Source organism: Mesoplodon mirus (genome assembly GCF_964341445.2).
Source record: "Mesoplodon mirus genome assembly, chromosome: 15".
NCBI classification, from domain to species: Eukaryota; Metazoa; Chordata; class Mammalia; order Artiodactyla; family Ziphiidae; genus Mesoplodon; species Mesoplodon mirus.
Window position 1 is genome coordinate 37,467,963 of NC_138991.1, and position 68,227 is coordinate 37,536,189.

General features: G+C 42.2%; 1 protein-coding gene across 4 annotated transcripts; it reads right to left on the bottom strand.

The window, feature by feature from the left end:
- Window positions 1-4,056: 4,056 nt before the first annotated feature.
- LOC309817501 (general transcription factor II-I repeat domain-containing protein 2) lies at window positions 4,057-59,692 on the bottom strand. 4 transcript variants are annotated; one of them, XM_082645853.1, is made up of 16 exons: window positions 59,276-59,692; window positions 50,795-50,898; window positions 42,621-42,759; window positions 32,738-32,857; window positions 30,994-31,177; window positions 30,810-30,838; window positions 29,340-29,394; window positions 28,983-29,026; window positions 25,325-25,402; window positions 15,717-15,770; window positions 12,625-12,687; window positions 11,273-11,350; window positions 10,260-10,343; window positions 8,542-8,725; window positions 8,180-8,208; window positions 4,058-5,904 (listed from the first exon to the last, which is right to left on the bottom strand). In XM_082645853.1, exons 2-16 carry the CDS (start codon window positions 50,891-50,893, stop codon window positions 4,301-4,303), a joined length of 2,844 nt encoding a protein of 947 aa, XP_082501979.1. In that variant the 5' UTR covers window positions 50,894-50,898; window positions 59,276-59,692; the 3' UTR covers window positions 4,058-4,300. The 4 variants fall into 4 exon arrangements, with proteins under 4 accessions (XP_082501980.1, XP_082501982.1, XP_082501979.1 ...); XM_082645854.1 differs by lacking the exons at window positions 50,795-50,898; window positions 59,276-59,692 and adding an exon at window positions 47,308-47,637 and having other exon boundaries at window positions 4,057-5,904; XM_082645856.1 differs by lacking the exons at window positions 50,795-50,898; window positions 59,276-59,692 and adding an exon at window positions 44,777-45,902 and having other exon boundaries at window positions 4,057-5,904.
- Between the last annotated feature and the right edge of the window lie 8,535 nt (window positions 59,693-68,227).

Here is a 68,227-nt window from a genome sequence, read left to right on the forward strand (position 1 = left end):
ATTGAATCAAAAAGAATAAAACACCTAGGAATAAATTTAACCAAGGAGGTGAAAGACTTGTATATTGAAAACTATGAGACATTAATGAAAGAAATTGAAGAAGACACAAAAAATAGAAAGATATTCTGTGCTCCTGGATTGTAAAAATTAATTTTGTTAAAATATCCATACTACCCAAAGCAATATACAGATTCAATGCAATCCCTATCAAAATTCCAATGGTATTTTTCACAGAAATAGTACAAACAATCCTAAAATTTGTATGGAACCACAAAAGACCCCAAATGGCCAAAGCAACCTTGAGGAAAAAAGAACAAAGCTTGAGGCATCACACACCCCAATTTCAAACTATGTTACAAAGCTATAGTAATTAAAGCAGTATGGTATTGGCATTAAAACAGGTGCATAGATCAATGGAACAGAGTAGAGAACCCAGAAATAAACTCATGCATATATAGTCAATTAATTTACAACAAAGGAGCCAAGAATATGTATTGGGGACAGAACAGTCTTCAGTAAATACTGTCTGGGAAAATTGGACAGCCACATGCAAAGGAATGAAACCAGACCACTATCTTACACAATACACAAAAACTGATGACCAACTTAAGTGTAATACCTGAAAACATAAAGCTCCTAGAAGAAAACATAGACAGTAAACTACTAGATATAGGTCTTGGCGATGAGTTTTTGAATCTGCACCAAAAGCAAAAGCAACAAATGCAAATATAAACAACTGGGACTACATCAGACTAAAGGCTCCTGCACAGCAAAATAAACAACAAACAAAATGAAAAGGCAGCCTATAGAATGAGAGAAAATAACTGCAAATCATATATTTGATAAGGGGTTAATATCCAAAATATATGAAGGACTCATATAACTCAATATCAAAAACAAACAATCCAATTAAAAAATGGACAGAAGATCTGAATAGACATTTCTCCAAAGAAGACATACAGATGGCCAACAGGTACATGAAAAGACGCTGAACATCATTCATTCAGGGAAATACAAATCAAAACCACAATGACACAGCACCAGCACCTCATACCTGTTAGAATGGCTATTATCAAAAAGACAAAAAAATAACAAGTGTTGGCAAGGATGTGGAGAAAAGGGAAGACTTGTGCACCGTTAGTGGGAATGTAAATTGGCTTAGCCACTATGGAAAACAGTATGAAGTTTCCTCAAAAAGATTAAAAATAGAACTATCATATGATCCAGTTATTCCATTAGAATCTGGGTATTATGAGAAGAAAATGAAAACACTAAAGATAACTGCACCTTGATGTTCACTGCAGCATCATTTACAATAGCCAAGATATGGAAACAACCTAAGTGACCATCAATGGATGACCAGATAAAGAAATTGTGGCATAAATACACAATGGAATATTATTCAGCCATAAAAAATAATAAAATCTTACCACTTGCAACAGAATGGATGGACTTTGAGGGCATTATGCTAAGTGAAATGTCAGACAGAGAAAGACAAATACTGTATTATCTCTCTTATATGTGGAGTCTAAAAGACAAAGAAAGAAACAAAAAACAACCAAGCTCTTGGATACATTAAACAGATCGGTGGTTGCAATAAGTGGAGGGTGGGCGGGGGTGGAAGAAATGGGTGAATTGTTATTTACTTATTTCTTTATTTTAGTTTATATAAATTGAATAAACATTTTTTTAAACTGACAAATATAAACAGGAGAGTATAATTGATCTCTCATTCCAGATTCAGTTGAAAATAGCCATCCTGGGGCCATTGCTAAGGCACAGAAAGGGCACAGAAATTTAGACATCTACCCAGTTTTCACTCCCTGAGACATAGTGGGGGTCTTGGCTAATAGAGCCGTGACTATTCAGTGAAGGACAATAGTTTATCACACACACAAAGAATTATAATTTAGCTATAGGGAGGGGCGCCTCTGATTATTCACTGAGAGCCTGCCCAGTTAGGAGGTTGTACCAGAAAGCGATTATTCACCACCCACCCCAGCAATGCTGCTAGCCCATGGCCTCCAAGTCTTTGCTTGTGGGTCTGTCCCCAAATGCAAAGATACCATGATGCAAACTGGAGCTGCAAATCTCATAAAAGATGCAGCTTGTCTCGAAGGCCATGGGTGGCATGGAGAGCTTCTCTTCCTGTGTGGGAAGCAGCATATGAGGCTGGACAAGGCTGGTGGCTTAGAGATAAGAGGAAGTGGGTTTCTCCCAGTCTTGGCTCAGTCATACAAGTGACCATGTTGGTCAAGCCATTTGGCCCAGCACACACTACAGGTAGAGAAGGAACCTGGGGACCCTAGGAGTTGAATCAAAGCAGAACAGCCCCATGAATGGTCCAGCCAACAGAAGGCAGCCCAGACTGAACGCTGAGGTCACCTCCCTGTTACCTGATGGGCTAACCACCCCGGAGCCACACGTGACAATGATGAGCGGGGGCTCTATGACAGATGTCTGCCAGGTCTCCACATAAGCATGGTGGCTGCTTAGAAAAGGAAGAAGAACATGGACTTTGGAGTCACATGGACCTGGGTCTGAATCCTCTCCTGGTTGCGTGGCCTCAGGCAGGCCATTTAATCACTCTGAGCCCCAGTTGCCTATCTAAAAACGCGGGGGCTGGTCTTTCCCCGCAAGGTTTGCAGGACCACACCTCTCGTGTTCAGAGTCAACATCTGCTCAGGTACACCAGCAGCTGGCCTCCCCTGACTTCCACTGTGAACCAGTCCATCCTTCATTCACTTCCCAGGAAGTGAGCCTCTGAGCCAGCCAGACCCAGCTGGACCTGCAGTCTACCTCCCAAGGTCAGGAACTGCCCAGGTTGGATCATTCCTCTGTCTGAGGACATACATCCAGGCCCCAGCTGGGGCTGGGTCCGCTGCCCAGGTGACCACCTAGAGGTTGGTCTCTCCCCCTGGCAGCTTCCCTTCATTTCTATCAATGCCTTTTCCTCCACTGCTTCCTGAATGGGTCATCAGATAGGATCTTCAACCTTTTTGTACCCTAATCAGATTAATTCCTCCAAATCTGGAAAATATTCACAATTTTGGGTCACTAATTCCAGCAACTAATAGATACTAAGAACACAGATATCTCTAACTTTATATTTATACCTGTATCTGTATCTATATGCCTTTTTTTGAGTTGATAAATTTTTGTTACCTTGTGTGATTTTTTTTTGCAATTGAAGTATAGCTAATTTACAGTGTCATGTTAGTTTCAGGTGCATCTATATGTTTTTAAGTGACAACCCTCCAGAGGAAAAATTCTATAAAGGAAAGGACATTATTTGGTCAACTGACAAAACTGGAATATGAATGGTAAACCAGACAAAAGTATTGCATCAGTGTTCAATTTACTGGAGTTGGTAACTAAATCATGGCTATAGAAACCCTCTTCTTAGAAAATACTCCCTAAAGTATTTAGGGATAAATGAGGTAAGCAACTTTCCCTCAAATGGTTCAGAAAGAAATTATGCACATAAGTTTATATACATTATTACAGATAATCATACAGTCATTTATACACACAGGCAATGTTATACACACACACAAGGGAGACAGAGGGGGGAGAGAAAGCAAACAAATGATAAAATGGGGTAAAATGTTAATAATATGAGAATCTGGCAAAAGGGCATTAAGTGTTCTTCAGGCTCTTTTCATTTCTGCAACTTTTCTATACATTTGAAATGATTTCAAAATAAAGATTAAAATAAAAAAAAGACAGCCCCCAAACCTCAACTTAGGCTTTGAAAACCTACATTATTTGTTTTGGGATTTTCCATTTTAAGTCCTACCTTTCCAGGTTCGTGTGGAGGAAGGGACAGCTAAGGCAGAGACACCACAGTATGTGAACACGTCTCTAACTGATTCTCCTTCAACTTGGAAACATGTGAGGTCACACGGAATTCCATGCCAATGGCGGGGAGATAGATGTGTGTGCACATATACCCCCAGTGCACATATGCATCTGTCTCTCTGTTTCTCTGTGGACTTATTTAAACTTTGGGATGCAGCTCCAATGCCCACAAGGGTCAAGCTAGTATGTGAGTGAATGAAACAGGCCAGGCATAAGAAGAGTCAACTACTAGAAATACAATAAAACTTTCTTGATTTTTACTGGGCTGTGGGGAAACATAAAATGTCATACAAACAAGTATGATAACTGCAAATGACATTTCCGAGTCAAAGTGGGCAAAAACAGATACATTTAATAACTCATTTTCTCATCTTGCAACCCCTCGGGCCTAGAGGATTCTAGGCTTCCAGCCCACAGGATCCTGCGGGAGTGTGTTTCATCACGTCGCGATGTGGAGTACAGAATCCCACTGGGAGTCCTTCAACTGGGAGCAGTACTCAGTTTTACTCAGTTTCATAATGGAAAAGAGCTGTTCACAAATGTAGGTACTCCCGAACATGGAGAGAATCTTGGCACAGTGGGTTTTGTACTTGGGATAGCTGCTCCAGAGGTATTTATAGAATTCTGGTATTCCAACCTTGTCGTATTTGGTTTTCAGGACCGTGTTGCACTGCAGATCAATCACCTCCATCTGGAGCGCTTCCTGGACGCTCTCGATCTTCATGGAGAAAGGGGAGCTGAACAGAGTCAGTTCACTTTCGTAGAGTTTGAAATCGGACAGCCTTTTCTGGAATTCCGTCTTCAGCTCCATGATTTTGGGAATGTAGTTCAGCCCATCGCTTTCGTTCCTGGAAACCAATTTCAGGGTGGGAAAGTGGGCCAGGTTATTCCTGGCCAAATGAGTCTCCCAGAGGCACAGTTTAGCCAAGAACGCCCGAATCAAGTCGTACATCTGTGTCACGATTTGGGAATGCCCTTGGAGAGAGATATTCAACGTGTTCAGATGCATAGTCATGTCCACCAAGAAGGCCAAGTCTTTGATCCAATCTTGAGAGCTCAGCTGAGGCAGGGGCTTGCCTCTGGAAGACATGAAGGAGTCAATTTCTTCCAACGATTCAAAGAACCTCTTCAGCACCAGCCCGCGGCTGAGCCACTTAATCTCCGTGTAGTATAGAAGGCTGCCGTATTGGCTGTCCAGCTCATAGAGCAAAGTCGTGAACTCGCTGTGGTTCAGTCCACGGGAGCAGATCCAGTTCACGGCATTTACTACCACGCTCATGATGTGGTCCATCTTTAACTTTTGAGCACAGAGCGATTCCGGGTGAATAATGCAACAAACGGACTTCAGATCTGAACCCTTGCAAGCCGTCGCCACCTTGGACTTGAGTTTTGTGACCAGCCCGTCGTTGGCATCTACCATCGCAGGAGTGCCAGTTGAGGCCACGCTTACTAATTTCGACCAGTCGATATTAAACTTTTTAAGACTTTTCTCAACACGCAAAAAGATCTCATTTCCAGATTTTGTCCCCGTCATGGGCACCGTATCCAAAAGTTCTTCTGATACATCAAAATTCTCATCAACGCCCCGGATGAATATGGCCAACTGGGTGGTGTTATTTATATCTGTGATCTCGTCGATGGCAATAGAATAGGCCACAAATGATCTGATTTTTTCACGTAATTTCTCCCATAAGTTCCCAGCCATGTCTTCTATGGGCTGGACGGCAGAGTTTTCCCTTGGACTCACATTTGCAAACACTCGTTTTTGCTCGGGACACACGATGTCTGATGACCCTAAGAGATACTTTCTGAGCCCTTTCTTCAGCTCCTGGAGCTTCTCGTCGCGCATCTTCTCTGTGTACTGGTCATAGTGCTTGCTGTGGTTGGTTTGATAATGGCGTCTCAGGTTGTATTCTTTGGACACAGACATGCTCTGTTTGCATATTAAACACGTAGGGATATTCTGCACCTCCACGAAGAAATACGCTCTCTCCCACTTTTCTTGAAATACACGGCCCTCTTGGTCTATCTTTCTTTTTCCCACTTTTGATAGAAACATGGAGACAAGAAACAGTTCAGGTTTCCCTTAAATCAACTGTTAGTCTAACACCAGCAAGAGCATGATGACAAATGCAAGGGATAAGGTGGCAGGGTGGGGCGTGGTTAACTGGAGAGCACCCCAGCCCTGCAGAGGTGTGGGGTGAGGACGGGGGACACCCAGGGCAAGCAAACTACTGCCAGAGGGAGCATGGCCCTGGCCTGCCTGGATCTTCAGATTGCTAAAGAAAACCTGGAAATGGACTTTTATGAAAAAGTCCCCGGTTTTTCAATGTTGGCCACGAATTCCCTTTTTTAAAAGGTAGATGAGCCAAGGGGCTTCCCTGGTGGCTCAGTGGTTAAGAATCCGCCTGCCAATGCAGGGGACACGGGTTCGAGTCCTGGTCCAGGAAGATCCCACATGCCGTGGAGCAACTAAGCCCGTGTGCCACAACTACTGAGCCTGCGCGCCTAGAGCCCGTGCTCCACAACAAGAGAAGCCACCACACTGCAACAAAGAGTAGCCCCCGCTCGCTGCAACTAGAGAAAGCCCGTGCGCAGTAACATAGACCCGATGCAGCCAAAAATAAATAAATAAATTAATTAATTAAATTAAAAGGTAGATGAGCCAAAAGAAAGACAACTTTGGGGAGGTTCAGCAAGTGGCTATGTTTGCCCATCTGGTTTAAATGAGAATGATTTGAAAGTGTATCTGCATTTTAACATATATTTTTTCATTTGATTTTCAAGGGAACTTTGAAATAACAGAGAAGGGAATGAACACAGAAGACATATGATTTAACTGCTGTGAGTCCCAAAAGACACCAGTGATAGCCACAGACCCTCACAGAACTTACTTGTTTTCAATGTAAAGAAATGGGCCACGATGCAGGTGAGCTTTACTTTGAAAGAACATAGGTATAAAAATTCACTTTAAGAAAATGTAGGCAGAGACAAGCAGTCAATTTAGTGGCTGCCTGGGGCTGGGGGTGGGAATGGGAAATGACCAGAAATGGGTAGGAGGAATCTTTCAGGTGTGGGGATGGAAATGTTCTAATATTAGATTGTGGTGATAGTTGCACGACTCCGTAAATATACTAAAAATCACTGGATTGTGTACAGTTTGCACAAGTGAATTTTACGGTATGTAAATTTATGCCACAATAAAGCTATTAAAAATGTAAAAAGCTATTTAACAACCAGAGGAGTTTAGGAATAATAATTGTGCATTTTAAAAGAACACTTTAGTTTCCAAATTTAAATGAGGAGGTTCCCTAGATGACTCTTGGGAACATCGTTACATGTTATGCTTTTTTTTCTTTCTATAGGTACTTTACTTTTTTAGAATTTTATTGAAATATACTTATTTACAATGTTGTGTTAGTTTCAGGTGTACAGCAAAGTGATTCAGTTATATATACATATGCATATATATATATAAATATATATATATATATATATTCTTTTTTAGATTCTTTTCCATTATAGGTTATTGCAAGATGAGTATAGTGAGGTCCTTGTTGGTTACGCTTTCTGCTTTAATATCCAATAGGATTTTGACTTGCTTGCAAGGACTTTAGGGGAGACATTAAAAATATTTAACAAGCAGAGTGGCTGGGACATTGCCCAATCAGAACAGAAGTCAACTGGAGGGGGTTCTGGGAGCCCTGCTGTGCCAGGCCCTGTTGGTTCTGAACTGTGGGGAGGTCAGGGGTGGCCAGGTAGGTACTATTTACCAAATAAGGTAGAGTAGTAGTTCAGTATTATGATATGAGCCGCCCCCCGCCCTGACCCCATAAAGGACTCTTGAATAAGAATGTGGTATGTTATCACACACAGCAAGCTCCATCAAATTGTTATATGAGAAAAAAATGCCTGGCTAATAAAACTCGAGCAGCAGAATTAAAGGGCTTTAAAAGAAGCAGGAAAGGGCTTCCCTGGTGGCGCAGTGGTTGAGAGTCCGCCTGCCGATGCAGGGGACACAGGTTCGTGCCCCGGTCCGGGAAGATCCCACATGCCACGGAGCGGCTGGGCCCGTGAGCCATGGCTGCTGAGCCTGTGCGTCCAGAGCCTGTGCTCCACAATGGGAGAGGCCACAACAGTGAGAGGCCCGCGTACCGCAAAAAAAAAAAAAAAAAAAAAAAAAAAAAAAAGATGCAGGAAAAACAAAATGCACATAAAGAGCAGCATGCTTTGCTCTTTCTGGTGGTGAGTGTCCACTGAGACAGCGCATGTGGCACAGCAGGGACTAGGACCATCTTCTCTCCCCCAGGATACTCACCATTGCTGAGTTCAAGGCCGGGAAGTGGTCTGAAGAGAAAGAGACATTGGTGAGTGCAACAGAGGTCACTTTTCCTCTCTTGTCCATTTAGTTCTATTTGACAAAACTTTTGTGAGTGTCAGTGCGAGGCTAAACTAAAACAGGCTGCCCACGATCACCAAGAAACGGGAGCGAGGACACACAGCTCCTAGAAGCAGAATACGATGAACTGAGTGTGACAGGCAGCATGACATAGCACTTGACTGCAGGGACCCACGGCCCACGTCCTGGGGTGAGAATCCCTGTGCCCCCCAGCTTCTCCACCTCGAGCAAGTTACGATCTGCAGCTCATTCTCCTGACCAGGCAGGGGACTCTCACGTACCTGATGACTGTGAATTTGATAAATTCTGCGGCATCCAAGATCCTTCTCATGGAGCTGATTTCCAGGTAGCCAGGGGCTTTGAATACCACCCCCGGGGGCATGCCGTCGATGACCACACAGCCAGGGTTGAAGGTGATCTTCCTGTAGGGAACTTTCACAGGGAAATCCACTCCAATTGCTTCACCTATGATGATACAAAGAGTGTAAAACCAGGTGTGTGTCACTTGCTTTTCCCAAACCGTGCTTTATCTTTAATGCCAAGATTTTAAAATTAATCGCATCAAGTAACAACATTGGTGATCAGCCATTACTTTATTTTCCAGCCATGCTAGGGTGTATGAATAATTTTATTGATTTTGAAATTGGTAACAGGTAGTGTAGCAGACTGTTTCTCTACCCATGAAATAGGCATTATCATAGTATCTACCTGAAAAGGGTTTTGTGAGGATTAAATGATTAATCACATGTCAAACACTAAAAACAATACTCAGCTATGGTAAAAAGTCAGTAAGTGAAAGATAGCTATTATAATTATTTTAAAAATATTTTAAATTTATTTTTAATTGAGATATAATTGACATATAACATTGTATTAGTTTTGGGTGTACAGCATAATGATTTGATAAAGATAGCTATTAAAAAAATTTTTTTTATTGAAGTATAGTTGATTTACAATGTCGTGTTAATTTCTGCTGTACAGCAAAGTGATTCAGTTATACATATATATATACATTCTTTTTTTAATATTCTTTTCCATTATGGTTTATCATAGGATATTGAATATAATTCTCTGTGCTATACAGTAGGACCTTGTTTATCCATTCTATATATTAAAGCTTACATCTGCTAACCCCAAACTCCCACTCCATCACTCCCCCAACCCCCTCCCCCTTGGCAACCAGCAGTCTGTTCTCTATGTCCATAATTCTGTTTCTGTTTCGTAGATAGGTTCATTTGTGTCATATTTTAGACTCCACATAAGTGATATCATATAGTATTTGTCTTTCTCTTTCTGACTTACTTCACTTAGTATGATAATCTCTAGCATCCTTATTACTGCAAATGGCATTATTTCATTCTTTTTTATGGCTGAGTAGTATTCCATTATATATATATATATATATATATACCACATCTTCTTTATCCATTCATCTGTCAATGGATATTTAGGTTGTTTACATGCCTTGGCTATTGTGAATAGTGGTGCTATGAACATAGGGGTGCATGCATCTTTTTGAATTATAGTTTTGTGTGGATATTTGCCCAGGAGTGGGATTGCACAATCATATGGTAGTTCTATTTTTAGTTTTCTAAGGAACCCCCATACTGTCCTCCACAGTGGCTGCACCAACTTACATTCCCACCAACAATGTAGGAAGGTTCCCTTTTCTCCACACCCTCTCCAGCATTTATTATTTGTAGACTTTTTAATGATGGCCATTCTGACTGGTGTGAGGTGGTACCTCACTGTGGTTTTGATTTGCATTTCTCTAATAATTAGCAATGTTGAGCATCTTTTCATGTGCCTATTGGCCAAAGATAGCTATTATTATTATGAAATTAGTGTTTCCATGTAAAAGTTCTTCTTCAGTAAAAATACACACTAATTTTGATCACAGCTCCTTCACAGAAAGATCAATTTCTTAGATAAAGTAATCAATTAGAAGGAAATATTTCAAATGTATAAAATTTGGTTATGTAACAATATAAAAACGTACCAAATTTTCGGCTAAAGAGGTCATTGACTTGTTCTCTTAGTTGTTTTATTTTTTCAATGCTTGATAATCTTTCCTTCTCATTATCTAAAAAAATTAAAAAAAACAAGCAAACCAGGTTTATTCATGTATTTGCTCCCCCGAAAAGCTGTTGGAGGAAACACCTGTTAGCACATGTGAAAGCACTTTACCTGGCTTATCATTCAGTTTAGTTTTAGCAATAATTAAGCCTTTTGGCAATTTGTAAATTTAAGGCATTAAAGATGACAGAGAATTTTCCAAATTATGACTCTATGTAAATATAAGACATACTACTTTAGAGAACATTTTCAATATCATGCAAGATAAGGATGTCCACTTTCACCCCTACTCTTCAACATTATAATAGAGATCCTAGCCAGTGCAATATAGCAAGTAAAATGAGTAAGATGTATGTACTAGGATTAGGGGGGAAAATTTTTTAATACTGGAAATTTTTATTCTATTTAATTTTGAATAATGAAAAGTGATTATGTGGTTCAAAATTCAAAGGATATAAAACAGTACATCATGAAATGTCTCCCTTCCATCCCTATCTTAGCTCTCAAGTTTCCTTCTTTGGAGGAATCTATGCCATTAGATTCTTTTGTATCTCTCCAGATATGTTTTATATACACCTATTCAGAAAAGAAGATTAATTGATGGGCAGCAAATACATTTCACCACTGTGGCCAGTTCCAATCCAATGATAGCCAGTGCTTGGAGTTGGCTGCCCTAAGGGATATTTTCCAGGTAATGCACCAGGGCAGGGCTGTGAGAAGCAATATATCTGATAAACAATGTACGATATAGCAAGATATTCAGTGTGCAGCAATTGGAAGCATATTTTATATTCCGGAATTGTCTTTCCTTAGTTGACAGGGTGAACTTAGCAAAAAAATAGCTCCAAGAGACTAACCCATGTCACAAAGTGGTTAAAATATAACAAAATGAAAAACATAATCTAAATTATGATAAAGTCAGATAGAATTCCATACCTGGAATCATCACCTGAACGATGTTAAGATCTTCAACACCTGCTGCAGAATTTGTAATATAGGATGAATTGGTGTTTCCTTAAACAGAAATTGAAATTTAGAACTTATAGAAAATTAGGCTACTTCTCCTCTAAAACTATCAAATTGCCACTTTGATCAGAAGGCCAGACTAGGGAATTCCCTGGCGGTCCAGTGACTAGGACTTGGCGCTTTCACTGCCAGGGCCTGGGTTCAATCCCTGGTTGGGGAATAAAGATTGTGCAAGCCAGGAGGCGTGGCCAAAAAAAAAGAAGGCCAGGCTAAATTTTTAAACTCCAGAGAACATTTAGCTGTAGAATAACAAGCTGGCTTGGCAATAATTGATGTTTGAGTCTCTGTAGTTTAATGTTGATGTCAAAGGAGAAAGGGCACCATGGCTTTTATTTAGTTCATAGCCCCTGATACTTCAGTCAGTCTAATTTGATTCAAAAACAAGGGTGTTTAAAAATATATTTCCTGGGACTTCCCTGGCAGTCCAGTGGTTAAGACTCTAAGCTCCCAGTGCAGGGGGCATGGGTTGGATCCCTGGTCAGGGAACTAAGATCTTGCATGCCACTCAGCTAAAAAAAAAAAAAAAAAAAATTTTTTTTCCTTTGTTGTTATTCTCAGTTTAAAGGTGGGGGGTAGGAAAGAAGACATACGAATGTGTCCAAGAGGACACTTAGGAAGCAGATGTCCTATGAGAAATGAGGTAACAGACAGTCAAGGAAAGGCTCAGATGGGGTTAAATAGTAAAAGCACAGTTGACGTTATCATGATTTCTGGTCAAATGATACACACAGTGCTCACTTAAATGAGAAATGTAAATGAGCCTGTCTAGTCCTTTCTGAGGGACTCAAAGTTCAATCCCTGTGTTCTGTGAAAGATCAACCATTTGGGTGTTTGAGATTCTGCATCTGAAGAGCAAGACCTCAAAGGAGACACACCATCGTTCTTCCCCTCTCCCCCCTTCATTCTCCCTGCCTTCATTCTTCCCTCTCTGCCCCCTTCATTTCCCCTCCCCCTTCATCCTCCCCCTCTTCATTCTTCCCCTCTCCCCTCTCCCTTTCAGTTTCCCCCTCCCCACTTCATTCCCCTCCTTCTGGCTTCATTCTTTCCTCATTGGACCAAGCACAGTTTGGCCCTACTCTGGCCAGGGCTAATTTGCACAGCCTAATTCTGTTGTCTGACAAGCCTAGAGCACTGGGTACCTGATGGGAATATGGGCTGCTCTGGTCATAGGTACACACACATTGAGTTCAGTCTTTTCCCTTTCAGAAAAAATGAAAACCGTACTTAGCCGTGTGAATGTGGCGAGGTTTTTGGCAACCAACCTTCAATTTTCACCTCAGCTTCAGGGTCCTCACTCATTTCTGAAGGGACAAGCTGAGTAGAATCTTGAAAAAAAAATTTCTAAAATGACATTCATTGTTTATGTATTCTCATGTTCCAACATTTTACCGCTCTTATACCCAAAAAGTCGCTTATCCTGGCATTTTAAATACATTTTATATTTACTAAACATAGAGGTATAAACATAAAGGTAATTTTAATTTTAAAAAGGATAATAGGGTAATAAAGGATAATCTTATAAGGGATAAGAGGAGATAAGAAACTTTCAGATATTATCAAATAATATGAAGTTGCAGTAATGGACAAAGAATATCCTTCTATTTGAGCTAATGGAAGACATGTGGTCATAGTGTTTTCTGGTTGTCATCGGGAATTACTAGGATTCAAAAAAAGCCATTTGTTCCTTTCTTATCCTGCCAGCAGCCTCCAGGTGATTCATGGTCTATTATTACATGGACACATGTAATGTACACGAATGCATGTAATGTACATGACATATACATGCTCAGTGAAATAAACCAGTCACAAAAAAGCAAATATCATATGATTTCACTTATATGAGGTACCTAAAGTACCTAATTGAGTTTTCTGGTGGATATGAATTATGACATATACATTAAGTTCTACATATAGACAAAAGCCTGGCTAGCTTATCTCGCCTAACTCTAGCTCATTTTAGAAAGATTTGTCAAATCTTACATTAATTGTTAGCAAAAGGAGAAAGACTAGAATGCAAAACTGTTTTGATATTGTACTATCGTTACGTAGGATGTAACCTTTGGGGAAAAACAGGTGAAGGTACATTGGGCTGCTCTGTACTATTCTTGCAGCTTCTTGTGAATCTATAATTATTTTAAAATAAAAAGTTTTTAGGGAGTTCCCTGGTGGCCTCGTGGTTAGAATTCTGGGCTCTCACTGCCGTGGCCTGGGGAACTGAGATCCCACAGGCTGTGCAGTGTGGCCCCTCCCTGCCCCAGATAAATAAATAAATAATAAAAAAATAATAGGACTGACATAAAATAAAAAGGTTTTAAAAATCAAACAAAGTCAGCTCTATTGTAAATGGGCTTCCCACAATATCATGATAATAAAAAATCTGTTTAGATATGAACTATTTCGAGGGCCAACATCCCATGAAAACTTTCTGGTTCTAATTCAGCACCAGTTCTACAACTGACTCCTACACAGGTCTTCTTCTTTCCAAATATTGTACTATCCATCCATTTAAAAAATGACCGAACAATACCTTAACAGGCTTTTACAAAGGAAAGTAAAATGACATGAGGGAGGAACAGATTTAAACTCAATTCAAAATAATTGTCCTCCTTTACACCCAGAGAAGGCCAGAGATTGAGTTAAAGAAAAGAAACAAAAAATTAATGGAAGAATCCTGACACACGCTACAACATGGATAAACCCTGAGAGCATTATGCTCAGTGAAATAAGCCAGTCACAAAAAGGCAAATAACATATGATTCCACTTATATGAGATACCTAAAGTAGTCAAATTCATAGAGACAGAAAGTAGAGTAGGGGTTGCCAGGAGGGAAAATGGGGGAGTTGTTGTTAAATGCGGATAGATTTGCAAGATGAAAAGTTCTGGAGATCTTCTTCCCAGCAAATATACTCAGCACTACCAAACTGCACACTTCACAGTGGTTAAGATGGTAAATTTTATGTTATGTGGTTTTTTTTAACCACAATGAAAATACGTAATTTAGAAAAATAAACAGGACTTAAATAATGACAGAGTCTGGGGCCTCCCTGGTGGCGCAGTGGTTGAGAGTCCGCCTGCCGATGCAGGGGATGCGGGTTCGTGCCCCGGTCTGGGAGGATCCCATATGCCGCGGAGCGGCTGGGCCCGTGAGCCATGGCCGCTGAGCCTGCGCGTCCGGAGCCTGTGCTCCGCAACGGGAGAGGCCACAACAGTGAGAGGCCCGCATACCACACACACACACACACACACACACACAAAAAAAAAATAATAATAATAATAATGACAGAGTCTGCTTGTCTTCTTGGTTCTAAAGCAATGAAATTCAAAATGGATTTGAATTTTATTTTATGAGTGAATGAACAATTCTAAGACTGGACTCTGGGCTTCCCTGGTGGCGCATTGGTTGAGAGTCTGCCTGCCGATGCAGGGGACACAGGTTCGTGCCCCGGTCCGGGAGGATCCCACATGCCACGGAGCGGCTGGGCCCGTGAGCCATGGCCACTGAGCTTGCGTGTCTGGAGCCTGTGCTCCGCAGTGGGAGAGGCCACAACAGTGAGAGGCCCGTGTACCGCAAAAAAAAAAAAAAAAAAAAAAGACTGGACTCTATCATAGTATGTTCTCTGGCAAAATCTACCAAAATTCTTCTAGGTCAGAGACTTAGACAAATTGCTCAGGGGGCCGTTGGAACCATCCTCTACAACAAAAAACTCCAGACTCCCTAAATCAGGGAAGCTATCGAAAATGACTGCAACTCGGCTCCTTGGAGAAAGTTTTTGATGTAAAAGAAAAACACAAATCATTTTGGTACTGAGACAGATGTACAACCCCTAAAAACAAGATCAACTTGCCTGTAAACTGACAAAGACATTCATACCTCTATGTTTGCAGAGGAAATCTCCTTTATTAATTTTATCTTACATAAACCACTTTAAGAGTTTAGGCCTTAAATATGATGCTCAGGATTTATATATGAATGGAGGGAAGTATATACCAAGTTTTACCTCTAATTCAAGAATTTCCTAAAATTCTGTTGAACTTTGCTCAAAAGATTTTGGCATGCCCATCAAGAAGACAAAATGAAATAAAGTAACAAATGGCATCAGTGCAAAGTTTTCTTACCACTTAACCTCTATATCCAGGCACTTAAAGTAGAATCATTTACAAATCAAAAAAGTAAGAGAGTGACAGAGTTCTTAATACTACATCTTAGGATGAGGACTGGGCCAGTTCTCTAAGAAGGCATGTTGTCTTCTGTATTTTCAAACGTGTGTTTAAAAGGGTATATTCTCTTCAAAATACTGTAAATTAAAAAAAAAAAAAGAGAGAGAGAGAAAGAAAATGCCTTATTTTTCTAACCTTCCACTGGTAATTCCATTTCTATTACTTCAGTGCTGGCAGAATGATGGCTCTCTGAAAGGAAAGCAAACAAGGCAGAAATACAAATTTTAAAAAAGGAATCATTTAAAAACAATGCAAATAATTCAAGACCCGCACAGGAATATACATGCAATACTTCGACTCCGTAATATCAAATTCACACAAACGATCCTTTCTTTACGTTTTTTCCTTTGTTTTTGCTTTCATCTGTGCTTTGGAAAAATTTCAAATACAGAAAAGCAGAGAGATGGCATCATGAAGCCATGTGCCCATCCCTCAGCGCCAACAGTCATCAGCTCACGTCATCCCGGTTTATCCGTGCCCACCCCACCCAGCACTGGTAGTTTAAAGTAAATCCCAGAATTCAGTGTGCAAATATTGCATAACTACAGGCAAGTACCTAAGTAAAGTCTCTTCCTTTAGCATTACCATGATGTTGCGATGACCCCTCCAAATGAACAATTATTCTGTATCATCATCTCATAGCTAGGCATTGTTCAAATTTCATCAATTGTCTCATAAATGTCTTATCTTAAAAAAACCTTTATATTTGGAAATAGTTGCAAAAATAAAATAGTACAAAGAAGATCCATCTACCCTTTACTCAGATAACATGATGTTAACAGTTTACCCTGTTGGTAATCTTTGTCTCTCCCTCCCCCCACCCCCAATCTATATAGAGAGATAGATGTATATACACACACTGTTTTTTCCTGAAGCATTTGAGGGAAAGTTACATACATTATGGACCTTTATCTCTGAACACTTCCGTGACTATTTCCTTAGAATAGGGATATTCTCTTATACGATCACAGTATAAACTCAGAGAATTTAACATATGAGACAATTTTATCTATTCTACCATTTGTATTCCAACTTTGTCAGTTGCCCAAATGTTTATTATAGCCTTTCCCTTTCAGTATGGGATCCAGTATGGGGGGTCAGGTCTTGTTTTTAGCTGTCACGTCTCCTTTAATATTGAATGGTTCCATAGTCTGTCTTCGTTTTTTATGGCATTGCCATTTCTGAAGATTTGAGGCCCCTCCTTCCCCCCCTTCCCCTCCCCACTAGAACAATGCTCATTCTGAGTTTGTCTGACGTTTCCTCACGGTAAGACTCAGGTCTTGCATTCTCAGCCAGAACACTGCCTAGATGACGGTGTGTCCTTCTCAGCATCTCACATACACAGGCACCTGGAATTTGGGGCTGGCAGGATTTTGAGTTGATAGGTCTCATCCTGCTGTGAAAAAATAAACCACCTAGGGGCCAATATACAGAGGCCATCTTTGGTTCATTTCTAGAAAACCATGTAACTTCAACGTTGCATCATCAAACTGGTCAGGCTGTGTAACACAGTCACAAATGTGACAAAGATCAAATCACTTACATATAAAAGCAAGTTATGCACCCATGTTGAATCTCATTACATGACTTTACCAAACAGAAGTTGAGGTAAGTCATTAAAAAAAAACAAAAACAAGTTGCCTCGTGTTAGGTTCAAGCCTAAGCAAGATCAAGATTACATTAAAAAAAAAAAACCCTAGGGCAATGCATTTCTTTTCCTCCTCTTCCATTCCAAAAAGTAAAAAAACACAAACAAACAAAAAACCCCAGAACTAAATATCACACACAGTAAATTCAGTGTAGATTAACTTAAAATACTGACATGCTCTGGAAAGTGGGCATGGAGGAACAGACCTTTGAAATACTTCAAATGAGGAATTTTTTGAAGGATCATTTTTTGAAGGACCTGCTTTGGAGCACAAATTTCATCATCAAATTTGGGTTAGAGATATGGATTCATAGCCATTCCATAAAGAAAAAAGGCAAAATTACAAATAAGTGAGTGGCAATGAAATTCTGACAGCTGCTACAACATGGAAGAAACTTGAAGACATTACACCTAGTGAAATAATCCAGTCACAAAAGGATAAATACTGTCTGATTCCAGTTATATGAGGCACCAAGAATAGTCAAATTCATAGAGACAGAAAGTAGAATGGGGGTTGCCAGGGGCTGAGAGGAAGGGAATGGGGAGTTATTGCTTAGTGGGGACAGTTTCTGTTTGTGATGATGAAATAGTTCTGGAGATGGATGGTGGTAATGGTCACACAACACTGTGAATGTACTTAATGTCACTGACCTGTGCATTTAAAAATGGTTAAAATTGCAAATTTTATGTTACGTATATTCTACCACAATAATATATATATATATATATATATATATATATATATATATATATATATATATATATATATTTGGCTGCACCGTATGGATTGCAGGATCTTCATTCTCTGACCAGGGATCGAATGCAGGGCCTCGCCAGTGAGAGCACCGAGTCCCAACCACTGGACCTCCAGGGAATTTCCACAATAATAATTTTTTAAAAAGGGAATGAGTGCTAAGATGACCAGTATCAATTTACCAAGAGGACAAGGGCTCTCAGGTAAATTTATTCACAGTTATAGCAAAAATATTCCTGGTCTAGAGTTTTGACAGCAAAAATCCTATGTACTGAATGGGTATCAAATGTGTTCAAAATGATCTGATAATCAGTGCTTTCAAGTCAAAAGTCAAAATTAATCACAAATTTTATTTTATACAGATTATACAGATTATACAGGTTAATCTTACATTGAATTTGCTTTCTAAAAACTGAGATATAATTCACATACCATAAAATTCATCCTTTCAAAGTGTACAGTTCAGTGGTTTTCCATATATTCACAAGGTAGTACAACCTTCATCACTATTTCTAGAACATTTTCATCACCCCCAAAAGAATCCCTGTGCCCACTGGGGGTCACTCCTCACTCCCTGCTCTCTTCAGACTCTGTAGCCACTAATGGACTTTCTGTCTCTATGGATTTGCCTATTCTGGACATTTCATATAAATGGAATCATACAATATGTACCTTTTTGTGTCTGGCTTCTTTCACTCAGCATTGTGTATTCAAGGTTCATTCATGTTACAGTGTGTATTGGTGGTACTTCATTATTTTTTTTTTTGTTTTAGCGGTAGGCGGGCCTCTCACTGCTGTGGCCTCTCCCGTTGTGGAGTACAGGCTCCGGATGCGCAGGCTCAGCGGCCATGGCTCACGGGCCCAGCCGCTCCGCGGTATGTGGGATCTTCCCGGACTGGGGCACAAACCCGTGTCCCCTGCATCGGCAGGCGGACTCTCAACCACTGTGCCACCAGGGAAGCCCCACCCATTTTTAAATTGGGTAGTTTGTATTTTTATTATTGTGTTGAAAGAGTTCTTATATATTCTGGATGCAAGTCTTTATCAGATATACAATTTGCAAATGTTTTCTCTCATTCTGTTTGTGGTCTTTTCACTTTTTGGATAATATTCCTTGAAGCACAAGAGTTTTTAATTTTGCTGAAGTTCAATTTGTCTATTTTCTTCTTCGGCTGCTCGTGCTTTAGATTTCATATCTAAGAGACCATTGTCTAATCCAAGGTCACAAAGATATATGTCTGTGTTTTCTCCTAAGAGTACTGTAGTTTTAGCTCTTATACTTAGGTCTTTGATCCATTTTGAGTTTTTAAAAATTATTTATTTATTTACTTTTGGCTGCATTGGGTCCTCGTTGCTGCATGCAGGCTTTCTCTAGTTGTGGAGAATGGGGGCCACTCTTCGTTGCAGTGTGTGTGCTTCTCATTGCAGTGGCCTCTCTTGTTGCAGAGCATAGGCTCTAGGTGCACGGGCCTCAGTAGTTGTGGCGCCTGGGCTTCAGTAGTTGTGGCTCGTGGGCTCTAGAGCGCCGGCTCAGTAGTTTTGGCACACAGGCTTAGTTGCTCCGCAGCATGTGGGATCTTCCTGGACCAGGGCTCGAACCCATGTCCCCTGCATTGGCAGGCAGATTCCCAACCAGTGCGCCACCAGGGAAGTCCCGAGTTCATCTTTTTTTATATTGTGTGAGGTAGAGGTCCAAACTGATCTTTTTGCAGGTGGATATCCAGTTGTTCCAGCACCATTTTTTGAAAAGACTATTCTTTCCCCATTGACTAGTTTTGGGCACCCTTGTTGAAAATCAACTGACCATAAAAATATTGGTTTATTTCTGTACTCTCCATTCTATTCCATTGATTCATATGTTTATCCTCATGCCAGTACCACGGAATACTGATAATGACAGCTTTGTAGTAGGTTTTGAAATCAGGAAGTACACATCTTCCAACTTCGTTCTTTTTCAAGATTCTTTTGGCTCTTCAGGGTCCCTTGCATTTCCATATAAATCGTAGGAAAGTTTTCCAATCCATGAACACAGGATGTCTTTACATTTATTTAGTTCTTTAATTTCTTTCAACACTGTTTTGTAGTTTTTTGTTTTTGTTTGTTTGTTTTATAAAATAGTGCAGCCACTTTTTAAAAAAACATTTATTTATTTATTTGGCTGCACTGGGTCTTCGTTGCAGCATGTAGGATCTTTAGTTGTGGCATGCGAACTCTTAGTTGCAGCATGTGAGATCTAGTTCCCTGACCAGGGATCAAACCCGGGCCCCCTGGATTGGGAGCATGGAGTCTTAGCCACTGGACCACCAGGGAAGTCCCTGTTGTATAGTTTTTAGTGTACAAGTCTTATACTTCTTTGGTTAAATTTATTCCTAAGTATTGCATTCTTTTTGATGCTGTGGTAAATGGAATTTTTTTAAATTTCAGTTTTTGACTGTTCATTGCTAACACATGGATATACAATTGATTTTTGTATATTGAACTTGTATCCTGCAACCTTGCTAAACTTATTTATTAGCTCTAATTTGTGTGTGTATTCCTTGGGATTTTCTATATACAAGATCATGTCATCTGCAAACAGAAATAGTTTTACATCTTCCTTTCCAATCTGGATGCCTTTTTTATCTTCCCTAATTGCCCTGACTAGGACCTCCAGTATAGTGTTGAAAAGAAGTGGCAAGAACAGACGTCCTTGTCTTGTTCCTGGTCTTAGGGGGAAAGCCTTCAGTCTTATTAAGTATGACATGAGCTGTATAGGTTTTCTGTAGATGCTCTTAATTATGTTGAGAAAGTTCCCTTGGATTCCTAATTTGAGTGTTCTTTTTTTTTTCTTTTTTTTAATCACGAAAGGGTATTAGATTTTGTCAAATGCCTTTTTCCTACATCTATGGGCATAATCGTGTGGGTCTTGTCCTTTATTCATTATGTTGTTATTCCACTGATAGATTTCCATATGTTGAACTGATCTTACCTTCCTAGGGTCAATCCCACTTGGTCATTGTATGGTCAGGCCATTCAAGATAGCTGTTCTTCTGTTCTCTGTACATCCCCAGCTCAACAAGCCCCTGCTTCACTCACATGACTACCCAATCCTCCTAATTATAGGGCTTAATTAGTAACTGGTACATGCTTGTCCCCTGCCCCAGCGCTGGTTTCCTGGTTACTGATGAGCCAACCTGATGTCGATTCCCTCTATAAATGGTAGCCTCCTTCTCCTCCAAGTAGTGAAGGTTGCGGTTACGTGCTGCCTACTGATTGCCGCACGGTGGGGTGTTGCTCCAGGACTTTGCTTCAGATGTGTAAGATCCCCCTGTCCAATAAGCCACTGATGGCTCTGTCGCTGGGCTTTCTTTGGTCTCAAGGCTGGGCTTGCAGGCCTGTGGGGTGCAGCCCAACAGTCATGATGTATAATCCTTTTTATATGTTCCTGGATTCATTTGCTAACATTTTACTGAAAAATTTTGTATGCCTATGAATAAGCGATATTTTTCTGTAGTTTTCTTGTGTTGTTTTTGTCTGATTATGGTATCAGGATGATACTGGCCTAACAGAATGAGTTTAGAAGTGTTCCCTCCTCTATTTTTTGTAAGAGTTTGTGAAGGACTTTATTATTTTTTTATTTGTTATTTTCTAAAATTTATTTATTTTATGTTTGGCTGCGTTGGGTCTTCACTGCTGCATGCGGGCTCTCTCTAGTTGCGGTGAGCAGGGTCTACTCTTCGTTGCGGTGCACGGGCTTCTCATTGGGGTGGCTTCTCTTGTTGCAGAGCACAGGCTCTAGGCACGCAAGTTTCAGTAGTTGTGGCATGCACGCTCAGTAGTTGTGGCTCGGCAGGCTCTAGAGTACAGGCTCAGTAGTTGTGGTGCACAGGCTTATTTACTCCGTGGTGTGTGGGATTTTCCCAGACCAGGGATCGAACCCATGTCCCCTGCGTTGGCAGGCGGAATCTTAACCACTGCGCCACCAGGGAAGTCCCGTGAAGGACTTTAAACGCTTGGTAGAATTCACCAGTGATGGCATCTGGTCCTGTGCTTTTGTTTGTAGGAAGTTTTTGAACTACTAATTCAAATTCTTGTTATATGACTATTCAAATTTTGTGTTTTATCCTTAGTCAGTTTCAGTAGTTTGTCCATTTCATCTAGGTTACTTGATTTGTTGGCATATAATTGTTTAGTGTTTGCGATAGGCAGATGGCCCCTCCAAAAACCTGTGAACAGATTATGTTACATGGCAAGGGGCAATTAGGCTGCAGATGGGATTAAGTGTGCTCATTGCTAACCTTCAGAAAAGATTATCTTGCATTATCCAGCTGGGCTCCATGTAATCGATGTACAGGGTATTTAAATGTGAAAAAGGGAAGCAGAAGAGTCAGTGTCGGAGCGGTGTGATTCGAGAAAGACTATGTTAATTCCTTGATCTTGGGCTTTTGTATCCATGTTCCCTTGGGCCTGGAAGGCTTCTCTCCCATATCATGCAGTGTCAGCCAGGAAGAAAACAGAATGGTACTGATGCTCTGACATCCATCAGCGTCAAGGAAGCCTGGGTGCACTATATCTCAGCACAGCTTGTACTGTGCACTCTTCATTTCTGGGGACCCTGGAGATGGGGTCCCTGCACATGTAAAAGACCTATGGGACTTCCGTGGGCCAAGATGTTATGTGTGTACGTGTAAATGTGTGTCAGAGGTCTTCTGAGAGATCTGTGTTGCAGATGGATCATGAGGTCCTGGTGTGGGTAGCTTCTGAGCACTGGTGGGGCCGTGTTCACTGGGGCTTCCCGAGGGCCAATCGCCATTCTGAGCAGGACACACTGATTGTCTTTTTGGATTTAAAAATATCTCCCAGGCTTCCCTGGTGGTGCAGTGGTTGAGAGTCCGCCTGACGATGCAGGGGACGTGGGTTCGTGCCCCGGTCCGGGAAGATCCCAAATGCCGTGGAGCGGCTGGGCCCGTGAGCCATGGCCGCTGAGCCTGCGCGTCTGGAGCCTGTGCTCCACAACAGGAGAGGCCACAACAGTGAGAGGCCCGCGTACCGCAAAAAAAAAAAAAAAAAAAAACTCCCTTACTTAAAGGATATAGACATCAATACTTCAGCATGTGAGTATTTAACCTAAAGGGTTACAAAAACATTCCGTGCTATGGAATATAGTCCACGATGTTAGGCAATTTGGAACTTTTTGGCATCAAGAAGGAAGCTGTTCTACAAAGATCTCTTGAATAGTTCTGTCATTTCCAAGCCAAGCAGGAGAAAGATTATAAATTCACACAATTTAACGTAAATGTTTTTCTTCAAATAATGTACTTCTTTCTGAAAAATTAAAATAGAACAAGTGCAGGTACATCTAACTTGTTCATTCCACTGATGCCTTTTGGAGCAGAATCTGTAAGTATCCTATCCCTGACTGTACACGATTTGATCAACACCAAGGTCATTTAAGTTCAAAAATATATTCTTGGGAGCCAAGACGTAATTTAATTAAAAGTAGTTTGTTCAAAACAACAGTAATTTAGAAACAAATGTTACACTGATTCTTCATGAGGGTCACATTCAACTCAGCAAGCACATCTGAGTGCTCAGTATGTAGAAAGCCCGGGCGTGGGGCTCCAGGGCAGGAGTAAGATGCTGTGTTTCCTGCCACTAGCTGAGGGAGTCCTGGCAACAGCATAGATAGAACACAGCAGGTCACACTAAACGCTGGAAGCTCCCTGCAGGGGTTGAGATTCTGACTGTGCCCAGAAAGAAGCGGGGGAACTCCTCAGCGGTCTGCAGGGTAGGAAGGGAGTCACAGGGAGGGATCAGCTTATATAAAAGCCCCGTGGAAGGCGGATTCAGGGCACGTTCAAGGAATCACAGACCGAGCTGTGTGTCTGAAGAGCCCAGGGAGGGTGGTGGCTGCAGAGGCAGATGAAATAGGAGGGGAGACCAGAAAGAGCAGTAGGAACATGGAAGGAAACTGGGACTTTACGGGTGGTAAGGAGTCACAGACAGTGTGGGTGGGGGAGAGAGGTGGACAGATCCCAGTTTTCAAAGTACAAGTGATTGGGGTGGGGTGTGTGGGATGGATTGAAAAGAGATCCTCTGCCCAGAGGGAAGGAGACTGGTCACAAGGGACAGGCCGGGGCGGGCGACGAGGGTGGGGTGGGGTTGGCCCAGGACAGAGCAATTACAACAGAACTTCCATTAGTCTCTGCCTTTAGATTTTTTTGAAACAATTTTTTTAGCGAAAGTGTCAGAGCTACGTAATGCTGCAGAAAAATTTTCAAAGTTAAGATTTTGTAGGAAACATTTCCAATCTGATAATGTTTGAGGATGTGACTGCAAATTGTCCTGCACTCTGTCTCCATTACCAGTGGAGCTGGAAGATGGAGAAAGAATCTGAACACCGTATGGCAGTCACAGCGACATGATGGTACCATATCGTCAAACTGACATCATGCTGGGGTCCAGCGGGATTTTGGTCTTTGGGTAGAGAACCAAGCCACCTAACTGCACACAGCACCCACCTGTGCCAAGTTTGGAAAGTTTGTGTATTTGGTAACAATTGTCTTCTCCCCATTGAACTTGTATGCTGTCAATGAAACAACTATTAAGAAAAGGCACTTGATGGACTTCCCTGGTGGCGCAGTGGTTATGAATCCACCTCCAATGCAGGGAACACGGGTTTGAGCCCTGGTCCGGGAAGATCCCACATGCCGCGGAGCAACTAAGCCTGTGCACCACAACTACTGAGCCTGCGCTCTAGAGCCCGTGAGCCACAACTACTGAGCCTGCGTGCTACCACTACTGAAGTGTGTGTGCCTAGAGCTCGTGCCTCACAACAAGAAAAGCCACTGAAATGAGAAGCCCACGCACGGCAATGAAGAGTAGCCCCCACTCGCTGCAACTAGAGAAAGCCCACGCACAGCAACAAAGACCCAACGCAGCCAAAAATAAGTAAATTAATTAATTAAAAAAAAAAAAGAAAAGGCACTTGAATTTCTTAACTCATCTCCATCTCTTTTAACACTTACTATTTTCTCAGCAACCTAGGGGACAGACTGGACAGAATTAAGGTGGGAATATTTTAGAACACACAAAATAATATTTAACAGACAAACTCTAGTAAAATGCAGCCTGAAATGGCTTTACATTCATGGATGACTAGAATCGTGTGGATTCAGGCTAAGTATCAATACAATCTATTTTATGACTGTAAAATTGTTTACCCTAATGGCACTGTGTTAGATCCTGGGTAAATGTACATGGATCTTTACGACTCTTTTCCTGTTTTTCAGATGGGTGCTAATTAAAATTTTCCATCACAGATAACTTCTAAAGAAGAAAATTATTATAAAATGATATTACCTTGCATACTATATTCATAGTAATTAGGATCTTCTGATTCTTTCTTGACTGACATAACTGTTGCTTTCGGTGAAATGCCTTTGAATGCAATGGAAATTATAAAATTATGTGTTAGGCTAGACTTACGAACAGAGATATGACTGGCTAGTATATCTTCCAGGTTCTGTTTGGATTAACACAGCAACACTGCAATCAGCAAAAGAACTTGTAGCTCATGCACTAGGAACAAATGGTTTATCCATATAAAAATATAAGTATAAAATAATAATAAAACAACATAAAGCAAAGAAGGAAGGGAGGAGAGATGGATGGAAGGAAGGAGGAAAAGAAGGGAAGGAGAAGGAGGTCTAATTCCCAGTTTGGGGAAATTTTCCCTTTCAAGATGGATGTATATGTACATGCATTTATATGCAATATAAATATTGCAAATATTCTGCTGTAATGGGGCCCAAATTGGCACAGATAATCTTAATTTACTTACCACAACAAAATGAATTTCAAAACCTGGGGAAACTACATTGGTAAAACCAAAAGGCTTTATCAGGGAAAGGTGTAGTAGATGGCAAAAATTAGCCACGAATGTCTTCCATCCCAGTATATACACCTGTTTGCAATGTAACTTTCCCACTCCTATTTTCTAGAAGTGGAAAACTACTCCACCTTTTAAATCTAGGCCTGGCCATGTGACTTGCTTTGGCCAGTGGGATGTAGGCAGAGGCTTGAAAAGCGCTTGTGCATCAGCGTCTGCTGTTTTTGGAACAGAGTTGCCATGTGGATGAGCCTGGAGGATGTGAGACCAAGAGGAGAGGTAGGCCCAACTCTGGCAGCTGAGGCCTCGGCCCCAGGAGTGAGGCCAGCCCAGACCAGAAGGACGGCCTGGCCAACACACAGAATTGTAAGAAAGACTAAATTATTGTTTGAAGCCACTAAGTTCTGGGGTGCTCTTTTATACTGCAATAGATAACTGATACTGAAGTATACATATAATTTAACTGTGAAAGTTAACAGAAGCAAAAACAAAAATTGTGACAAGCTCAGGATGTCACCGTTCGGCATTAATTTACAAGTTGGGGGGGAGGTCTTCTGAAAACCTTTAACAGCTCTGTTGGCATAGGGATAGTAAGATTGGGTATTTACGAATGTGACTGACAGAAAGAAAAATTTGTTAAACTGAGGAACAGAAAGGACACGGCCGATGGCCCTATCAGTGAAATGGATATTGCACTTGAGCAAGCTGAGGAAATTGCTCAGAAGTGGGACAGAAAGGTAGTCTGATGGAAAGGTTAAAGGAGAGCTCACAAATGGAGGTCTACTTGTGCATAAAAAAGAAAAAAGCTTTTTACATGTTTGTAAGTGATCTGAAAGAATTTCCACAAGTTGGTTAAGAGCTGTTGCCCTTAAAATGGGGATGGAATTTGAGGTGCAGTGAGATTTAAGAGAGATGGAGCTTTGAGAGGGGAGGAGTGAAGAGGAATTTTACTTATTACTACTTATTACACTACTTATTACCACTGACTACACTGAATTTTTATTTAAAACATGTATAACTTTTGTAATTTATAGTAAAACTTTAAAGTATAAACATTTGATAAATATGTGACAGCTGGGCTGTCAAAGAAAAATTTCTTTTCAATGCAGGCAACTGAAAGCAGATTTGACGGTGCAGAATGCAGAATTGCTTCAGCCTTTCCTCAAACTATGAGGGGGGAGGGGGAAATTCAGAAGTTAAAGCCATTTAAACGTCTGTGCAGCAAGTGCTACACAAACATCACAGGAAATAAGGCCAGTGGATGGTCAGCTCACAGAAGCCTGAAGGCACCTGGAAGCAATTCGTATCATGAAATCCATGGTAGAAAGTCACCTATCAGGGAGCTTGTCTATAGGGAATCACATCTCCAAAGAGAGGCCTCAACAAAAGAGGCCTATTTTAAGGCTGGTGGGAAACGCTCATCCACCCAATAGCTGGTGAGGAGGGAAGGGAAGGCGGTAGGGCCGTGGATCCTTGAAAGGGCCCCCCGGGGAGAGCCGACGATCCCGCACTCCCACCCCATTTGTTTTCCCGGTTTCTGAGAGGAGACTGTGGCTTGGGGGTTTTAAATTCTCTGTTACCAACTGAGATGCAGGCAGAATGTATCTGAGCTTGGAAACGCATCCAAGGCTAAGATTAAAGGGGCAAGCGTGTAAGGCGTGTCGTGTGTAAGTGGGACGAAGACGCCACAGCTGAATTCTGTTGGCTGAAATATTTGGCTCCTTTTCATTGACTTGTGTTGGTTTGACCTAGAATAACTAAAATGGACAGGCACTCTTATTTTTCAGGCTGACGTTTAAGGTGGAGCTTCTCCCAAACACATGTTTATCTGTGGATAGGAGTGACCCTGGGGTATGACAAGGGTGGATTCAGGCTACTCCTGCCCCAAGGGACTGGGGAGGCAGCTGAGCATAAACCACACCTGACACCTTCAGCAAAGCTCGTGCTCTGACCTCCATTTCACTGGAGGTAACATCTCTCTTCGCCTTCTCTCTCCATCTTTTCTTAATATTGACTATTTTTCTTTTACATTATCTCAGATTTAACTTTAACTTTACATTTGGAACTGTTTATTTCTTATTTCTATGTTGCTTTTCTAAACATTATTAACTTCTCGTTTTACCCCGTATAGTCAGCTTGTGTTCATCTTTATCTTTTTGAGGTTTGAGTTTCAGTTTTATGTACTTGTTTATTTTAGGTTTTCTAACGTTTCTACTTCTAATGCTTTCAGTATTTTTCCATCCCTTGATTAAACATTTGAGTTAAAATTTTTTTTTCTATTTTTAACCTTTAACATTTTTCCTTCTAATGACATTTTTTTTTTTTTGAGGTGTGGGAGAGCAGGGATGGGGATTAACTACTCTCACCATCACAGAGGAATTTTTTTCCCAATATACATTGTCATAGTAATGTACGTCTATTGTAGAACATTTAGAAATGACAGAGTGTAAGAAAGCAATAAAATAAGCTATGTCCAAAAATAAAAACACTGCTTTATTCATAAATCAAATTCATATTCCAAATGTGTATTCAAGACTTTTTACTCATTTAGCAGTCAAGTTCTAATTTCCATATAATTAAAATAATAACTTTGTCTACAAATATATCTACTTAATAATATCTTAGTACCTAATATTTATTGAATTAGAAGGCTTTTTTTCTAGATATTTGAGTAAAATATGATTATTCTGCAAATAAGGCCCCCGTTGAGGTTAATTAGTGCCCTATCCCCATTATCTTGTTGATTCTTTGGGATTTTCTACCCAAATATGGACCAATATATCATCTTCAAATTAAAGACAGTTTTAGTTTGTCATTCCCAATCCATATACCTTATATTTCCTTTTCTTGTCTTATTGTATTAGCTAGGACTTTCAGTATGATGTTGAAAGGGAGTGATGAGAGGGGACATCCTTGCCTTGCTCCTGCTCTTAGTGGGAAAGATTCTAGTTTCTCAGCATGAAATATGATGTTAGCTGTAGGTTTTTTGTAAATTTTTTTAAATCAAGTTGAGGAAATTCCCCTCTATTCCTGGTTTTTATGGAAAGTCCCATTTTTAAGTAAAACAAAAGAAAGGAGTCAAATAATGACCTGCTGAACACCTGATTCTACAAGCATCAGTGTACATACCAGAATCTTCCATGGGTTCAGTCTTCACATTGATGGGGGCACAGCTAAAAGGAGAAAGGAATGCTGGTCAAGATGGGCAGAGTGAGAACTGCCCAAAGGCATCTGGACACACTGAATCTAATCCCCAGATCTCCACACCATCATAGGTTCCCCTCCCCCCATCAAACCGAATGCAAAGCTACCTCACCTTTAACGTTGTAACAAATTATTAAGAAAGTTAAAGGTGTCCATAAATATATTCTCATAATCCCAAACATCCTTTTGAATAAAGAATATGTAACAAAATAAGACATTCCATAGCCTAAAAACTAATACATTTGGGTTAGATGTGGACTTAATTTTTTATTTATCCCTTACCTTTCACTTGGTGATGTCACTGATCTCTCAGCATCTGTTACCACCCCAGGCCCACCTGTGCATGAGTAAAAAGACACACGCTAGCCCCTGTCTGCACCTTGAAATATGACAACATTCAGAGGCATATAAAGAAAAAGTGAATACAAAGAGAACAGAATTCCTGGCTCTAGGTCATCATGGAATAGCAGCCCCCGGGGCCTGGGCCATCTGTGTGGGCACAGTGGGGGCCAAGGAGCAGACCTGGGCCGGAGCGACCTCCGGCGGGTTACTAAGCCTCCTCATGCCTCAGTTTCCTCATCTCTAAATGGTGGTTGGGTGAGAATTAATGAATACATGCAAAGTGCTTAGAACAGTGCCTATCACAAAATAAGTGTCAGCAGCTATTACCATTATTCTATAATGACAATACAAGCCACCTGGGACAACAGTTACCTGGGCACCTGCCACCCCTCACCCTCCAGTCCCTCCTTTAATGTGAGCTGGGGGACCCCAGGAACTCACAACTGCTCCAGAAATACCTGCTCTGTGAGTAGCCCACGCACAGGAGTGTCTCATTGCCCTCTGTACCCCAGGGTAGTCCATGTGGACAGACCCTCCACCCACCCCTGCCACCTGGCTTCTATACCTATATAGGCTCAGCATAACACCCTCTTTAGACCTGGTCTTTCATGAACAGCTATGGCCCAAGGTTTCCAACTATGATCCAGAATAATAATCTGAGAAAATAAGGAAGGGCATAGATGGATCTCTAAATGCTCCTGGTAAAATTACTGTTTTCTTTTTTGGTCCCTTCATCAGTTAAGAAGCTTATGAGGGGTCCTGGTTTCCCAAACATGGTCTCAAATACCCTGCACATAACTTTCTGCCCGACCGCATGGAATGGGCTTCCCGGGGGAACCAAGCTATTGAGATCCTGCTTAGCTTGGGGGCCAGCTCCTCCAGGAAGCTCTTCTGACCACACAATTCTAACCCCTTCCGGGGGCTCTCAGGGATTTCCTCCACGGGTCACGCCTGGTTCTCTGAACAGTCTCTTTCCTTCTCCCAGACCATGTATCTCAGAAGCACGGGAACGGTCACACAGCCCAGACCACTCCTGAATCCCACAACGCCTGGCCCCTTGTTGGTGCTCAAAGACCAGGAAGTCACTCCAGCATCCTCATACTCCTGTGCACATGGACAAGGTAGATCTCCTGCCCTCCGAGGGCTGGACGCTGATGCTCGCCGGCCTGCGAGCTGACGGGAGGGTGGCGTCCCAGCTCTCAGGCTGGGTATGTGTGTTTCCCTGAGCTGTAGTCCCTGCAAAACATCCCCACCACCCCTGGCCCCGGGATCAGAGGTGGCCTCCTCAATGCAGGAAAGACAAAGCATGAACAAGCTTTAGAATGTGCCAAACTTGCATTTTAATTAAGAAAAGCAGAACCGGTTTAGCAGTCAGGGGCAGTCTGAGAAGTATGAGAAGCTGTCACTTACCTAGCTGACTCACGGGACCCAGGAAGGGTCTGCAAGAAAACCAATACTGTTACCTGACATGAACATGCAAGACGGACAGATTAAACATCTGAATAACCAACTTCTAAACATAACAGGACAGAATTAGCTAACTGAAATTAAGCTGTCAGTGTATCAGCTGTTAGGAGGGGGTAGAGCCTATCACCTGTTGATAAGGAATGAAATCCCCGCTTTGTTCTCCAAAATCCACTTCAGGGTTGCAAGGTCATAGTTCTCAGGGTGTTGAAAGGGGACCCCTTCCGGGAGCCCCTGCACCACTACGGCTGCCTGGTCCGTCAGCATCTTCTCGTAAGGAACAGGCACCATCGCTGTCGTCCCCAAGGCTTTGCCTAGAAGAAGCAGCAGGATGTCTTGAAACAATATGAGCATAAATCCCTGATAGTCAATTTCACTTAGTGTCATAAACACAGGTGGTGATATTTGGTTCTGAAATTTATTAAAAGCTTAAAGTGTCCTATGCCTCTATATCTCAAGTTAATAAAATTTCCGACCAAAAGGCCAAAAGAAAAAGTATAAAATGTTTTCCTTTAAATCTTCACATAAAAGAATATAATAGGTTGCATAATCTATAAAAATATTGGAAGCCCACCAGGGGCTTCCCTGGTGGCGCTGTGGTTCAGAATCTGCCTGCCAATGCAGGGGACATGGGTTTGAGCCCTGGTCCGGGAAGATCCCACATGCCACGGAGCAACTAAGTCCGCGAGCCACAACTACTGAGCCTGTGCTCTACAGCCCGCGAGCCACAACTACTGAGCCTGCGTGCTACCACTACTGAAGTGTGTGTGCCTAGAGCCCGTGCTCTGCAACAAGAGAAGCCACTGCAATGAGAAGTCCATGCACCGCAACGAAGAGTAGCCCCCGCTCGCCGCAACTAGAGAAAGCCAGCGCGCAGCAACGAAGACCCAACACAGCCAAAAATAAATAAATAAAATAAATAAATTTATTTAAAAAAATATTGAATCACTATGTTGTACACCTGAAACTAATATAATATTGTAAGTCAACTATATTTCAATAAGTAAATTAATTAACTAAAAATAATCTATTTCCAAAAGAAAGAAAATATAGGTCTTTTTCTCCATTCTCTTGGAGGTTGCACAATTCAGGGTGCTCACCCTGGTGCACCCAGGGCTGCAGGGAACACCCTGAGGTTACTCAGGCTGCAGCCAAAGAGGATGAGAGCCTTGCCCAAAGCTTGACTGTCCCTGTGTCACACTGTACAGATTGGGCCAACTTGCCTGTAGAAAGCTGAGTCCACCTGGGGATGTGTCGGTCTCTCTGCACTGGCTGACCAGCCCCGAGGTGCTGGAGCTCCATTTCTCATATGGAACTGTAGCCTGAGACCCTAAGATCCCCCATGCTGGAGGAGTCCCCCAAATCCAAATGCTCACAGGGACCTGCAGGTCACATAGATGTTTGCAGCTGTCTAGGAATGATGATCCAGGCCCTAAGATGCTAAGGTGCTTCTATCACAAGTACAACACCTGCAGACTTCCTTGTTATCTAGCTTTTTAAAGCACTGTGTAGGTATTAAAAAAAAAAATCCCTGTCTCCATGCCTGTGGGAAGATGTGGGTAGGTGGGGAAACCAATGAGGGTGAGGCTGGTGCGTGAACCAACCATGAACATCTGTAATAACTGCATGGCCATGGGGAGGGAGCTCTGCAAAGACTGAAGGCTGATGAATTCAGAGGTTCCAATGGACCAGAAGAGACCAAGTGGTCTTCCGTAAGAAGACTTGATCTGGTACTTAACTGGCTCCTCCCTTGATGTGAATGTGGATTTTTCCAACATTAGAGATGGTCTAAATAGTCACGCTGATAAAATGATTTCTAATACCATCTTCTGTAGTGAACTATTCAGATAATTAATGCCTAAAGTGAGCTTTACCGTAACAAAAGCAGAAATAGTCCTCGACAGCTTTTCTGAGGATTTCCGTTTCTCCTGAATCAATCTGCATCCCGTTGGCAGGGCCTGGGGGTTTCACCTCCTGCAGCCCTTCGGCAATGCCTGTAAACGAGTGATCAGTACAAAGTCAGTATCCAAGTATCTGTACTGTACATTTCCTTAACGTCCATGCTTCTGGTACTGAAAGGAAAAAGGGGGAAAAAAGGAATAGACATAAAACAAGATCTTTTTTTTAAAAAATAAATTTACTTATTTATTTTTGGCTGCGCTGGGTCTTTGTTGCTGCGCCCGGGCTTTCACTAGTTGCAGCAAGCGGGGGCTACTGTTCGTTGCGGTGCGCGGGCTTCTCACTGTGGTGGCTTCTTTTGTTGTGGAGCACGGGCTCTAGGCGCGCGGGCTTCAGTAGTTGTGGCATGCGGACTCAGTAGTTGTGGCTCACAGGCTCCAGAGCGCAGGCTCAGTAGTTGTGGCGCACAGGCCCAGCTGTTCTGGGACATGTGGGATCTTCCCGGACCAGGGCTTGAACCCATGTCCCCTGCATTGGCAGGTGGATTCTTAACCACTGCGCTACCAGGGAAGTCCAAAACAAGATCTTTTAATTTAAAAAAAACAACACAACAAAGAACAGGCTATTTATGATGAACAGGATAAAATAACATAGTGATCATCTCTGAAATGAATCTATTGATAAACAATAAATAATTCAACGTATAAGGAAATATTAGTAGTTCAGAGGAAATGGTAACAGAAAATTGTTTGCTGGGAATTCCCTGGCGGTCCAGTGCTTAGGACTCTGCGCTTCCACTGCAGAGGACTCGGGTTCCATCCCTGGTTGGGGAACTAAGATCCCACAGGCCGAGCAGGGAAGACAAAAAAAAAAAAAAGAAAGAAAGAAAATTATTTGCTATCCAGTCTGCAAGTGACAGTCACTGTGTAGGAAGACCCTCAGCACTGGGCAGGTTCGGGACCAGCCCCCCAGTCAGCTGCTACTGCAAAAGTTTTGAAACTGTTTGTTTTTATCAGGGTTAGTCAGGACACAGAAACCACACATTAATTTGAACAGGGAAAGTTTAATAAAAGAATCATTAGTGGGACTTCTCTGGTGGTCCCAAGGTTAGGACTCTGTGCTCCCGATGCGAGGGGCCCGGGTTCGATCCCTGGTGAGGGACCTAGATCCCACGTGCCATAACTAAGAGCCTGCATGCTACAATTAAGACTTGGTGCAGACAAAAAAAAAACCCCAAAAAAACAGAATCGTAGTAACAAGGATGAAGTGCTAAGGGGTAATGAGAACTCTAAACAACACACAGGTAACAGACAGCAGGAGCATCGACTACCGCAAGGGCTGAGGGAGCAACTAATCCTGGAAGAGAGTCCCCCCGAGGCTGAGATCCAGGCCTCTCTGGGGAGGAGGCAGAGTCCGCAGGGGCGCCACAAGCTGGGGCTGGCAAGCAGGGACCCATCCTCTAGAGGTGCTAGTGGAAACCACTGGCAAGTTGCCCCCGGCTTGCAGCCAGATTCGCTGTTGCAGGGAAGCTGTTCCCTGGGGCGGTGGCAGAACTCTGGAAACCACCCGTGGGGTGATGCCAGCAGAACTTTCTAGGAGGCCCCTCTCTCAGGCACTGGTGGAACTAACTCCTTGGGAAACTGCTTGTGGGTGTGGTGCCCCTGGGATCTCTCTGAGAAGCTTCCTTCTGGAACTTTCGGGAACTTCTGTGTGACTTGCTGGGCAGCCGGCCAGGATGCAGGGGAGCCAACTGGACGCTGTGTGCGGCAGGGGTGCCCCTGGGAATCCCAAGTGCAGTTGGTCACCGCGTGCTACAGGTACAAGCAGGTGAGAGCCCACTGGAAATGGGTAGAGAAGTGCCTTCCTCCTCCAGGGACCTCCTGAAAAACCTCCAAGGTAGGTCCTGGCCCAGCTGCCAAGGGAGAAATGTTTACAGGGTCCAGTTCCAGTATCACAAGGCAGGACAAAGAAGGGTGGACTTGGAGTAGAGAGGCAGTAACCTGAAAACCGTCAAAGTGATTTCTTGGGCCTGAGAGGCTTGTACAATGGAGGGTCAAATGTAAGGCAAAAATCGTGCACAGACAGAATTATACTTGAAAACCCTCAGACATCCAGGAAGTACACGATATATATAGTTTTGTGTAAACAATTCTGCAAAGCAATTCCTAGGTATGTTCACATATCAGAACCAATTAGGCTAAAAGAAGGAAGCAGGTGAAAACCTATGTGTGTTTGGTCATTCAAACAATTTTGGCCCACAGGTAAAATAAGAGGTAAACAGAATAACTGACAGTTCTGCCTGCAGGTTTACTCCAGGGGTCAGTGAACTACAGCCTGGGACCACATCCTGCCCATGGCCTGTTTTTTGTATGACCTGTGAGCTAAGAATGGTTTTTCATATTTTGAAATGGTTAAATAAGTTCAAAAGGACTTACTTCATGACCTGAGGAAATAACACGAAATTCACATTTCAGTGCTGTAAATAAAGTTTTATTGACCAGGTGCATTCATCGCCATATCACCTGCTTCTACTTTCATGCTACAAAAGCAAGGTGAGTGGCTGCAACAGAGGCTGTGATGACCCAGAGACTAAAACATTTACTATCACTCCCATTACAGAGAAAGCTCACCAGTCCCTGGTTTACTTTATATTGCTTTAATATTAAGCACTTATAACCCTAACGCAGGTTGATTCTCAATTCCTTCTGTTTTGAGGATTAAATTTGTGAATGCTTATACAGCAGGGAGTTGGTTTCTAGCTTCAGAAGGCAGGAAAATGTGTTTTTGATGCAATTCCATGGTAATTTTTCCTAACTTTCAAGACAACTTCTAGAGAAATAACCATCACATATTCGAGAATGACACCCAGTATTACTGTTCCAGCGATGGCAGAGAAGTGTGTATTTGCCAGGAACAATGAATGATAAGCTCTGGACAAAATGAGAAGATCAACTACTTGAAAGCACGGAAGAACAACCAGAAACAAGCGAAAACAGGAAGGAATGCTATCCTCGAAAGAAGGGAAGCACACATATGGAATGAGATGCACATTGACCTGGATTTTCCCCCATGGGAACTCCTGACTTCCTGTGGGACTCGGGGAGAAATAGAGCTTAACCAAAAAGCAGCAGTCTTAGTGAAACGAGGAAATCTATGTCACATATCAGGACTGCCATTGTGGTTAGACACTGAAGGGGAAATTCTGGAGAAAATGAGTCACGGAGGTAGGAGACCCAGTATCATCATAGCATCTTCCCTCAAATTCTTGCTTCGTCTCCAAACTGTGCAAGCAGAGGGTGAGGCTTTAAGGAAAAGCAACATCTGGAAGGTAAATTGCTGAGCAGAGATTTAAACAGCTGTGTGGTGCTAGAAAGACAGGGTTTGGTATTCAAGATCCACCAAGTTCGAGACACTTGTTTAACACCTTGTGGAACTAAGGGGCACATCTTAGGAGGAGGGGGTGCCTTCTGAGACTAAGAGGGATGCTCTAGGGCCAAGGGCAACTGTCATCCACATGGGGACAGGGTGACCTGCCAGTAACTTAACTGCCTGCCAGAACAAAATGCAATTTTACTTAGCAGATTTTTACAACATATCATTCATAATACCCAGTATAAAATTAAAAATTAGTAGGAATGTGAAGAAGCAGGAAAATGTGACCCATGACCAAGACAGAAAAAAATATCTATAGACGGGGCCTCCCTGGTGGCGCAGTGGTTGAGAGTCCGCCGGCCGATGCGGGGGATACGGGTTCGTGCCCCGGTCTGGGAGGATCCCATATGCCGCGGAGCGGCTGGGCCCGTGAGCCATCGCTGGGCCTGCGCGTCCGGAGCCTGTGCTCCGCAACGGGAGAGGCCACAACAGTGAGAGGCCCGCATACCGCAAAAAAAAAAAAAGAAAAAAAAAAAAATCTATAGACGTAGAACCACAAATAACCCAGATGTTGAAATTACCAGATAAGGACTAAAACAACTGCTATAAACACATGAAAGACTTTTTATAGGGGTGGTGAACACAACAAATTAATATAAGGGAAATTGCAACAGAGAAATGAAAATGCTAACCAGAAAAGGAAGAAAGAAAATGGAATTTTAGAAATGGAAAATAATCGGAAATGAAAATTTCACCAGATGGACTTAACAGCACCCTGGATATGGCTGAAGGAAGAATCAGTGTCCTCAAAGAAATGCCAATAGAAACTATCCAATCTGAAAATTGAATACATAAAGAAAAAGTGTGTGGGGGGGAGGAACAGAGCCTTAATGACTTGTGAAACAATAAATAGCAAATTTCTGGACTTCCCTGGTGATGCAGTGGTTAAGAATCCACCTGCCAGACTTCCCTGATGGCACAGTGGTTAAGAATCTGCCTGCCAATGCAGGGGACACGGGTTAAAACCCTGGTCCTGGAAGATCCCATGTGCCGTGGAGCAAGTAAGCCCGTGAGCCACAACTACTGAGCCTGCGCTCTAGAGCCCATGAGCCACAACCACTGAAACCCGCGCACCCTAGAGCCCATGTGCTGCAACTACTGAAGCCCGCGTGCCTAAAGCCTGTGCTCCACGGCAAGAGAAGCCACCGCAGTGAGAAGCCCGCACACCACAACTAGAGAAAGCCCGCGTGCAGCAACGAAGACCCAATGCAGCCAAAGACAATTAAAAAAAAATTAAATAGCAAATTTCCTTCTCTGTGTAAATTAAGAAGAGAATCAGAATAAATATTTGAAGAGATATGAATGGCCAAAAATGTCCAACATTGATGAAGACGCCAACATGCAGATTCAGTAAGCTCCACAGACCAAGTGGTGTAAAAACAAAGAAGGTTATAAATAGGCCTTTCATGGCCAAACTGCTGAAAACCAAAGATGAGACAGAGCTAGGGAAAAAGATACATTACCTTCAGGGGAACAAACATAAGAATTCTAACCTGACTTTGTTATCTAAAACAGTGGCAACCAGGAGGAAATGGAATGAAACTTTTAAAGGGCTGGAGGAAGAGAATTCCCTGGCGGTCCAGTGGTTAGGACTCCATGCTTTCACTGCTTAAGGCGCAGGTTCAATCCCTAGTCGGGGAACTAAGATCCCGCAAGCCATGCGATGCGGCCAAAAGAGAAAAAAAAGGGCTGGAGGAAAAAAATTGTCAAGCCAGATTCCATATTGAGTAAAAGCAGTCTTCAGAAAACAATAAGGACCTACTGTATGGCACAGGGAACTATATTCAATATCTTGTAATAACCCATAACGGAAAAGAATCTCAAAAAGAATATATAAATATATGTATAACTGAATCATTTTGCTGTACACCTGAAACTAACATAACATTGTAAATCAACTATACTTCAAAAAAAAAAATTCTTCGGAAACGAAAGCAAGGAGAATGATGTTGGCAAGATGGCAGACTAGGAAGCAATCGGCCTTCCTTCCTCCACAGATACACCAAATTAACAATATACGGACCAGAACACCTCTGTGAGAACTCTGCAGACCAGCTGAGAAGCTATGGCACCCCAGCCATTGGAAAACCAAGAAGAGATTTTAGCACAGGGGTAGGAAGGTTTGCAGCATTTGCTGTGCCTATTCATGCTTCTCCCCCTATGTGGCATAGTGCAGAGCAGCTGCGAAGGAACCCCCAGATTGGGGCTCCTCCCTTGACGTGGAAACAAAAGAGTGGACTGTGTGTCCAACATTCTGGCTTGTCTGGGGGTTACTGGAGGAACTGATTTATATCTTGCTTGACTCAGAGCACTGACTTAACTCAGAGCTGCAGTTCTGTGGGAGACACCAGGGGGCGAAAGAGATTCAAAAAGGTTTGAGAGGTTCTCCAACAGCCAGCAGGGCTGATGGGTGGTCTTCCCCGCACCGAGCCAGTAAGCAAAGACTGGGAGAGGCGGTTGTCTTTTCAAATGCCCAGGAAAAAATCCCAGGGGGAAAAAAAAATTACAAGGCATACAGAGAATCAGGGAAACAAGGCCCACTCAAAGGAACAAAATAAAACTCCAGACACCAATTCTAAAGAAATGTAGATCTATGAACTACCTGACAAAGAATTAAAAATAAAGATCCTCAATGCACTAAAAGAGAGTATAGAAAGACAACTAAATGATACATGAACAAAATGAGAGTACTGACAAAGAGGAACTATAAAAAAAACCAAACGGCACTTCTGGGGCTGAAAAATACGATAACTAAACTGAAAAATTCATTAGAGGTATTTGAAGGCAGACTTAGTCTCATTCCATGCTATAACATGGATGAAACTTCAGGTTGTTAGGCCAGAAGTAAAATAATCCAGGCGTTAATAGTGTAAATACTCTATGATTCCACTTAGATGAGGTGTGTAAAATAGTCACATTCATAGAAACAAAGGAGAATGGTGGTTATCAGGGGCCAAGGTAGTGGGGGAAAGGGAATTGTTTATTTAGTGGATATAGAGCTTCAGATTTGCAAGATGAAAGAGTTCTGGAGATCTGTTTCACAACAATGTGAATATACTCAACACTACTGAACTACCATACCCATAAATATGGTTTAATGGTAAATTTTATGTTTTTTTTAAACCACACACACACACACAAATGAAGGCAAGGTAAATACATTTTCTGATAAACAAAATCAGAGAGGGTTTCTTACTATTAGACCCACACTAAAGGAAATGCTAAAGAAAGTTCTTTAGGCTGAAGGGAAATAATTCCAGATGGAAATCCAGAGCTACAAGAAGGAAAAAAGGGTATTAGAAATGGTACATATGTAGGTAAATATAAAAGATTATTTAAAAAAATTTTGGAAAGTGATTGCTTAAAACAAACATCATAAGGCGTTGTAGGATTTATAACATATTAGGGCTAGACAGAAGTAAACAGAATTATACTGTTTAAGGTTCTCACACTGTAGGTGTAGTAGAAAAATAGTAATTTTAGGTTCACTGTGACAAATTAGGAGGGCATATTATAATCCCAAGAATAACCCCCCCCCAAAAAAAAACCTAAAAGAGCTAAAATGTCAATAGAGGAGATAAAATATAATACAAAAACTTTCTCGATCTAAAATAACAGGGGGTTTCCCTGGTGGTGCAGTGGTTAAGAATCCGCCTGCCAGTGCAGGGGACATGGGTTCGATCCCTGGTCCAGGAAGATCCCACATGCCGCAGAGCAACTAAGCCCATGTACCACAACTACTGAGCCTGTGCTCTAGAGCCCATGAGCCACAGCTACTGAGTCCTCATGCCACAACTACTGAAGCCCACTGCCTAGAGTCCGTGCTCCGCAACAGAAGAAGCCACCAGAATGAGAAGCCCATGTACCACAATGAAGAGTAGCCCCCGCTGGCCACAACTAGAGAAAGCAGGCGTGCAGCAATGAGGACCCAATGCAGCCAAAATAAATAAATAAGATAAGATAAATTTATCAAAAAAATAAATAAGAAATAAAATAACGCAGGAAAGTAGTCTCAAAGGAACAAAGAACATATGAGATGAATAGAAAAGAAACAGCAACATAGAAGCCTTAAACTAAACCATATAAATAATGACATTAAATGTAAATGGATGAAACAATCCAAGTAAGAGTCAGATTTTCAGACTGGTTTTTACAAAAAAGACCTGACTGCATGTTTACAAGAGACATAGTTTAAATATAAAGTACAGACAGCTGAAAGTAAATGAATAGAAAAAGATGTGCTATGCAAATATTAGTCATAAGAAAGCTGGTGAGGCTATATTAATACAAGACAAAGGAGACTTCAAGATCAGGAGGATAAATGAAACAAAGAGGAATATTTTGTGAGGAAAACAAGGGTAAATTCAGCAGGAAAACATTACATTCCTAAATTTATATCTGATAACGTTCATATTCATATCTTCAACATGTGTGAAGCAAAATGTACTAAGCAAAAGGAGGAACAAATATACAATATAGCTGGCTATTTTTAACAATCCTCTATCAATAATGGATAAAATAATAGGTGAAAATTGGAAATGATACAGATGAACTGAATAACATTTAACAACTTGACCTAATTGGTCTTTTAACTGCAGAATCTAAATTTTTTTCAAGTGTACATGGAATATTCACCAACATAAATGATGTGCTAACTGATAAATTAGGTCTTGATCAACTCAAAAGGATTAAAATCATACAGAGTATGTTTTTGGATCACAATGGGATTTAACTAGAAATCAATAACCCCCAAATTTCCAAATATTAGGAAATTAAGCAACATGCTTCTCAGTAACCATGGGTCAAAAAGAAATTACTAGGGTTCTTAGAAAATACTTTGAACAAAATCATAATAAAACACAACATATCAAAGTCTGAGGATTACAGCTAAAGCAGAACCTAAAGGAAAAATTATAACTTTAAGTACTTTTTAAAAAGCTCAATGACCTAAGCTACCAAATCAAGAAGCTAGAAAAGAAAAGCAATTAAATTAACTTAAATAAGGAAATAATAAAGAGCAGAAATAAATGACAAAGAAAACAAAGAAACAATAGACAAAATCACAAAGCCAAAAGTTGCCTCATTGGAAATTTAATTAAAAGAGATGAATGCCTTACAAGATTTATCAAGGAAAAAAGAGAGAAAACATATTCAGAGAAATATGAATAGCCTTACATATGAAAATTAGAATGCACTGTGAAAATTTTTTAAAAATCTGTGATTCAATTTCAACGATTAGAAATCCAGTTGGCAGCTGACATTGACCTGAGCATACCCTTCTTGTTCATCAATTACATACTCACCATCTTATTTAAAGATTGCTTCATTTTTTTAATCTTCTTGATAGTAGAGACCCTAAGTTTGGTCTTAAAAGTCAATCTGAATCAATCATCCTCTCTCCTATATATATATATATATATATATATATATGATCTTTTATATATATAGGTTTGTTTTGTAGTAAAATGATATACAGTTGGCCCTTGAACAACATGAGGGTTAGGGGTGCTGGTGAAAATCTGTGTATAATTTAGTGTCGGCCTTCAGTATCCATGTTTCCTCCATATCCACGGTTCCTCATTTGTGGATTCAACTAACCATAGATGTTGTAGTACTGTAGTATTTACTATTGAAAAAATTCCAAATATATATGGACCTGTGCAATTCAAACCCATGTTGCTCAAGGGTCAACTGTATACATAGAGAGAGAGGATATATACATCCTTTGCCAACCCTTGGAGACATCTATATATCTATACCCTTATCCCCCTACACACACACACACACACACACACACAAATATACCCTCTGATAAACTTGTTTTTTTTTTTTTCCTTTCTTGGTTCCAGGGAATACAAAATTGCTAATTCAATACCTGGCAGATGACCTACAGTGGTAGAGATAATCATTATACAGCATGTAGGTTTTAACACACTAGACTAGTTTAGCTCACAGATGACCACATATGCTCACTAATGCTCCTTGTAACACATATTGGCACACTGCACACTGAAGGCTCTGAAAGTCCCACATTAAAAAGAAAAAAAAAAAAAAAAAAAAGACAAAGGCGTATAATGGCTATTAACTCAAAGAAAAACCGAATAGGCCTTGAAGGAGTTTTTCCCTTTCCTTTGGGAAGGAGTAAAATAAGAGTATTTTTGTTCAATTTGGTTTTATTTTAGGAATGAAAGACAGTTTCATCTATGTTCTTCAAATGTATTCTACAAAACCAGGGCCCTGCTGAGGATACAGTGTAAAATACATTGATCATGTTTCTTGGACTCAGTGTTTTGCTAAGTCAAAGGGATGTGTCAGAACCATTTTTAGGATAATGCTTATGACATCCTAGAAGAAAATAATACATAAGTCTTGCCTGCCAAAATTCTAAGATTTATGAATACAAAGGATAAAATTGTTAACACCTACAGTATTTTGCAAAATCCTTCTGCAAATCCGTTCTGGCATTGATAAAAGCACGTCCTTTCTCTGTTCCAACGACAAACACGTCTGTTTCATACATTGCAATGCAGGCCACTTCCGCCTTGGACTTGGCCAGCTCTTTACACTGAAATGGAAAAAAAAGAATGAAATATTATCTACAAGGGCAGATCTGGATTTTTGTGGGGCCTGAGAGGTCTGCCTTAAGACAAAAAGTACAAAATTAGGTACAAAACAAATATTTCTTTAGAATGAGAAAAACCACCAAGAAAAAAAACAAAACAAATTTTATCAAGTAAATACCATTAACATCATAAAACCACGAGAAGAAGATTTCTATTCAGCACCTGTGATGATGTTTGTGATTTATAATAAGAAATGTATATATTTGGTTGTCTTCCACTGTTTCTGGCACAAAGCTCCTAAAACCCTTGGAATTTTCTAAGAGTGAGATAAGGTGTCTTTTGCTTTGTTAATGAGGTGACTTTGGGACCAGCCTAAGGATGGGGGCTGGCTGCTGGGAAAACCAACCAGGTGATTAGAAGGTGGGAACTTTCAGTCCCACCCCCCTGACCTCTGGGGAGGGGAGAGGGGATGGAGATTGAATCAATGGCCAGTGGTTTAATCCATCATCCCTAGGTAATGAAGACTCCAGGAAAACCCAAAAAGACAAAAGGATTGATGAACAAGTGGAGATTTAGGGAGAGCGGTGCACCTGGAGAGGGCATGGAAGCTCTGTTCCCCTTTCCCCACACCTTGCCTTGTGCATCTCTCCCATCTTGCTGTCCTTGAGTTGTATATATCCTTTTATAACAAACCGGTAATCTAGTAAATCAAATGCTTCTCTGAGTTCTGTGAGCAGCTCTAGCAAATTAATCGAACCCGAGGAAGGGGACATGGGACCCTCCAATCTATAGTGGGTTGGTCAGAAGCACAGGTGACGATGAGGGCTTGCCAATGGCATCTGAGGTTGGGGGGAGGGGTAGGGAAGACAGTCTTGTAGGACTGAGCCCTTAACCTGTGGAATCTGATGCTCTCTCTAGGTAAACAGTGTCAGGATTGAGGTGAATGGTAGGACACCCAGCTGGTGTCTAAGAATTGCTTGTTAGTGTGGGGAAAAACACCCATGTTGGAACTGAGTGCAGAATCTTGACCGCCTGACACCTGACACGCCTGTCTCATGTGCCTTTTTCCCCTACATCTTTGGCTGCAGACTCTTTCCCTCTTCCTGTGACAACAATTTCATAATATCATTTTCTATGGAGAGAATAGAGATAATTTAATATTTCCTCCAACGTGATTGATTACCTTTTTATTATTATTATTATTTTTTTTAGTTTTTTTTTTTTTTTTTTGCGGTACACGGGCCTCTCACTGTTGTGGCCTCTCCCGTTGCGGAGCACAGGCTCAGCGGCCATGGCTCACGGGCCCAGCTGCTCCGCAGCACGTGGGATCTTCCCAGACCCGGGCACGAACCCGCATCCCCCGCATCGGCAGGCAGACTCTCAACCACTGTGCCACCAGGGAAGCCCACCTTTTTATTACTGATGATAAGGATGAATGAAACATGAAAATTCATACCACAGACACACTTGCTGTGGTCTTCTTGTGGTGCTACAGGTCTATCCCCTACAGACAAGAATTCTGATAAATTCTACTATGTGTCGTTCCTTTCAACAATTTAAAAGTGTATTTATAACTGAATACGCTACGTTACTGAGTATCTTCCTGACCAGAGGGAACTTCCGTTTTGACAACATCGATGAAAAACAAATCCTCTGTTGACAATTACACCCATTTAATGACTGGAAGAATTTTCCACAGACTAGCTTCTGGCTCTGTACACTTAAAACCTTGTTTCTCCTCTACTACCCACATACTTTTGGAGTTGGGAACATGTTCACACCACAATATGACCTCGGGTCTTGTCCCTTGATGTCGAGTTACCAGAAGAGTTCACAGTCAACCATCGGATTATTCCTGGAAACCATTCCTATACCGGGACATCTAGCAATAATTGACCCAGACACAGAAATAACATCAAGCCACATAATACTTACCACTAAACGAAAACTAAATGTAATCTCCAACCCAGCTTCCCCTTCTTGAGACCCCCAAAATGCCCATCTCCACTCAAACATCACCTGACACAGTGGCTTACGGGGGGCAGAATAACGGCCCCTAAAGATGTCCACGTCCTAATCCCCAGAGCCTGTTATGTTACCTTACAGGCAAGAGGGACTTTGCAGATGTGATTGCAGTTAGGATCTTGAGATGAGATTATCTTTTTTTCTTTAATTAAAGGTTTTTTCAATTTAATTTTATTTATTTTTGGCTGCCTTGGGTTTCGTTGCTGTGTGTGGGCTTCTCATTGCAGTGGCTTCTCTTGTTGCAGAGCATGGGCTCTAGGCACGCAGGCTTCAGTAGTTGTGGCACGCGGGCTCAGTAGTTGTGGCTCGCAGGCTCTAGAGTGCAGGTTCTGTAGTTGTGGCCCACAGGCTGAGTTGCTCTGCGGCATGTGGGATCTTCCCGGACCAGGGCTCGAACCCGTGTCCCCTGCATTGGCAGGTGGATTCTTAACCACTGGGCCACCAGGGAAGCCCAAGATGAGATTATCTTGATTATCTGGGTGGGGCCACAGGGGTCCCCTAATGAAACCACAAGGATCCTAGTATAAAAAGAAGGAGGCAGAAGGGGATGACAAGGGAATCCAAGGACACATTGGTGCCCTTGCTGGAAGGAACCACAAGTCAAGGAATTCCAGCCCGAGGAGCTGGAAAGGGCAAGGCAAAGTTTCTCCCTGGGAGCCTCCAGGAGGAATACAGCCTGTTGACACCTTGATTTTAGCTCTGTAAAACCCACTTTCTGCCTTCTGAACTCCAGAACCGTTGTCAGATAAATGTGTGATGTTTAAAGCCTCTAAGTTTGTGTAATTTGTTATAGCAGCAAGAGGAAGTTAACACAGGGCTTGTGACAGAAAGAGGAAGGCAGAATAGGAGACAGCAACCTTAACTGATGTGGTGGAAAGATCTCACTTTAGCAAATTTTACAAAAACATATGTGCATGTGTTGCTAGGATCCCCCAAGGCCATGGAAGTGGCCAGTGCAAGGGAGGTGCCCAGAAGCTTTTAAGCTCCATTAACTTCACGGCAAATCTATCTCTGTGTCAAATGAACCAAAAATTCAGCTCTTTACCTAAAGTATAGAATCTAGTATTAGGTGAAGTTATCAATCTTTAGTCTTACTTAGGTCATCATTGGTAGAAAATATCTTCTTAAAAGCATTTTTTTCTCATTATGATATATGCTGTTACAAAAATTTTAGCAGATACAGAAAAGTACACAGAAAAAGAAATCAGCTCTAATTCCATTACCTAAAATTACCCACTATTCACATTTTAAAATACGCACACACAATTTTTAAAAACAAAATTAGAAACATTCTACTGTATATAGGTTGGCATTCTGCTTTATTCACTTTTTATTATTTCTGAGCATTTATAATCCTGAAAAACATGATTTTTGAATGAATATATAATATCTATCCTATGTATATGCCATAGTTTAACCATAACATTACTGAAGTTATTTTCCTATTACAAATAACACTACAATAAACATCTGAGTTGTATGTCAATTATACCTCAAAAAAAAAAATTCCAAGGATGTAAACATTTCCATACACATTTATTTCCATGGGCTAGAATCATGTCAGTGGCACATCTGACTCAAAGGTTGTAAATTCTTTTAAGCTTCTTGAAACATTACAAATAGCATTTCAGAGGGGCTCACACTCCCACCAGCCCTGTGAGAAAGGCCACAGCACCTGACCAGGACGAGCACCAAGAATCATTGTTTGTAGGCTGGCCTTAGTGACCTGATTCCCAAGAACAGGACTTGGAGAAGAAAGGAAACAGTAACTTGACAATGGAGAAACGTGGCCGACACTACTTACATTAGAGTCCTCCTGAGAAACAGAACCAATAGGAGATTTTATATATATAAATGTAATCACAATGTTAAATAATTATGTATAATATACACATATATATAACACTGAGATCACATATGTACATATAATGAGATTTATCATAAGGAATTGGCTCTTGTGATAACAGAAGCTAAGTCCCACCATCTTCAAGTTGGAGACCCAGGAAAGCCAGTGGTGTTGTTCAAAGGCCTGAGGGCTGGGGACCCCTGATGTAGATTCCAGCCCGAGTCTGAAGGCCTGAGAACCAGGAGTGCGAGGGCCGGGGATGATGGATGTCCCAGCTCACGCAGTCAGATGGAGAGCAAACTCAGCCTCCTTCTGTCTTTTTGTTCTATTCAGACCCTCAATGGATTGGCTGATGCCCACCCACGCTGGGGAGGGCCACCTGCTTTACACAGCTCACCAATTCAAACGCTAATCTTTTCCCCAAACACCCTCACAGATACACCCAGAAATGTTCTTCAACCAGCGAGTTGACACACAAAATGAACCATCGCGCCACCCTGACCCAGGGGTCCAGGTGAGCCTCACCAGTGACACGTTGGTGCCACGCACCCCTGATGCAATGTGATGAGAAGATGAGGCATCTCACCTCTCTGGTCTTCTTTCCAAAACTCCATAACCCAGGTCTAAACAGGAGGGCTACATCAGAGAAACCCAAACGGAAGGAGATTCGATAAAATACCTGACCGGAACTCTGCAGAACTGTCAGAGTCATCAAAAATAAGAGGAGGGCTTCCCTGGTGGCGCAGTGGTTGAGAGTCCGCCTGCCGATGCAGAGGACACGGGTTTGTGCCCCAGTCCGGGAAGATCCCACATGCCGCGGAGTGGCTGAGCCCGTGAGCCATGGCCGCTGAGCCTGCGCGTCCGGAGCAAGAGGAGATTGAGAAACTGTCACAGATCAGAGGAGCCTAACGGGACAGGATGACTAAATGCCATGTGGGATCACAGGGTGGAGCCTGGAGCAGAAAAAGGACATCAGTGGAAAAGCTGATGAAATTTGAGTGAAATCTGGAGTTGGTTAATAGTGATGTACGGTATTGATCTATTAGTTTCGGCAAATGTACCAGAGTTACATATAACGTATCACAGTTATGTAAGTTATGGGTGGGTGAGGAGTATGTGGGGGCTCTCTGTATGATCTTTACAGCTTTTCTTTCTTTATTTATGTTTTTGGCCGGGCCACGCGGCTTGTGGGATATTATTTCCCCAACCAGGGATCGAACCCGGGTCCCCTGCAGTGAAAGCACAAAGTCCTAACCACTGGACCACCAGGGAATTCTCCAGCTTTTCTGTAAATAGTAAAAGTATTCCTAAGTACGATAACGTTTTATTAACACACACACACACACACACACACACACCTCGGTTTCTGAAGACTTGAGGAAGGGGTGGGTGAGAATAACAGTTTAATGAGGGCAGAGTTTCAGTTTAAGAAGATGAAAAAGTTCTGGAGATGGGCAGTGGTGAGGGTCACACAACAGTGTGAATGTACTTAATGCCACTGAACCGTACACTTAAAAATGGTGAAGATGGTAAATTTTACGTCATGTATATATATATATCCTACCACACACACACAAAACTTGATTCTTTCAAGAAAATGTCATAGCTCCCATCCAATCCGTCGGTAAGTCCTAGCAACTCTACCTTCATCAGATCTTTGTGGTCCCGTCGCTTCTTATCTCCGCCACTCCCACCCTAGTCCAGGCCACCAAAACCTCCCACGTGAACCATGGCCTGCAAACTGGTCCCCTGCGTCCACTCGTGTTCCACAGTCATTGACTGTTTATACAAGCACCCCCGCCCCTGCCATCACTCCTTTGCTCAAAACCTTCCAATGCCTTCCCACTACCTGAGGGAAAAAGTCCCAGTCTTGATATGATCTTTTTTTTTTTTTTTTTGGCTGCACCGTGTGACACGCGGGATCTTAGTTCCCCTGACCAGGGACTGAGCCCGTGACCCCTGGCATTGGGAGCGCAGAGTCTTAACCACTGGACTGCAAGGGAAGTCGCCTCTTGTACTTGACCTCTGACCACATCTTCTTTCCTCCCTCTGCTCCAGTGTTACTGGACTTCTTGATATTCCTTGAAAACACCAAACTTGTTCCTGCCAAGGGGCCTTTGCACAAGCTGTTCTTGGTGCTTTGAACACTCTGTCCCCAGATACTGGCCTGACTCACTTCCTCACTTCATCTAGGTCTTTGCATAAAGGGCAACTGCCCAGAGAATTTCTCCCAGACCACCCCTCTTAACTATCTGTTCTCTCCCCTAAACCTCTGTTTTCTGACCCCTGTTTTATAAATTATTTTTTTTTTAAATATTTATTTATTTACTTGGCTGTGCCAGGTCTTAGTTGCGACATGTGGGATCTTTAGTTGTGGCATGTGTGTGGGATCTAGTTCCCTGAGCAGGGATCGAACCCAGGCCCCCTGCATTGAGAATGCAGAGTCTTAGCCACTGGACCACAAGGGAAGTGCCCCTGACCCTCGTTTTAAAATAATATTATATTTATTATATTTACTGATACAAACACACACACACACACACAGAGTTTGTTTATTGTCTGTCTCCCCAAATAGAACATGAAATCTATGTGAGGGGGACCTTATCTGTCTTCTCAAGTCTTCTGGCCCCAGAACCTAGAAGACCTTGACATATAGGAGCTGCTTCATGAATATTTGTCAAAAGAAGGAATGTGGTCAGTTCTGGGGTAAGATATTTCTAGGTCTCTTCAAACAGATCTTATGTTTTTTAAAAAAATTCATTCCAGGGTTTTTTTTAAAACATTTTTATTTACCCTCAGATAATCTAGGATAATCTCCCATCTCAAGATCCTTAGCTTAGTCACATCTGTACACTTTCTTTTGCCAAATAAGGTAACGTTCACAGGCTCTGGGGATGAGGACAGGACATCTTTGGGGGCTGTTATTCAGTTTACCATAAGTTGCTTTAAAATTTTCTCTTTATAGTTGGTTTTCTACAGTTTAAATATGATGGGTCATGGTATGCGTGTGTGTATGTGAGTGAGTTACCTGTGTGTTTGGTATTTTGCCAATTGACCCAATAATGTTCTTTATAGAAAAAGTAAATCTCTCTCTAGATTTTTTTCTGGTCCAGGATCCAATCCAGGGTCGCACTTTCTATAGGCTGTCCTGTCTCTCCAGTCTCCTTCCATCTGGAACAGACAGATCTCCATCTTTGTCTTTCGTGAGACTGACATTTATGGAAGTGCAGCCCAGTTATTCTGTAGGATGTCTGTAAATTTGGGTTTGTCCTATGCTTCCTCCTTGCAGGCAGGAATGCCAGGACGCAGCACTGCTCCTCCTCAGTTCCTCCCACCAGGAAGCTCGGGAGGTCCCTCTGTCCCATTACTCCTGATGTTCCCCTTGGTCACTTGATTAAGGGGGTGGCTGTCAGGTTTCTCTACTTTTATAAAGTTACTGATGTTCCGTTTTTTAATCAATATGTTGTGATCAGATGCTTTGAGGTTATGTAAATCTCCCCTCAAATTTTCACCCACAAGGTAAATTTTACACTTTGGATGTAAATAGATGCATATCAATGGATTATTAATTTTTTTTAAATTTATTTTATTTATTTATTTTTGGCTGTGTTGGGTCTTCGTTGCAGTGAGCGGGGGCTACTCTTCATTGAGGTGTGCGGGCTTCTCACTGCGGTGGCTTCTCTTGTTGCAGAGCACAGGCTCTAGGCGCGCAGGCTTCAGTAGTTGTGGCACGCGGGCTCAGTAGCTGTGGCACATGGGCTTAGTTGCTCCATGGCGTGTGGGATCCTCCTGCACCAGGGCTTGAACCCATGTCCCCTGCATTGGCAGGTGGATTTTCAACCACTGCACCACCAGGGAAACCCCTGGATTATTAATTTACCTTTGACTTTAAACAAAAAGTATTCTCAAACAAGGTAACGGAGGTGCCTTCATTAAATTTTCAGATCTAGAGAGATTACATTTATACAATTCCATCCATAATGTAAGAAAAAAATTTCTTAATTATCTGACAAGCCCATAATCCCCTATAAAAAAGGATATGTGTACACAGATAGGATGTAACACTGAAGCTGAACATCAAAAGTGTCAGTGAAGTGTTTCACCGTTCTGATGTTCGGCAGTGATCCAACCACGTGACATTTTATAGAACTGCAAAGCCATCTCACCATGGACTCAAGGGCAGACACGAGGAACGTCACCACCATCCTGCTCTCCGAGGACTCCTCATTTGTGATGGGCAGGGTGGACATTGCTACTTGGGCCATGATCCCTAGGAAAGAGAAGTATTAGGAAAGTGAGTGGTAGAAATTCAGTGTCCTGCTCAACATGTTTAGAGCTGTGAGAGTCCTCACAGATGACCTAGTTCAACCCTTCCTTTAAAGGTGAAGAAACCAACACTTAGAGACAGTAAGTGATTTGCCTAAGATCTGTATAGAGCAATGCTAACTTTCCATAGTGTATTTTCCACTAAACCTAGATATCACCTTCTCATAAAATAAATTCAGGTGTGCTAGAGAGGCATGTTAGCTATTTCCCAGACGAGGAGGAAGGAAGGTAAGGTCCTTTATTGATCCAGTGTTTTTTTGTCAGATTTCAGCATGACCATGCCTGGCACCACATTCTAGTCCACATACACAGGAAAAAGAGGGAAGTGGCTTTGTGTATTACAGATGGGAAGAGAAAATCCCTTCCTTCCTTTTCCTGCTAGGACTTCTGCATGAAAGCTCATTCTAATTTCCCCCAAACTCTAAATCAAGTGAGCATTAAAAAGTTTCTTTGAAAAAGTTTCTCTAACATCATAAAAAGAGTTCTTTGAACTAGAGCATACAATGTAAGCGCCTGTCACTGTGTCCTGCCCCTGCAATATCTGGCTTAATTATGTTTGTAAGCAAAAGATAAACAGATCAACATAAATATGTATGTGGGAGGAAGCCTAAAGATCTACGGGGGTGAAGTACGGTGGTCCTATAAGGCTATTCAGAAATATTCGCAAACGTTTCTTTCAGAGCCCGTGGTTCAATTCCTTGCCCACTTGAAGGTATGTGGCCGCGTGCCTTGCCTTGGCTGAGGATGTCAGGGAAATGACATCACTTCCACACAGAGGTTCCTGCCACACTCCTTTCTATGCAATGGATCTGCCACGTTCCACATGGTTGGGTTCCAGATTGAGGAAACTGTGGATCAGACCCACAGCAAATCACGAGACCTCTAGCACAAGCAAGAAATAAATCCTTGCTCCTTGAATGCACCAAAATCTGGTGGTGTTTTTAACCATCGCCTACCCTAGCCAATCTGGATGGATATAGCAGGCTGAAAAGGAATTCTAAAAATATAACTACTGTCTATCTACATCTTCTGAAGACACTTGAGGATCCTTGAGGATCTCTTAAGTTAGAGCTAAGGTCTTCCTGAGAAAGAAAGAATGTAGACTAGCACGTACAGAGCCATTAGGATGCAAATTGTTTGACTTAAAATTTTTTTATAACCTTCCCTATTATGAAATAGAACATGAGAGTGTGACATCATACCAGGAACATAAATTAAGAGGCAAGACCTGGGCATGAACAGGTGAGGAAATATACTGCAATTTGAAGATTTTATTTTATTTATTTATTTATTTATTTATTTTTATTTTTTGCCATCCGCGGGCCTCTCACTGCTGTGGCCTCTCCCGTTGCGGAGCACAGGCTCTGGACGCGCAGGCTCAGCGGCCATGGCTCACGGGCCCAGCCGCTCCACGGAACGTGGGATCCTCCCGGACTGGGGCACGAACCCGTGTCTCCTGCATCAGCAGGCGGACTCTCAACCACTGCGCCACCAGGGAAGCCCCTATTTATTTATTTTTAAAAACATTTATTTATTTAGGCATGCTGTGAGGCTTGCAGGATCTTAGTTCCCCGAGCAGGGATCGAACCCCTACTCCCTGCAGTGCAAACGCGGAGTGCTAACCACTGGACTGCCAGGGCAGTCCCAATTTGAAGTTTTTAAATAATTATCTTAATATCAAGACTTTGACACTCTTCTTGTTATCACACCCATATTTGAGAACAGATAGAAGTTTGTGAATGTTGTTTGTCATAACAAGGACTCTATTCCCACAGAGCTGGAGTCAGAAAAAGCAGCAAGCAGCACCACCAAGGACACATGTTAAGTCTTAGAAACTCTTTGCTCTAGCATCTAGAGTCCATGCTCATCACTTAGTACAGCAGGCTGAAGAAAGGGGTATCACAAAGTATGAAACAGCAAAGGCACGCTATTTTTGCCACTTACCAGGCTATTCACTTAGATTATGCCCTATCCTGATCCTTTGGGAGCTCAGAATATTTTCATTCATAATTCTTATTTTCCCTTTATTATCCCAGACAGGGAAAAAGGAGCAGATGTATTCTCAGGTTACAAACATGTTGATTTGTCCATGAAAAGCGAGACACTGGGCAACTTCCTGCCTACTGCTGTTTCCACTTCTCACCTTCAATTGCTGTAGATCTGCTATGTCAATCACATTGGGACACCATACCAACAGCCCGTGGGGATGCCACAGGCGAGGAGAGGTCCTGTTTCATTACCAGAACTTTTCAAGAGCACCTGAGTACTTTTTGATGGTAAGAACGCTGGAGGGGACTGAGTCCCGTCAGGCTTGATGGGGAAGGATGCATTTCGTTTGGGGCTTTCTGCTCTCTAGAAACGGCTGTATCTGGATTACAACAGAAATTCACTGAACTGTTCTTTGCCTGTCCCAAGAGGTCATTTCCCTGGATAGTCCTTTTTTTAAAAATATAAATTTATTTATTTATTTGGCTGTGCCAGGTCTTAGTTGCGGCACACAGGATCTTCGTTGCCACATGCAGGATCTCTTTTTAGTTGCAGCATGCCGAATCTTTAGTTGTGGCATGTGGGATCTAGTTCCCTGACCAGGGATCGAACCCAGGCCCCCTGCATTGGGAGCGCAGACTCTTAGCCACTGGATCACCAGGGAAGTCCTCCCTGGATAGTCCTTAGTCAACGCTGTTCATGGAACATTCCCTGCACCCCTAACCCGGTGGCTGCATCCTCTCCTGCTCCCCTTGCCAGAAAGAAACTGCCATCACACAGTGGCATCAACAGTGAACACCAGAGGACACACCAAGTTAGGCTGGTGACACAAGCTTACAGGGCATGAGGCATGATGGACTGGTTCTCACAGAAGCAGGGGCCAGGAAAGCTAGATTGTGGATTCCCCAGACCACCAACCTGTTTTGGGAGCCCAGTGGGCGGCGGCCCTCAGGCTCCTCCTCTATGACTAAATCAATCACTTACTGTGAAGGTTCCTTTCACCTCTGACTTCTATGGGCCCCCTCGTTTTAAAATCAAGGGAACCACATATTACATGAGTCTATGCATATGAAATGTCCAGAATAGGGAAATTTATAGAGACAGAAAGTAGATTAGTGGTTGCTTAGGGCTGGAAGGTGGGGTTGCTAAAGGGTACAGGGTTTCTATTCAGGGTCATGAAAATGTTCTGACACTGACTGTGGTGATGACTGCCCAACTCCATGTATATATTAAAAACCACTGAATTGGGGGTTTCCCTGGTGGCGTAGTGGTTTAGAATCTGCCTGCCAATGCAGGAGACACAGGTTCGAGCCCTGGGCCAGGAAGATCCCCCATGCCGCGGAGCAGCTAAGCCCATGCACCACAACTACTGAGCCTGCACTCTAGAGCCCACGTGCCACAACTACTGAAGCCCTCGCATGTAGAGCCCGTGCTCCGCAACAAGAGAAGCCACCACACCGCAACAAAGAGTAGCCCCCGCTTGCTGCAACTAGAGAAAGCCCGTGCACAGCAACGATGACCCAACTCAGCCAAAAATAAATAAATAAATTTATTTACTCATTAAAAAAAAAGAATTCTGATTAAATTACTTCATGTTAAAAGGTCCAACTTGAAATTTTTATTTATGAAAAACACATCTATTGGCAAAGTTAGAGTTTCACTCCAATTTCTTTTCTTTATCTTTACGTGTCAGCTGCATTACTTGTTGAAATATTAAAATAATTTTCCCATTGGAAGTTACAGAAATCTCACAAAGATTTTTAAATAAGCTTTTAAATATAGTGAACATGTGTTCAATTTTTATCTAAAATAAAGCAAATATTTGTTTTAAAAAAGGACTCACGTGGGTAAATTTGCACTGTTCTAAAGATAAACCTGGAACCAAGCTCTTTAATATCTTACTGTTTTTTAAAACTGTGATGAAGAAATATATTCTTTTTTTTTTTTTTTTTTTTTTTTTTTTTGTGGTACGCGGGCCTCTTACTGTTGTGGCCTCTCCCGTTGCGGAGCACAGGCTCCAGACTCAGTGGCCATGGCTCACGGGCCCGCTCCACGGCATGTGGGATCTTCCCAGACCGGGGCACAAACCTGTGTCCCCTGCATCGGCAGGCGGACTCCCAACCACTGCGCCACCAGGGAAGCCCAAGAAATATATTCTTGACCATTATCTTTCAGAGTTAACTAATTCAAGCACTGTTAAAAAAAAAAAAAAAGACTATGTCTCATTCAGTGGAGTCGAGTCTTACAATGGAAGTAGGTATACCAAAAGGCAAATTCAAGCATGGTCAACATTATCCGAGGAAGCAGTACATATCTTTCCCAGAGAGAACATTTTTCTTCCATGATTTCTTTCATTGTTTAGGGGAGAGGCTTTTCTAGCTCTTTATCAGCAGATGCAACTTTGCCGAAACCACACATTTTTTCAGGTAAGTAGTTCTGAAATCTGTCAACCACCCCTAGCGGGCTCTCCGTTGTCTATCACAAGTCCATCCCCTCTTTGGTGGTGGTTTCCCTTTTTTCTTAGAACTTTGCCATCGATAGATATGTCTTTAGATTTCACGTCGTCTAGCCATAACTTGAATATTTTGCAGTCTCTCTAAAGCCTTATCACATACTTGGCTGGTCACCTAGCAGCTACTGGAACCCTCAAAGCCACAGTATGGTGACTCTCATGTTGATGACATGAGTAGTGGATTCATCGTGACCTCTCTGTGACCCCTTGCTAAGTCCTGCAGAGCCAGTTTTCCCTGCAGTGTTGACATGAGTCATTGTTTCTTCCATTAATCATCCAATGATGTAGTGTAGGGGCCATGATGTATGAAAAATATGCATTTTTAAACAGTAGAACCAGACACAGTGTTGTGAGATGCTCACACTGAGAGCCACTAGAGATCTGAGCCCACTTAAGGGACTGGCATATTCCAGGCTCTTATGCTTGCACCTAATCTGTAATTACACCACAGTAATCTCTGAGAGGACTGTGATGCCAAAACTTTAACAGAGAATAAAATAACAGGCAGAATGAAACTAGGTGGAACTCAAAAAGGCTATTTTCGGTTGGTGTCAACTGTGCCACCAGCAATAATTTTAAAAATGTATGTTTCATACTTATTGCTTTGTTTGCACCCTTTACTTAACAGCAAATGGAGGCAGGAACTTTGTCTTTTACATTTTATGATTTAGAACACACCATGTGTCAATAGCACATCCAAACTAATGAACCATGGTTATAAGCTAATCAGGTGGTTTCCCACCTTGAGGACATTTCCCTGAGAAACAAAATCATTGCATTCTAATAGTTAAAAATCCTTGACAATGAGAGCTTGTACCAGAGTTCAAACCCCCAAAGCCTATATGGTGATTAACTTCTCTACTGAAATCTAAAGCACCAGCTATGTTCATTTTGATCACAGATTTTATATAGTGCTTAACTTTTTGCTTTTTTAAAACTAGAGATGTAAACTGAAACAACTCTCAAATCTCACAGTTTTCCCAGCAAACTTTGAGGACTTTCTCTCCTTTTCAATGTTATATTTTACGAATGAAAAGCAAACATCAAAACCAGACTACCACCTCTTTTTATAAATAAAGTTTTATTGGAACATAGCCACACTCATTGGCTTGCATCTTGTCCATTGACTGCTTTCCTGCAAAGGCAGGGTTGCATGTGACAGAGACCACATGTCCTCAGAGGTGGAAATATTTATTATCTGACCCTTTACAAAAAAAATTTGCCCATCCCTGTTCTAGAATTCATTTCCACCACTTAAATTTTGGAATGTCATCCACTCCATTTATCAAACCTCTGAAATCTTGAAATAGACACCTGCTTTATTTTTAAAACTGTTTCTAAATTTACCTTTCCAAAGGTTAATTTTTCAGATCCCTGAGGCCTTGATTTTAATTAGCAAGTTCCCAAAGGTGCCACCTTCTCCCTGACTCAGCCCAGGCCTACAGTAAGTGGAAACTACAAATGCAGGTGTACCTATTCAGCATTCAACAGAAATGTATTGAAGTGGTCAAGAGGTACAAATTCCCAGTTATAAAATAAATTAGTCCTGGGGATGTAATGTACAGCATGGTGACTATAGTTAACAATACTGTACTGTATATTTGAAAGTTGCTTAGAGAGTAGATCTTACCACGAGAAAAAAAATTGTAATTATGTGATGTGATGGATGTTGACTAAACTTATTGTGGTAGTCATTTCACAATACATACATATGTCAAATCACTATGTTGTACTCCTAAAACTAATACAGTGTTATATGTCAATTATATCTCAAGCTAGGGAAAAATATCCTAAAAAAAGAATAATAACAAATTTCAAGACAACCAGGACTCTTCTGGAATGACCAAGGAGTATGGAAAAGAACTAGACATAATATGTATTTTCAATGTCAAAAAACGAAAAAAAAAAAGTGAAAATTAAATGCTTGGGAATTCCCTGGGGGTCCAGTGGTTAGGACTCCACGGGTTCAGTCCTTGGTCGGGGAACTAAGATTCCACAAGCCGTGCAGCGCAGCCAAATTAAATGAAAAAAAAAAAAAAAAGCTTAACAAATAATCAAGAACTTTAGCTTAGCCAAACAAATGTTTAAAATTAAAAAAAATCTAATGAGCACGTGCTATGTGAAAACATACACTGCTGGCAGGAAAGACATGGGGGAAACAAAGTGATTTTTATGTGAATAAAATCCACATCCTGCGGTCTCGAGTTAGACAGACCTGCACAGATACAGCAGAATAGCAGGTAATGAAGGCAAAATGAAAGCCAGAACCCCCCGAAATGGTTCTGAGTCAACAACCTGGCGGATGAGACTGAAAGCATGTTAGCAAGTTCTGCTTGAGAAGAGATCTTCCAGGCAGCAGGTGTGGGCAAAGACCCAGAGCTCTGGGCAGCAAACATCGGGCACTAAACAACAGGAAGGCAGAAAGAAAGTTGACCCGCTCCAAATGGATTAACACCTGCAGTAGCCTGGTGCCAAGCCCTGTGTCCACTGAAGGCAAGGTGGCCGGTCACACAGATCAAGCCTTCCTCTCCAGGTGGAAGAAAAGAAAAGGCTGCTCAACTCTTCGATTGCAGCTATGAGCAATATCCAATTTGCCAATTTCCAATCCCGTATTTAGACATCTGCTTACTTCAAATTAACAGCAGGAAACTAAACGGTGGCATTTTTGGCTCAGCCATTCCATTCCTTGCTATGTACCCAAGAGTTGAAAACAAATGTCCACACAAAAACTTGAACACTGATGTTCAACAGCAGTATTCGTAATGGCCCCAAAGTGGAAATAATCCAAAAACATTCATCAATTGATAGAAAATGAGAATGTGGTATATCCATACAATGAATTATTATTCAGCCATAAGAAGGAATGAAAGAAGCCAGATCCAAAACACTCCCTTTGATGATTCTATCCTTAGGAAATACCTGCAATAGGCAGAGACATAGGGATACAAAGCACATTGGCGGTGTCCAGGGCGGGGATGGGAAAGGGGAATGACTGCCTAATGGATATGGGGTTTCTTTGGGGGTGATGAAAACGTTCTAGAATTACTGGTGATGGTTGCACAGCTCTGTGAATAAACAAAAACCACTGAATTATACACTTTTAAAGGTTAATTTCATGGCGTTATGTCAATAAAGCTGTTATTAAACAGCAAAGCTTGGGTTCGAAGCACGGGGAATATAGCCCTGAAAGACTTTTTTCTCCTTTATCTCTAAATCATAATAGTGAGGGACTGTAGTCTAGGACCAGAGACCCTTCTTCTGACCTCTAGGTTGGTTTTCTGCCAACAAACCGGCCACTGGTGGCCGCCCCAGTGACCACGCCCACGACAAACCCCACACCGCGCGCCACTCGGCAACGTGCGCGACGTGAGGGGCGGTGTCGGGACACCTCTGCCATGGAGCCGGGCGCAGTTACCAGGCAACAGCGTCTGACCCGCCCCGCGTCCGCACGCAGCGCGGTATCCTCACGTACGCCAGCTGGAGCGTGGCCTCACGTACATCGGGCCTTAGAGAACCCAGGGTCGGCAGCACCCGCCCCCACCGCCTCCGCTCAGCCAATCAGAAGGGAGAGGTATGCGCGTTCCGTGCGTGCTACCGTTGACCCCGCGCCAGAACTTCCCCGCCCCACCCCCACTCCTCGGGCCTTGCCCGCGGGGCGCCGGTTCGGGGGCCGGTCGGGCTGGCGGCGAAGAGGGTGCTTGCAGCCCGCGCGCCTGGGCGGGCAGTCTCCCCAGGCCTCCCCTCCGTCAGGCCCGCGGGACGAGAAAGTTCCAAGCAAAGCACCCGCTCTTAATGGCGGCTGCGGCGGGGGCGGGGTACGCACCTGAGGTCCCCGCAAGCGGGCGGCGCCCGGCCGGCCGCGGGGTCCGAGGGCTGAGCCACCTGGGAGTGGCCAGGGGGCCAAGGGCGGCGGCCGCGACCGCGAAGAGGCGAGGGCGCGGCGTGTGGGCGGCGGCCGAAGCCCTGCTCTCCACTATCCCTTCTTTTTCTCTTTCTTTTCCTTTTTTTTTTTTTTTTTTTTTGGCTTCCTGGAAGGCAGCCTAGACTCGTGTGTCCGCAGCGCCCCAAGTGGGAGTTGCCGTTTCCGGTGCCGTGGAATAGTTCAGCTTCACAGTGAGCTTGTTGGAAGTCCCTTAGTCCCGCTCTGTTCAAGGCCAGACGTGCTCGTCCATCTTCAGCCTTAGATGAGTGGCTGCACGTGTCTGGTCTCACCACTGACACCGCCCCCGAACGTGGACTACTTTCTTGCTGTTATTTAATTTGATAGTTTCGCATGATTGCAGTTTGTACCTTTAAAGCGGTGAGGTCACAACTCCAGTGACCAGGGAATCTGCCTTAAAGCCAACGAGTTGTTTGTTATAATATTGTAACAAAGTGTCCTCACCTTTTGATGGGGGTCAGTGACATAACCAACCAATCATGAGGTGTCCATCAGATGGTGATGACACTCCAGCAAGTAGTCGAATATTACTGTAGTGTTGTTTAAGCAACTTTACAGTTACATATTTTATATATGCCAAAAGGAGAATAGGATAATAGAAACCGTTTACCCATTGCTCCGATTTAACATAGCTGCCTTGTTTCTCGTTTTAAAGGAATATTCAGACGCAATTGAAGGCAGCGTTCTCATTCTTTACTGTCTTGAAGTTATGTTCTAATACACATTTTCTTTTGCGAAAAGACAAGTGTCACGATTCGCTGACATTTTTTTCTGTAAGTGGCTCACAAAGATATGCTTCCTAGCAGAAGCTGCTAAAAAAGATGTTATTTCAAGGTAAAGATAACCATCCAGCAGTTAGTTGAGATGGTACCTGCTTTTTTTGACATCATTTTTAAAAGATGTTTGAAAATATTTCCATTATGTTATAGTTGATTCTTTCTGTTCAGAAGAGTTATGGTCTATAAATTCTTAGCAAACACTGAGCAAAACTGAATACTGCCCCTAGGAGAAATACAGGATTAGGTTTCTGCCAGCCTCTTCACATTTTGGTAAAACTATCAATACATAACCTTATTTTATGTGTGTGTCTGTTTAAAGACACCTTATTTAATGTATATTGTTGATTCATTAGTTGAACTCATGGCCAACAGCGCTGTAACTCTTGTGTGAAGGAAGCTTAGCTAACACAAGTATTTTCTACGTAAGGCACATCTCTGCCTTGTTCTTGGGAATACTAGACAATGCTATGTTTGAGGACCATTTTTTTTTTTTTTTTCCGGTACGCGGGCCTCTCACTGTTGTGGCCTCTCCCGTTGCGGAGCACAGGCTCCGGACGCGCAGGCTCAGCGGCCATGGCTCACGGGCCCAGCTGCTCCGCGGCATGTGGGATCTTCCCGGACCGGGGCACGAACCCGTGTCCCCTGCATCGGCAGGCGGACTCTCAACCACTGCGCCACCAGGGAACCCCCCCCAACATCATCTTTTGCAGTAGACTCCTAATTTGTCTCTGATTCTGCCCTTAACCCTTCTCAGACTATTCATAGCACCAAAACACCACAACCTGGAGAATTCTGTAATTTGTACCTCATTTCACTCCTCTGCTCAAAACTGTCCAATAGGGCTTCCCTTTTTCACTCAGCAGTAAAATAGAACGAATTACGGGTACGTGGAATCTCCAAATTCATCATGCTTAGTCAATGAAGACACACATCAGAACCCATATTTTATGATTGTTCATATATATAATTCTAGAAAGGACAAACTATTTTATAGTGGCAAAAACCATGTCAATTTCCAAGTACCGGGGTGGAGAAAGGGGTTGACTGCAAAGGACATGAGGATGATTTTGGTGGGGAAGGAATTATGCTGTATCTCAATTGTGGTGGTGCTCACACAGCTGAATACATTTTTCAAAATTCTTCAAACTATAGTTTGGATGAATGCAATTTATTTTACATAAATTATACCCCCATATTGATTAAAAAGCCAGCCCTTCCCATTCCTGTTTCATGAAAAATAATTTAAAATTATTTTAAATTAAACATATGTAGTCACATTGTTTTTGCTAAAAATCATCTTACCTACTGGTATTTTCCTACCACTACTATTTTTAATGAGAGCAAAGAGTTTAAAAAACACAATAAGATGTTTGTTTAAAAATTATTGTTTATTTACTCTTTATCTCATTATTTAAATAATTTATTTGTATATTTCATAAAGTACATATTAGTATAATAATATGTGCAAATGATTTATATATATTTTTTCATGCTCACAGATTTTACCCATAGGGATACATAATCAAAATAATTTGGAGACTACTGCCCTAGAAAGTTGGAAGATCTCTTTTCTCAGAAAACTGAGAGAAGAATTTACCTGGAAGCAGCGAGCTGAATTCATCAAGCAGATGGCTGAAACCAATGGTAATATCAGAGTATACCACATTTACGTGCCACGGGAAGACTCAAGATTGTAAAATGTCATTTCTCCTAGTTAATTTATCTCAATTAGCTCATGAATTTAATGCAATTCCAATAAAAAAAATCCCAGTGGGATTTTTTAATGCAACTTGGCAAGATGATTTTAAAATTTATTTGAAAGTAAATGTTATGAATAGCAAAGGCAATTTTGTAAAAGAACAAAGAAGAGACATTTGAATAAAAATCAAAGCATATTATAAAGCTGTAGCAGGTGAAATCTTGTCATATTAGTTTGAGAATAAATCAGTAGAAACAAAAATTGAATTCAGAAATTGATCCGTGTATGTGGAAATTTATCATATGTTATAAATGGCATTTCAAATCTTCAGATAAACTGTTAATAGCCAATAACATGGGGACAATCAGATATCTGTTTGAAAAAAATATCAAGAAATATACAACCTTGTCTCATACTACTCATAAAAATCAACTCCAAATCTACATAGAAAAAGTAAAAAATTAGATTAAGTGTTTTACAAATATTACAGAATATCCTTATTATCTTGGGTAGTAGTTTTCCTAAACAAGACACAGAAAGCAGAAGCTCTAAACGATAAAGTTAGTAAAACTGACTACAAGAAAATAAAATTGTGTAGGACAGAAGACACCATAAATTAAGAAAAAAGGATAAAATATTTCAACACATAAGGGTTTCTATGCATAATATATCAATTACTTCTATAAATTAATAAGACAACCCAATAGAAATGTGGCCAAGAATATGAATAAACAAACAATTCTCAGTAAAAGAAACATGAAATGCTAATAACCATAGATGTTCAACCTTCCTAGAGATTACAGAATACAAAGTGAACCAGTAATGAGATATGCTTTAGGTATTAGATTGACAAACATTTAAAAAGTTTGTATCAGGTGTTTGGTATATGGAAAAATGAATCCACCCATATACTATGGTAGCACAACTTTTAGAGAACAAATTAAAACCATCTATTAAATTTTTTAAATGAGCATTTTCTGTGACCCAGCAGTTCCAGTTGCCAGTATCTACCCAGGTTATACCCTTAAATAAGTGCAAAAGGAACACGTACAAGAATATTCACTGTAATAGAAAAAAATAGAAACAACTCAAATGTCCATGAAAAAAGAATGGTTAAACAAGATGTAGTTTATTCACAGTAATATCCAAGAGTGGAAAAGAATGGGGTAAGTCCAAACAAACTGTTGTAAAAGTTACCTCCAGGGCTTCCCTGGTGGCGCAGTGGTTAAGAATCCGCCTGCCAATGCAGGGGACACGGGTTTGAGCCCTGGTCCGGGAAGATCCCACATGCCATGGAGCAACTAAGCCTGTGCGCCGCAACTACTGAGCCTGCGCTCTAGAGCCCGCGAGCCACAACTACTGAAGCCCACGCGCCTAGAGCCCATGCTCCACTACAAGAGAAGCCACTGCAGTGAGAAGCCCGTGCACCGCAGTGAAGCGTAGCCCCCCACCCCCCCCCGCTCACTGCAACTAGAGAAAAGCCCGCGCACAGCAACGAAGACCCAATGCAACCAAAAATAAATTTATTTTAAAAAAAAGTATCTCCAATATAGTTTTGAGTGAAAAGATGAAGTTGCAGAATGAAATACGTATTATCCCAATTTTTAAAAACACACCTAACAAAAATAAAATAATGGTTTTCCATGGTACCAGATATATGTGGTGCTGTGGTTAAAGGAGCCTTTAGCCTTAGCCATGTATAGTGTTTTATTAATTAATTTTTCTACAAAGGTAAAAATCATAGATTAATTGTATAATTAAACGTTAATAATAAAAATTAAAATATATAAGACTAATAATTAAGTTCACTCTTTCCTAAACTAGGGACTATCATATCAGCTACCCCAAGTAACAAAGAAATTAGAACGTCTACAGGAAAATGTCCTTATGGGTCGGGGGAAGATTTAGTTTGGCTAACAGTTCACAGACATTTTAATACTTTGGGATAGCTGGTATTTTGCTGTAGAACCATCTTTTCTGAATAGCAATTTGGACAAAAATGTAAGTACTTGCCAGCATACAGCCAGTATATAAAACCAACCAGGCTTTGATAGTAAAATACAAAAGCCCAGTTGTGACTGTAAATCCAGGTCTCCTTTCGCCAAACCTGGCTTTTAGGCTGTTTTATCCTGTTTCTCCATTAGTGTGAGCCACAAAATTGATGGGCAAGCATCGCCACCCAGTGGCTATGGTTCACATTTGCAGAGTTTCTTACTGTGCCCTTTTGTTCCTAAATCTCAAACCAATAGTGCTTTCAGATATCCCTTAAAAGAAAAATGTTCTAGAAATTCAAGAAACCCATATAGAGTTATCAATTTTTAAATTCTGGCAAGTAAAGATTTTTAAAAAGCCTACTAAATACCAGCATTGCCAGTTTTGTAAAAGAACAGTTATTTAAAACCAAAAAATCGGAGAGGCCATACACTAGATAACAGGACAGTCCTGCTTATGAAAGAACAGTTGAAAATTTATATGCATTTCATACATATATAAGTATATTATAACTATATTAATAATCAGAGGTGGTTAAACATCATTTCTGAGTGTGCCTGTGATGATGTTTCTAAAAGAGATGAGCATTTGTATTGGTGGCCTGAGTACAGACAATGGCCCTCCGCAATGTCCGTGGGCTTCATCCAGCCCATGGAGGGCCCCAATAGGACAAAAAGGTAGAGGAAGATTGAATGTTCTCTTTCTCTCTCTCTCTGCCTGTTTGACCCGGGACATCCATCTTGCCCTGCCCTGGAACTGGGACTTAACGCCACTGTTGCTCTGGTTCTCAGGCCTTTGGGCTCTGACCGGAACTACACCAGCAGCTTTTCTGAGTCTCCAGCTTGCAGATGGCAGATAAGGAGTTTCCTATTTTCCTATTGTTTCTATTTCTCTGGAGAACCCTCATACAATAATATTTACATGATTCTCCTTTATCGGTATGTCTCAGCTTTATCAGTAAAAGCAGAGCTGGAGACAAAGTCTTGTACACAGAACCTTAATTTTGGAGGTATCAGGAGTGAGAGCAGGGAGAGTTAATGAGTAGTATTGTCCTTTCCATATAGAGGCAAACTGCCTTTGATCCCCTTTACCACTGGGATTGAAAAGAACCCATTCACTGGATCAGTATCCCCTGGGAAGTTCAGAAACCATATTGATCTGTTCCAGTAAAATACTACCCCTGACTCAGCAGCTATGACTGGACTAAGCACTTAGCTAAGTTTATAGTAGTTTACAGTTGTCTGCCATAACCCATCTGGTGTTTGCAGGGGTCAAACGTGAACTAAATGGACACGTGATGGGAACCACCACTTCTGAGTCCTTCACGTCTTAGAAGTTGGTGCTCAAGTCTACAATTCCACCTGGGATGCAGTATGTCTTCTCCTTTAATACTTCCTGGGTCAAGACAGGGTGAGGGACCCAATGTGAGCTGCTAAGAATGTCTGTCCCAACTGTGTAATGGGAACCAGGGAAATAGCCACAGGGTGGGTGTGTGGACACATTTGACCCCCTGTGGGACATACTTGCACCTGGCTCCAGGTGCCCTCACTCTAACTGGGGCCTTGTTGGTGTTTCAGGTCCTATGGTGTCAGTGTCAACTCAGACCCTCTATCCAGCTCTTGGGAGATCTGATTCTCGTTTCTCCAGTGGATGGTAACTCTGGTAAGTAACCACAGGTGCCTTTGGGAAATGATAAAGAGAATATTGATTGATGCTACTCTAGTGGCTCTGCAGGGTCCTTCCTCAAGTGGACCCAGCCTCTGCTGTAATTGCTGGACTGTGGTCTGAGAACTGGGTTAGATCCTAAAACCGGGTGAGAGATTGATTTTCATTGTACTAACCAATGTCAGCCTTCTGCTCACCAGAATTTTTTCCAGTTATACAAGGCAAGAAAGCACCCAAGCTGTCTGTGCTTCCATCTTATCCCTTGGAATACCGTGGTCAGATAGCCACGCCACAGATCACCGGTGCCAGACACTATAGTTGCCATTCTGCCCTTGCCTCTTGTTCTACCAAGTCCATCCACCTTGCTTCTGATGGCGAAGTCCAGCCGCCTGGCTCTGCTGCTCTGGAACCTACCATCGTCTTTGGGAGCCTAGTTTTAGAGCACCATCTGCTACTGTCACCCTAGCCTAGGCACTCCGAGCTTCTCAGAGATGCTAGAGCTTCCTCACCAGTACATCTCTTATTGCCTTAGTGATGGAAGAGTCCTCTGGACCCTCGCAGGGTGGATTAATCCGCTTTAACCTTCCCACCTCCCCGAGCTTTTTGACTCTTCTCTCCTCCAGGGATTTCCAGCATCTCCACCTCATTTATTGATACTGTTGTCATATGTAAGCTTCACAGAGCCATCCCAGCAGCATTAGAATTGGCTCCTTGCCAGGATGTTAAATCCTGAAGGAGCTGGCCCTGTGTCAGCAAACTCTCTCCATCCATTCTTTTATTCTGCACTTCTGGTCCAACACCCTAAAGGTACACATGCACCCACACATATTCCCTAGTCCTGTTGAGCCCAGTACTGCAATTCTGTCAGTGAGTAAGCTGTTTCCTCTTACAACAGGGACTGCTCTTCCTCACTCAGGTTCTGCTGAGACCTGACTGAATATCGGTCTGGCAGCAATGAGGTGAAGTGGGTTGCACCTTGAGGAGGATAAGCGTCATCTCGTGCGGCATCTACTCAGCTGGAGTCTTAGCATGGTATCCAGGAGAGGGGAGGCTGCTCCCCTATATCAAGGGAGAGGGGGTCGTTTCTGCTGGACTGGAAATTAGAGTGGGGGCGGCGTGGCGTCTGTGTTGTAATATTCTCAGGTGCACGGTCCCGGTGCCCCATCCCAATCTCAAGTTCCCACCCCTTTGCTATCGGGGTTTGACTTCAGCATAGGAGACCTGCCAAGGCTGTACATCTGGCCTCCTCTGCAGCTCTGTCACCCTGAAATCCCAGGCCTCTGGCTCCTTTTTGGCTGCAGGAGATGAAAGTATTTTTAAACAGCATCATGGAGGCCAGTTGGTTTTCTCAGCATGCCCCAAGTGAATAGCTGGCTGATCTAAACCTGTCACTCTTTCTTCAAGGCTTCCTACACAGTTAACAAGGCCAGCTAACTCCACAAACTTACAATTACTATTACCCCCATACTATTCGTATCATAGAGATACAGCTTAACCAAATGCTCTGAGTCTGCCTGCACCTCATCCCTCCACCTCAAGTAAAAAGAGCCTTAGTAATCATGATGCTACAGCAAGCCAGGGGTTATCACCACCCCACTTCAGGTGCCAATTGTTTTAGCTTGTGTCCTTCCCCAAACAGAGCCTTACATAAAGACTTGCTCCCTGGGGGCTTACTTGGGAGGTGATCGTAGGGAAGAGGAGAGAGGGAATGGCAAGAGTCACACAGGAAAAGCAGATGTAAGGGTCACCATTGAGGCTGCCGCTGGGGTCAGCGGGTCCTGATTCTGCCAGGATCCTGAGAAGTGCTCAGGGGGCCTCCCTGAATGGACCTCAGTGGTGGCATTTATCCCTTGGCTCCTAAGCCCATTGGTTGAAGTTTGCCTCTAGGATGTCAGTTCCCCCTCTTTTCCAGATTGCATGTGTGTATGGGCCCTGTGAGCTCCTTTCTGTGTCTGAGGCATCTGTGGAGTTTTTGGTAGAAATTTTAAAATGCCTGGCATGCACATGGGACAAGAAGCTTGAAGAGAGTCAAAGCTTGCGTGGAACTGCTCATCCTCCCATGTTAGAGATGTCAGACTAAGGACGAGAGGGGTGACTGAGGACCCTGGATGCACCTGCTCCCATACTATCTATAGAGTCACAAATTCAGGTAAAAGCCCCAAACTTTACCATGGCCCAAAGGCCAAAGGTGATCTGCTGCCCTTCTTCCTCCATCCTTCCAACCTCGTCTCCTACCTCTGTCCACCGCCTCACTCAGCTCTAACTACCCTCCCCTCCGTGTGTGTGGTGGTGGGGCTCCCAGACACACTCCCTGTGTGGTCAGTTAGCATTTAATCGGAGTAGCCACGCACCAGAGGCAGCTCCCAGGAGCCTCCAGGCAGCTCTCTTTCCATCAACACTGGAGGGGTTGCTGATTAGCTTAATGAATGTTAGAAATGGGTTTAGTGAAATTAGTGGCTTGTTAGTTGGTGTATCAAAGTCCAGTGAGGAGACAGAAACTACCTTGTGATTTGAACAGAGAAGGTTTAATATGAAGAATTATTAATGATAACAAGGGGTTGGCTGGTATGAAGAGAACTCTAAAGAATACAGGAATGGTAGACAGAGGGAGGAGCCCCCGCCACTAGGGCTGAGCCAGGCTACCCCAGAAAGAGGCCACCCCCCAGAGCTGAGACCCAGACCTCGTTGGGAAAGGCTCAC

Coding starts and splice junctions, on each gene's coding strand:
- LOC309817501 (XM_082645853.1), bottom strand. CDS start 50,893: ATGGCCCAAGTAGCAATGTCCACCCTGCCCATCACAAATGAGGAGTCC. Junction 31,178..32,737: donor CTATTTCTGCTTTTGTTACG/GTAAAGCTCACT, acceptor TGCTTCTTCTAG/GCAAAGCCTTGGGGACGACA. Junction 5,905..8,179: donor CGGCCTTGAACTCAGCAATG/GTGAGTATCCTG, acceptor TTCTATCAAAAG/TGGGAAAAAGAAAGATAGAC.